Below are 63671 nucleotides of genomic sequence, written 5' to 3' on the forward strand. Positions count from 1 at the left end.
AACGAAAGCTTGTTCGACAACTGGGGTGTTTATATTGGTGTGTTGAATCTGAAAAATCAATTAAGTTAGTATTCACATAAAAGTTAAATAAAAGAAAACAATTATTCATTATTGCTATATAACAAAACTTATCATAGAACCGACCTTAAATTTTTCAATATCGCATGCTTGTTTTTTCGCATCAAGTGAATTCAGAACTGGCTCCATATTTTAAATCTGTTTAGCAATAGAAATGTAGAATTGTGAGTGTTTGCTATGTATTTATAGTAGTCCATTAGGGTTTAGTTTTAGATTGCTCATCCATTTATTTAGGAAGTTTGTTGTGAGTTTTAAGTTTTTAAAATACGATGCACATATCCTATTTAGTTTGTTGTGGCATGTTTAATAGGAAGTTTGTTGTGAGTTTTATTTATACTTACTATATTAAACATACCACAACAAACTGACTCTGTACAAGTAAAACTAGGGAATATTTTAGTTTATTAATGCCGTTCAAAATAAAAAAAAAAAACTTGGGTAAAAAACAAATGTTAATGTACGGTAGCTAGGTAATGGTCAAAGCTGGCTTGGGTAAAAAACAAATGTTGGCTTTAATCAGTTGTACATTTACGCATCGGCTATTTGTACTTTATGAACGCACGGTGAAACTAAAAAAGACAACTATCGAAACGTTTAAAAAATGTGCCGTTCGCCATGGTACCTTCGGATTTTTTTAGAACATTACGGGTGGTAAGATATCGCAGGAATACATTAAAGAATTAAGGGGGGGGAATGTAACTAATTACCCATAATTATGTTAAATGTCAAGGATTTAAATGTAATAAATTGAGGGACTAAAAAATAATTATGGTTTAAAAGACCACTTTACCCTCATTCTACGGGTTTATTTATAAATAATGGGGGAAGAAGTTCTTAACTTTTAGGAATCCTTCCCTCATGTATTATAATATAGTATAGATACCTCAGCGTATTTGATCCGTTTATAAAAAATAATTAAAATAAAACTCCGCTTATAAAACTCTTTTGATTTTAAAAAATTGTTCTAGTGATCATCATTAACTTTGGGTTTTTAATTATTTTCTTATTGTGACAAATATATTATAATACTTGAATTATTTAATATCTTTGGTTTAGTTTATAAAAGATTTTTTATAAGATATGAATACTCATTGTTGACTTGAGAATTCGAGGTTTGACTTTATCATTAGCTTAAACATACCACAATTGAATCATCCATCAATGGTGGTTCTTTAGTCTTTTGATTCTTCAAAAAAGATTACGCTCAATTCTGATGTGTATACCAAGTCATTGGGGTTGTAATGTATGATGACTGCAAAACGGGCTTGGTATTGCTTGTCAAGTCTACATAATGGGCCTGGTAAAGTTGGTGATATTAAGGGGTTGTTTCGCTGAGCTTTTCAAAAGAGCTTGTTTGTTTATTTGTTTTCTGAAAAGCAAATAAGTCAATAAACTGCTTTGAAAAGTTCTATTTTAAAGCTTTTCAAAAGAGCTTATTGACTTATTTGCTTTTCAGAAAAGCAAATAAGCTGTTTTGAAAAGCTCAGCCAAACAGCCCCTAAATCCTCTAACCATATCATATGACCACATGAGCTCTCAAGCCTAAAGTTAAACAAACTTGGATAAGAATCCTGACATATTGTGAAGGGATTAGGAGGGTTGTAAACGAACTGAACGTTCACCGAACACTTCATGAACTATTTGACGGAAAGTTCGTTTGTGTGCGCTCATTTAATAAATGAATGAACACGAACAAAAAACTGTGTTCGTTTAGTTAAATGAACGAACATGAACAGAGGTCGCGTTCGTTCATTTATGTTCGTGAACGTGTTCGTTTGTGTCCATTTGTTTTTTGGGTTTTTTAAATTTTATGTATATTAATAATTAATAATATATATTTTATTACCCAAATAATATATATATATACACACACAATGTTCGTTTGTGTTCGTGAACGCCCATTTTTGTTCATGAAGGTTCGTTTGTGTTCGGTACCTAAAACGAACATGAACAAGTTCATTTTCTTAATGAACAAACACGAACATAAAATCTCGTTCGGTAAGCATTCGTGAACACATGTATGTCCTTAACAAACGAACACAAACAAGACTTTGTTCATATTTGTTCGATTCGTTACAGCCTTAGGGATTAATTATGGATATGTACTATGGAGGGTGTAATTGTGTAAACATGTGATCAATTTTATAGGATCAGTTATGTATTTTTTTTTTTTTTTTTTTAACGGCTAATGATACATAACTCTTACTCACTACTAATTTACAATAAATTATCACTTTGTTTTGGATTGTACTCAATACCTCTCAATAAGAGGCTTTACCAAGTGAGTTAACCATACAACGACGAACAGGCATCTTACAGAGGGTGTAGACATGTAATCAATTGTTATGATGTTTTGGTCATGTAATCAATTGACCATCTAATAACTTTTCCTCACACAGGGTTTGGTGTCCTTAGCGGAGCATCCTGGTAGCTAAGGTGTATCTCGTAACCAAAAGATTGAGAGTTCAAATAGTACTACCAAAAACAAGTTTAGTTAACCAACATGTACACGTTTCCTGATAAAACTCACGCATGTACACGCGTCATCCTCGCACAAACGAAACCAACACAAAATCTTAGATCTCTTCATGATCATGCAACAATAAAGCAGTTGTGCACCCAACAAGGCAACAATAAGATCATCATCATCTAACCCTACCAAAAAATCCACTTCCAATGAAAAAAAAAATACAAATAGCTGGGATGAATAATACTATACTACACAACACAAAATTACCAAAAACCCAACCCTCACCAAGTTGGACAAAAAATTCCCATCTAAACCAATCAAAGTCTTTAAACCCCCCTCGCTACCAATACCCGATAAAAAAACCCGCACTCACGTGTTCAAGCAGTTGCAGGAACCCGTGGTGCCATATTCTTGGCGGTTCCGTTCACAACCATTCCGCGGTTCACACGCTCCCTTTGATATCCTTCACCACCACGGTTGGGTGGTGCTCCTCCACGCCCACCACCTCTGTTGCCGCCGTAATCATTCCTTCCACCGCCAAATTCGCTGCCACGATTGTACCCTCTTCCACCACTGTAGTTTCCACGGCCTCTCGGGCCTTCATTCCTGAACCCACCAGCACCCCTTCCGGCGGGAAACCTTCCACCACGGGTTCCTGTTAAAATAATATAACGGCGTAAATAAAACAGAACGCTATAATCTGTTTTCAGTGTCTTTAATGATTCAACTTAGAGGTGGCAATTTCAATCCATTTAATTAAACATAAATGGAAATTGAGTTATATTTTATTTTTTAGTGTGTTCAAACAGGTAAACTTTTATAAGTTGGTTAAACAAAACCAGATACGCAACGTGTATTAAAAAAAGCGTACAACCTCTTATTTTATTTATTCAACGTCTGTAGTAAAATGCCATTTTCATCCCTGAGGTTTGGTCACTTTTCAACCTTTCGTCCAAAGGTTTGTTTTTTCGCATCTGGATCTAAAAGGTTTGAAATTTTTGCCATTTTCATCCGACTCGTTAACTCCATCCATTTTTTAACAAGTCAGGGGTATTTCATCATTCAATCTTGCCATTTTGATATAGATAAGCAAAACAAATAGCTAAAATGACGAAAATGGCCCTGGCCTAACGTAAAAAACGGATGGAGTTAACAAGTCGGATGAAAGTGGCAAGATTTTATAAACCTTTGGATCCAGAAGCAGAAAAACAAACCTTTGAACAGAAGTCGCAAAAGTGGCCAAACCTCAGGGACGAAAAAGGCATTTTACTCTTTAATCATACTTAAAACGTTTTATAGCTATAAAATTCAAAAACTAGAGACTATAAATAGTGGCAAGTCAACCCGATGCCTTTGACCCATAATAAAATTACGAAGCACACACGTTATTAACCAACCCATCACACCCACCCATTTTGCCACCTGTAATCTAATTGCATCATATGTTTGAAACATAAAACACTTACCTTTCGAGTTAGTGGACCGCTTCTCCTCAACAACAGCATTGCGCCCACCGATTATGACTGGTGAAGCCTAAAACATCACAAAATGAATATCAAATGATACGATAATAAGAATAATCAACAACAAACAACAATCCTATTCAGCTGAAACTTGGATTCAATTTGTGTCGGTCCTAGCATCTAAACAGCAACTATTGCATACCTCAATGGCCTTTTGAACAGCATCAGGCACCTCAAATTCAACAAATCCAAAACAGAATCCCTGTTGCTGCCATACGAGTTTAGTGAAAGTTAAAAATCAAAGCCATAATACATATGCCTTGGAGAGGGGGATATGTACCCTGTTGCTCCGAACTTGAATGCCGTTGGGCTTAATAGGCCCAAACTTCTTGAACTCGTCTTCCAGCATAGCAGGTGTAGCACTCATGGGAAGCCCCTTGATATAGATGGAGAAGCCATCAGCTGCCCGAAACAAAAAAGATTAATAACACTAACCGTGCATAAATTGTTACGTTTGGTGTTTTTCTATATAATACCATGCCGTATAAAACACACTGATTAACTTTCTTTGCATTGTGTTTTAGAATTCATGCGTAGAATACATTTCATTGTGTTCTAAATTGTTGCGTTTGATGTTTTTCTATATAATACCATGCTAAAAGAATCTAAAACATCATGCCGAAATATTAAAACACAATGCCTACATAGACTTCTTTATATATATTAACTAGGTTATAACCCCGTGTATTACACGGGGTTTAATAAATAAATTTTATATACTAAATAATAAAACAATATATCTTTAAAACCTCATTTATTGTACGGGTTGAATAAATATAATTTTATATATTAAATAATAAAAAATTATATCTATAAGAACCATATTGTACAGGTTGAACAAATGCAATTTTATATACAAAATAAAAAGTTATATCTTTAAAACCACGTGTATTACACGGGTTAAATAAATGTAATATTGTTTATCAAAGAATAAAATAATACATCTTTAAAAAACCTCATTTTTACACGGGTTGAATAAATGTAATTTTATATACCAAACAATAAAAAAAATTACATCTTTAAAAATATGCGCATTACACGGTTTGAATAAATGTAATTTTCTGTACTAAATAATAAAAAATATATATCCTTAAAAACCCCCGTGTATTGAACGAATTGAGTAAATCTAATTTTATATATCAAATAATAAAAAGTTATATCTTAAAAAACCTCATGTGTTACATGGGTCGAGTAAATGTAATTTTATACAGTGAAAATAAAAATATTTAATATATTAATACAATGTTTGGTTTTCGTGATAAAAATAGATTATTATGTTGTTGCAAAATTTGTTAACAAAGTCTCAATAAATTTAACCCTTTATTTAAAACTCCGTAAATGTATAAATGATAAATAATATTAGTTAATTTTATTTTAAGTTTCGTAAAATTTATTTTATACCAAACTAAACAAAACGTTCAAATATAATTAATTCAAATAAATAATATTATAAATGAGAAGGAGATTAAACTAAATAATAATTATTCATAAGATATTAAACTAATAATATTTAGTAGGAGAGTTATCTATAATATAAGATATTAAATTAAATAATATTTTGTAGGAGGATTATCTATAATTAATTAAAAGAGATTAAATTAAAAGGCTAATTGGCCTGTAATAATCCCACCTAGACCTTATTGGCCATTAATAATCCCACCTCAGAATATTCCCCCCACCAGTCCCACCTTTCACCTATTTCTCCTACAATGGTCCTCCGTTAAAAAACTTAACGGAGTTAAGCTTTTTTCCAAATTACAAACAAATTTTTTAGGGCTTTTGATCAGAACGATGATACGAGTCCATTGATGTAAAACTTACTTCGAAATGGTGCTCCAAGTGACTTGATTTTGGTTAATTGGAAATTTAAACACCCGAATTGAAGCGTCGTTTTCATCGTTTGGAGCACCGTTTCGAGGCAAGTTTTACATCAATGGACTCGTATCATCGTTCTAATCAAAAGCCCTAAAAAATCAGTTTGTAATTTGGAAAAACGCTTAACTCCGTTAAGTTTTTTTAACGGAGGACCATTGTAGGAAAAATAGGTGAAAGGTGGGACTGGTGAGGGGAATATTCTGAGGTGGGATTATTAATGGCCAATAAGGTTTAGGTGGGATTATTACAGGCCAATTTCCCAAATTAAAATAATAATTATCTATAAGAGATGGCCTAATATGATGACAAGTGTCCCTAAAGTGGTTTCTTTTATTATAGTAGTTAGATTAGATTAATAACTTAAATTATAAACTTAATATAACATAACAACAATGTTTTGATTAAGGTGATACATTTTAAACCGAAATATAACTTTTTAACAAATTATTTTTTCTGAGAAATATAACTTTTTAACAAATTATTTTTTCTAAGAAATACACATTTTAAGCCCCTTAATATAACTTTTTCTGAGGAAAAAAAAACTTTCGAAAAGATATACCATAGTTGTCAAAAGATAAAGAATTTAAGATATCCAAACTTAAAGTAAATACATGTAAAAGAAATCTAACTAGAAAAAAAAGACCAGTATATACAAATAAAAAAAAATTATGTGTATATTACATAAAAAAATAATCTGAGATATTGGAGACCTTCAAGCCTGACCAAATATTAGAAACCTCTATGCCACTTTCAGGCTCAACTCAACAAAGCCTAACACTGGGCCCGGCCCAGGACAGGTCTTGGCCATCTTGGGCCCAAGAGCAATTGTGAACTTTATGCAAAAGCATGAATATGATTTCAAAGAACGCAAACATACCTTCTTCCTCATGAGTATCGTTTTCAACAGCATCGACATTAGAAGCCGCTGCCTCGGGGGCTACGACAGTTGGTGGAACGTTGTTCACCTGCTGCTCTTGGTTCCTTGGCTGCGGTTTCCTCGGTGCGGATGCCGGAGATGAAAAAGAAACACCATTCTGCTTCAGGTCCATTACCTTCAAACCAACAGAACGTACCATAAATAATATGCAAAGCTAGGCCTCGATTTGATAGCTCAAAGTGGCTTTGAAAAACTGATTGTAAAGACGACTTACAATAGAAGCATATGACTTCTTTGGGACTTCTTCAATCTTGGTGCTAGATTCAACAACCGGTTGTGATGGTTCAACAACTTCATCGACAACTTCAGGTACCGCCTCTTCCTCCACAATAGCCACTTCCACCGCCACATTCTCTGGAGGATTCAACACTACTTCTGCTTGAGATTCCTCTGGTGGTTCGACAAGTTGATCGGTAACGTGATTCTCCTCCACGTGTACACTTTCAATCACTGCAGATAAAAAGATTCAGCATATAATAGCTTGAACTCAACAAAAAAATAAGTATAAAATCATCCATTTTAGGAGATGACTAATCAAGAATAACAGAAGAACAAATAAAAACTTTCATCAATAGGAGTGTGTTACACTTTTGACAATTTTAGAAGTGAATAAGACTTTTACAAAAGAGTAAAATGCCATTTTCGTTCCTGAGGTTTGGTCAGTTTTGTTACTTTCATCCAAAGGTTTATTTTTCCGCATTCGGATCTAAAATGTCTCCAACCATTTTGCCCTGTTAAGTCGGGGGTATTTTTGTCCTTTTTGTTAACTGAAAGAGCAATTTGGTCTAACAGATTCAGTCAAGTGTATTTTAAATGCTTGTACATAAAGTGAAAAAGACTGAACTGCCCTTTAAGTTAACAAAAAAGACAAAAATATCCCCGACTTAACAGAGAAAAATGGATGGAGTTAACGAGCTGGATGAAATTGGCAAGATTTCAAACCTTTTGGATCCAAATGCGGAAAAACAAACATTTGGACGAAAGTCGCAAAACTGACCAAACCTCAGGGGCAAAAATGACATTTTACTCTTTACAAAAATTAAGGACCGACTTCTGAAAATATTTGAGAATAAAAAAGTACTTGTTTAATAAAAATAGCTTTGTCCACATAACATCACTCAATTTCATATATTAATTAATGTAATTCTTTCTAGTGTAGACTCAAATTTATCAACTTTGTGAAAATAAAATAAACCGACGGTATGGATTTAAAATATCAATATTAGCAAAATATGTGTGTATCTACGCTCACCTTGCTCGGGAACAATGGAATCCTTGACATCCTCAACAGGGTCGATGTTTCCATCAATATGAATAGCATCCTCCATGTAACGAAACATATCATTTAACACAAAGTAGCCTTTGTCTTGTGGTGCAAGAAAGAAAGATTGAGTGAACTTTTTAAGAACATTGTCTTTTCCAGTCAGCTGTCCAGTGACCAAAACATTCACCCCGCCACTCAATGATTCTTGTGCATCGACGGATTTGATCTCAGCCCTTAGCTCATCATAGTTAAGAGATAATATTTTCGAATTGATGGCCTGTACATCAGGAAAAAGATCAGAACCAGAAGATTATAAATTGTGCTCAACAGGACACTTATTCACAGGTGTCTTTAAAATAACAAAGTGGAAATCAATTATTTGTTCATCAATCTACTTCTCTCAAACAAAAAGTTAAAAAAGTAAAATGCCATTTTCATCCTTGAGGTTTGGCCAGTTTGCGACTTTCATCCAAATGTTTGTTTTTCCGCATCTGGATCCAAAAAGTTTGAAATTTTGCTACTTTCATCCGGCTCGCTAACTCCGTCCATTTTTATTCGTTAAGTCAGGGGTAATTTCATCTTTTTTGTTCGCTTAAAGGGTAATTCAGTCTTTTTCACTTTATGTACAAGCATATAGCATAATGTACAAGACCGAATTGCCCTTTAAGTTAACAAAAAAGACGAAAGTACCCTTGACTTAACGGAGAAAAAATGGATGGAGTTAACAAGCCAGATGAAAATTGCAAGATTTAAAACCTTTTGGATCCAGATGCAGAAAAACAAACCTTTGGACAAAAGTCGCAAAACTGGCCAACCCTCAAGGACGAAAATGGCATTTTACTCAAGTTACAATCTTTCCCACACTTCTAGGGTAATTTATCAATGATACAACGAAACTAGTCAACTTGGAAAACGAATGCACACAAACAATATAAAACCAAAATTTTAATTATCATGCATAGTGATGATTATATGAATGAAAGAGGGGAAAGAAAGCCATACATCCATGGTAGTGGTTACGCTCATGGAACCGTCATCCTCAGGGCGTCCAAGTTTGCTGATATCCTGATAAAACCGATGAACTAAACCAGGAGACTGGTGTAGTATATGATAATATTGCTGAACAAACGCATTGCCAACCTATTTATCAACCAAGCATAGAATATAAGCATATTGTTACAAACAATACAATCACAGAAAACAGACATAGACTAAACCATTCGACGAGTAACAAATTATAATCACAAATCAATAACTTATAACGTTGCTGTTTAATCCAAGAATGGTGAAAAACCAAAAGTAAAGATTGAGACCAAATGAGGTATCAAGTGTATGACTTGAACATTATCGATTAACATCTGAACACCACAAATTGAACATTCACATTCCACCAAGCTAACATTATCAGCATAAACCGTTGAAATACACATCAATTAACATCATTTGCAAACAAACCTCTAATATCAGTTGCCCAACAGCTCAAAATCGCAACCATCAGATAAAAGAGAAAAATATGAAAATGGGTATAGGTAAAACAAGAAACTGACAAAAGATCTCAATGTTTAGTTGTAAAAATGTTAACATAAGCTCACTCAATCAAACAGACACATTTTAATGCTAAGTATATTAGACATTTGTGCCTTGACTGGTTTAGGGGGTGTTTGGCTTAGCTTTTCCAAACTCCTTATAACTTCTTGGAAAAGTTAATAAGTCACAATGGAGTGACTTATTGACTTTTCCCCTCACATACACTCCCAATCCCAAACATCATTTAACTTTTCAAAAAGTCAATAAGTTATAAGTTAGCAATAAGCAATCCCAAACACCCCCTTAGGCTAAAGGGTGTGTGTGTGTGTGTGGGGGGGGGGGGGGGGGGGGGGCATGGTTTGGGTCATTAATGCCACACAGGACCATTAATGGATTGCTACACCACCCCCTTAACTCATCCACCATGGTTGGCATGGATTAAACCATGGCAACCATGAGCCTCCTTTTCTTTTTCAATATTTCCTTTTCACAAAAAATAAAGAGTAAATTACAAAAATCATCCTTTATGTATGTCACTTATTGCAAACTGTGTTCCTTGTCTTCAATGATTACAGAAAACGTACTCGATGTTTGCAAACCCTTGCAAGTTATGTCCTTTAGCCCTAACTCAGTTAATTTTTGTGGTTAAATCTGACCAAGTGGACCCCACATGAGGGTATTTTTGTGGTTAAATCTGACCAAATGGACCCCACATGAGAGTAAAATTACCAAAATACCCTCATGTGGGGTCCATTTGGTCAGATTTAACCACAAAAAATTAACTGAGTTAGGGCTAAAGGACATAACTTGCAAGGGTTTGCAAACATCGAGAACGTTTTGTGTAATTATTGAAGATAAAGGACACAGTTTGCAACAAGTGACATATATAAAGGACGATTTTTGTAATTTACTCATTTATTAAAATACGAAAATAGTGGTTTGGGTCATGACCACACCCTTAGGGTAGTGGTTTTGGATGATGGATTAGAAGTGGGTGACATGGCGCTGATGTGGAGGGTCATGGTGACCATGGGGTCATGACCACACCCTATAGCCTTAAACCGGTGTAAAAACAAACAAACAACCAATACAACAACACAAAACAAATAGTGCAACATTTAAACCATACAAAGGTGTAGATCACATAAATGTACTTATTAATAAACACCATATATTCCCAAAACCATAACCACATTCCAAACATAACACCAAGAAAAAAAATAACAAATAAAGTTAGGTTTAGCACACAAATCATAACCACATTCCAAACCTAACATCAAATCATACAACCACCACAGGCACAAAGCACTCAAATTTATTCCATATATTGAAATAGAACAAAATAACATAAACAATACATACAACTTGGGCAGAAACAGGTTGCTGCGTTGCCGGAGCTGGAGCTGCCATTATCGAAACCCTAACGGAAAGCAACATAAAGGATAAGTTATGACAGAGGATAAATCAAAGAGAAAGTGTATAGGATATGGATACATGAAGAGATCTGTACCTGAAATAGGTGGAGAATGAGGAAGGAAGAATCGGCGATCGGTGTTGTTTGTTGGTGTTAGGGTTTGGTGTATGCTTGACGGATCTCGGAGAGAGCGGGTACGTACGCAGGGAAAAGGGGGAAGTGTGTGAAAGGGTTTCCTTGGAGTTATATAGTACGGAGGAATGCCCTGGTTTTTTGGTTTTTTTTCTTTAGAATTTTTATTTAGATGGTTTTCACTTTGGACCTCATTAATTCAAATTTGATTTTTATTTAATTAATTAATATCAACCTAATTCAATTTGGGTTCGTTGCGTGCCTTTGGTTATTATCGGTCTGGTTCATTACAGTACCAGTACGGTACCAACACTCAACATAGCAAACGTTGTCAAACGACACGTTTTTACCATCGATTGAAAACCCATAAAAATGAATATCCGTACTGGTACCAGTGTTGTTTGGTCGGTGTTGGTCTGTTACGATATAGGTATCGTACAGACACTTGATATAGCTTAGGAAACCAAAAAATACTTTATTGTGAATATTACTTTGTGTTCGATGAATTTTATACTGCCATGTCGAGAATTCTATAAAAAACGAATATGGTACCGTTACCGATGTATGGTCGGTATATATTCGGTTTGTGATGATAAAAAAAATCAACTATATATGACCTGGTCGAATACCAATATTTTTTTGGTCGGTATATGTTCGATTTGTAATGATAAATAATATCAACTATATATGACCCGTTCGAGTATAACTTTTATCGAATCGTACATAATACTAGGCACATGATAACGTTCATAATTATAATTATACCGATGTTATATGGTATCGGTATCGATATTGTACAGACAGTATCAATATTAGTAATATTAAAAAAGAAAATCATCAAAAGTTAAAATTAAAGAAATATGTTTAAGGTTAAAAGTAAATAGAATAATAATCTATTGTAATAATATTAAAATGATAAAAATATGTAAAAAATAAACTATATATATTATTATAATTCTGAATGGTTAAGTGTTGAATCAGTAAGAGGTCTTAACCACTAAGTGTTGAACTAGTAAGAGGTCTGAACCATTAAGAGCCAGTATAATGCTTAACCCTTCAGAGGCAAATGTCTGACCAATTCAGATTAGAGGTCTTAACTATTAGCCATTATATTGTTACCATATTATTGTATAGTATACTAGGAAGCTTATATCTTCTCCATATAGATAGGAGGTTAGGGTCTTGATCTCTATATATTGTATGATTGACATTGTAATTATCAAGGAAATACACACCATAATATGGTATCAGAGCTACAATAGTTCTGTATCCCTTCCCTTCGTTTTTTTTTCGATCGTTCTCATGGAAGATCAACCCAAAACCACCGATTCCACCTCTAAAACTTTTCACCCCGTTTATTCCGTAACAAACATTCAAAACAAAGTTCGCATCCTTGATGGCGAAAAGGTTACCTACTCCGCATGGGTGAAACTCCTCAAACTACATGCCCACGGGTATGATGTGTTAGACCATATCGATGGCACCGAGCCCCCAGCCAAAACCGATCCGTCTTACGAGGCGTGGTCCAAAATTGACTCCATTGTCCTTCAATGGATATATGGAACTCTTTCAGATTCATATCTGGCTCGTGTCCTTGAAACAGGTTCCACGGCTCAACAAGCTTGGAATCGAATCCAAACCATATTTCTCAATAACAAAAACTCTCGAGCCGCAACCCTGGAACATGATCTATGAATGAGTATTTTCAACGGATGAAAGATCTCGCGGAGCAACTTAATGATGTTGGTCATCCAGTTAGTGAGTCTCGGTTGGTTCTTCAAATGGTTACGGGTCTTCCTCAAGAATATGACACCGTCGCCTCCTTTATCACTCAGGCCGATAAGACATGGGATGATGCTATAGAGATGATTGATCGTGAGCAACGGCGGCAGGCTGCTCGACAACAAGCCCATTCGGCCCTTACTGCTTCTCACGGCACCCCTCCAAACATTACCAATAATAACCCCAACCCCAACACTTCCAACCCACCACCCCCTCAACCGTATCACCCGGCCCAAACCTTTGACAATTACCAACCTCTTGACCAAACTAGGGGCAGGGGCCGCGGCCGCAACTCATACCGAGGACGTGGCCGGGGTCGCTACTCCTACTACCAAACCCAGAACCAACCCAGTAGCCAAACCAATACCCAACCTCCAACCTACAATCCTACCTACAACCCATATCCTAGGTGGCCCACTCTACCTCCTTGCCCTCACCCAGCCCAATCACCATGGACCTCCAACTGAACCCGACCCACCAATTCTGCTCCAACCCCACAGCAGCCAAACCCAACCACCCCACCCCCTGGCTACGGCCTGGCAGCCCCACCACCATCCTATCTATACCCACCACAACACAGTTACCCGATGACAACTCCTATCGATCCACTACAACCCACTGAACTCGGCACTGCCTTATCAACCCTCACTCTCAACCAACCTGTGCCACAGTGGAACATGGATACCGGGGCTTCTTCAGAACAAGGTAAAATAAATTTCCCATCTTCTAAATCAGTTAATGCAAATATTTTAGTCGGTAATGGTCAATCTTTGCCAATTTTGGGATCGGGTAAGGGCTACCACAAAACACCTAACACCACTTACCACCTAAACAACATACTTTATGCACCCACGGTTGTCAAAGACCTAATCTCTGTCCGAAAATTTACTCGTGATAACCTTGTTTCCGTAGAATTTGACCCATAAGGTTTTACATTGAAGGATCTCAATACTGGACAACCTCTTTCGCGCCATGATAGCACCGGTGATCTTTACCCTTTCACCCCACCCCGTCAAGTTCTTTTCGCAGCTGAAACCAACAAGTGGCATGATCGTCTTGGACATCCTGGCACACAAGTTTTAAAGTTTATTTCAAGTCGTTTTAATATTCCATGCAATGAACAATCATTTGCTTTTTGTGACTATTGTCATTTATCTAACAGTAAACGGCTTTCGTTTGTTAGCTCTAGTTCATTTACTTATGCACCTTTTGATATTGTTCACTGTGATTTGTGGACGTCACCAGTTCTTAGTAATGCATCTTACAAATACTACATGGTATTGGTTGACAATTTTTCAAATTATGTTTGGGTTTATCCCCTAAAATTCAAATCAGAAACCTTTCCCACTTTTTCCAAGTTTCATAAATATATTCAAACTCAATTTCACATAAATATCAAATCCTTTCAATGTGATTTAGGGGGAGAATTCGATAACAATGCATTTCACAATTTTGCATCCACAAACGGTCTTGCATTTCATTTCTCGTGTCCGCAAACATCACCCCAAAACGAGCGGTCCGAACATATGATACGTCGTCTTAACGACATCATCCGTGCACTTCTAACCCACGCCCATATCCCCCCGACCTTTTGGGTTGAAGCCCTTCATACGACTGCATATCTTCACAATTCTTCCCACCACTCATCTAAACGACAACACCCCTACCTTTGCTCTATACCTTTGTCATCCTACATATGATCACCTACGGGTGTTCGGATTCGCATGCTACCCAAACTTCTCTGCCACTGAAACGAATAAACTAAACCCTCGTTCAATCCGGTGCATATTTCTCGGCTATCCACCTAATTTTCGAGGTTATCGTTGTCTTGATCCCACTACCGGTAAAGTCCACATTTCTCGGCACATGACCTTCGATGAAGAAACCTTCCCTTTTTCCACATCTAACCCACCCGCATCCTACATATTCATGGTTGACGCACCCATTTCCCACCACTCATATCAATTTCCTACTGCCTCAACCATCTCTCAACCCACTATTCCAAACCATACTACATCACCTCAACATCATCCCTCACCTTTCGGCCCAAACTCACAAACCGGCCCAACCACACCTTTCGGCCCAAACTCACAAACCAGCCCAGCCACACCTTTCGGCCCAATCTCTCAAACCAGCCCAAACCCACAAACCAGTACACCCCCACCTCACGGCCCCACCCCATCACCGCCCCACATTCCATCATCTCCACCCGTTCCCCACAATTCCCATCCTATGACTATTAGGGGCAAAGCTGGTATACTCAAACCAAATCCAAAATACAACCTCTCCATACCTTCATCTGAATCCATATCCCCTATACCCACCTCACCCCACAAAGCACTTACTGACCCAAATTGGCAAAGGGCTATGCACACTGAATATAAAGCATTAATTGATAATGATACTTGGGAATGGGTTCCGCGTCCAACCAAGCATCCTATTATTCGATGCATGTGGCTCTTTCGCCACAAATTTAAACAGGATGGGAGTCTGGATCGGTATAAAGCGAGATTAGTTGTGAATGGTAAATCTCAAACGGTTGGCATCGATTGTCAAGACACATTCAGCCCGGTCGTAAAGCCTGCCACTATCCGCACTGTGTTATCTATTGCTCTCAATAACAAATGGTCGATCAATCAACTTGATGTTAAGAATGCCTATTTGCACGGGAATCTTCAGGAGACGGTTTATATGCACCAACCACCGGGGTTCAGTGATACCTCCAAACCCAATTATGTGTGTCGCTTACGCAAGTCCTTATGCGAACTTAAACAAGCCCCACGGGCCTGGTTCCAATGATTTTCCAGCTTCATTATTTCCCACGGGTTTAAAGGTAGTATATGTGAAAACTCATTATTCGTTCTTCAACAGGGTCCTCATATGGCTTATTTGTTATTATACGTGGATGATATCATTTTGACCGCTTCTTCGGACGCCTTGCTTACTAACATCATTCAGCTACTCTCTCGAGAGTTCGCCATGACAGATTTGGGCACATTACATCATTTTCTAGGCATCTCGGTAAAGCGTGATGCTCAAGGGTTATTTTTATCTCAGTCACAGTATGCCCGTGACATCTTACATCGTGCCAATATGATGGACTGTAAGCCGTGTACCACACCTGTCGTCGACATAGCTTCTAAACTCAGCGCCGATGATGCAAACTTATTATCTGATGGTTCTCTTTATCGAAGTTTAGTAGGGGCACTTTAGTATCTCACATTCACCCGGCCCGACATCTCATATGCCTGGGGCACTTTAGTATCTCACATTCACCCGGCCCGACATCTCATATGCCGTCCAACAGGTCTGTTTTTTCATGCACACTCCACGCGAACCACATTTTGCTTTCTTGAAACGGATTCTAAGGTACATCAAGGGTACTCTAGATTACGGATTGCGGCTCACGGCTTCTTCAACGTCCTCCCTCATTGCATATTCAGACGCTGACTGGGCTGCCCTGACTCCAGACGATCCACATCCAGCTATTGTGTGTTCCTCGGCAACAACTTAATTTCATGGTCGTCTAAACGACAACCTACTGTTTCTCGATCTAGTGCCGAGGCTGAGTATCGCGGAGTGGCCAACGTTGTAGCTGAAACTAGCTGGCTGCGTAATTTATTATTGGAATTGCAGATTCCCGTTTCTCGTGCCACTATTGTTTATTGTGACAATATCTCAGCCGTCTATTTGTCTGATAATCTTGTTCAACATCAGCGGACAAAACATGTTGAACTTGACATCCACTTCGTTCGCGAGAAGGTTCGTCTGGGTCACGTCCGCGTTCTCCATGTACCCTCCTCCTATCAGTATGCCGATATTTATATGAAGGGTCTCTCGAGACAACTGTTTGAAAGCTTCCGTTCTAGTCTGACCGTTTGTTTACACTCCCGCTCAAACTATGGGGGAGTATTAGCCATTATATTGTTACCATATTATTGTATAGTATATTGGGAAGCTTATATCTTCTCCATATAGATAGTAGGTTAGTTAGGGTCTCGATCTCTATATATTGTATGATTGACATTGTAATTATCAAGGAAATACACACCATAATATTAACCATTCAGACTCTGTATAACACTTAACCATTCAGAGGCAAATTTCTGAACCATTCAGACATCTGCTCACGAAACAAACAGTCTGAACTATTAAATGCTAATCCAGTAAGAGGTCTGAACCATTAAAAGCCTTATTAAGAGGTAAACAAACAGCCCTTAAGAACATCCACAACAGTATGGTTTTAAGCGTTTTAAGGAGAGAGAAAGGAAAGGTAGAGAATGGAAGGGGTGAGCATAAAATTACATGTTCAAGATTTTTCGTTACTTTGGGAACAAGAGTTCATTCTGAAAAACTCCAAGGATCTCATCGTAAGATTTGGTTATTTTATAATAAATCAAGTTGGTTATTTATTTGAAAAAAATAAAATAATAAGAAGTATCAAGTAAAAACCCTAGGCCTTCATTGCGATCTAGGTGGTTTCAGCCGCAAAGAACAGAAAGTGAGAGAGAGTAGAGTACGACGGGAGAAAGGAAGCGGCGAGGGTGGTTTCTGTCGATCTTCCGTATTGCGACATGAGGTAATCACTCGATCCATTCATAAATATTGCTGGCTGTTGTTTTCTGTGGGTTTTACTAGGGTCTCGGTTATGAGGGTGAGTGTTGTGGCGTTTGGTGATGATAGTGAGGTGTGGTGGTGGAGTTGTATGGCGGTAGTAATCACCGTTGTGAGCGGTTATGGCGAAAGAGGATGACCGTGATAGGGGTTATCGGTTAGGTTTCGTCTTGTTTGGTGAACCTATATACGATCTCAGTTATGAACTACGGGTTGGAATGTGACCCATAGTAGGCATGGGGCTTTGGTTTTGGTTGATGAAGAAGTCATGGTTTTGATGGGTGTGTAGATTGAACCAAGCTACTTGGTAAGTGTGTGGTGTTCGTGTACGATGTAGCGACCGGTCCAGTTAGGGTCTCACGGACATTGCATTAATTTTAGTTAAGAGTGTGTATGTCATTGAGGGTTGTGCAAGGAAAGTAATTTTGCCCATGATACAAACGCATATTTGGTTATGGACAAGGATGATGGGTTGTATTACGGGTTATGTTGATTTTGCATGAAGATGTTGGGCATGCAAGGAGGAAGGTATTTTGATGCTGTAGGTTCGATCAGAAAAGGAAAAAGAATTTGAAACACCAAGCAAGCAAGCACACTTGTAGGTGATTATGTTTACGACAAGTTAGGAATCCAAGATAAAAGTAACCAAGCTCACATACACCTTAATTATTAACCAAGCTAGCAAGCTCCTTATTTCTCTTTCCTAAATTATATAGTTCTCAAGGTTTTATGAGATAAATGGGTTATTGATCTTGATGCGTACGGATGTTGATGGAGCACGATTAAGGAGTCATAGACTGATGCGGAAATGTTAACGGTTGGTTACGCATTGTTTATTTGAAAGGATTGTAACCACAAGTTACTGGGTTCTAGCTTTCGGGACAAGGTACAAGATGTTTAGCTTGCGGATTTGGAAGCTTTGCAACCGGTGAGTTCTAATCCCTTTTTTCTTAAATATTTTCGGGGCTAGTATACATGCTTTTCACATGTTTTCACACGTGGTTACGAGTTTTATATATTAACGAGTTTTGTGATTAAAATGTTTTATAAACGTTTTCCCACGAACAATGTTTTTATACGACGCGTCGATTAATCCGGATTTATTAGTTCTGCATGGGCGAATGACATTTTATTTAGTGATGTCGAGGTCGTATAGGGATGGGGCGTGGTAGGTGTCGATATTAAAAGCACGATTTGTATCGTGATAAATTTTATTTGATAATTCTATCATAGTTTTCGAATCTTAGTGGCAACGAGATGGTGAATGTAGTAGTTGTCGAGTAGTTGACGTGCTTTTAACATTATGTGTGTATTTTTTTTTTTTTTTTGCCTTATGTGAATTAGCATCCTTGAGGTGCTTGATGTCAGTTACTCGTGATGGCGGCGTTACCTTCGGGGTGGCGTCAGGTCACGAGATGTGGGTTACTAGTGATGGCGGCGTTACCTTCGGGGTGGCGTCAGGTCACGAGATGCGGGTTATTTGTGATGGCGGCGTTACCTTCGGGGTGGCGTCAGGTCACGAGAAACATCACTAAGATGTTTAGATGATTAGCCCTAGTGGCAACGAACCCTTGGGGATATTATGCGGGTGACGGACTCTTCGGGGTCAAATTGGAGGAGACGAAACCCTGACGAGGGTGCCCTGACGAGGGCAAAAGATGAAAGCCTGCGGGCAATAACTGATGTGTTAGGTTCCCACCTTATTTGCTTAATTGTTTCGCTAGTTAAATGGTGGGTAAGTGATGTTTATTTGTGCAGTTGTTGAATGATGATATATTGTGCGGGTGACGAATGATATTTAATTATGTGGGTGAGAAAATATGTTCTATTGTGTAGTTGTAGAACGAGGTTAAATTAGAATTTAATTATTCTAATGATTACTTGTAGGGGCGTTGGTTGTAAGATACGGGTGGAGTCGCGTGTCGTTTTGGAGTCGTTTTACTTTAAACGGGAGTTACTATATTTTAATAAACGTCGGAGATTTTACAACGATGGTGTTTGGTTTTCAAATAATGTATTTACGACTGATTTTAAATGCTTTAACTTAAACTGTCAGAACTCACACAGCGTAGCTGACTTTTGCATGTATGTTAGATTGATTTGCAGGTGTGTAACTTGAGTCGGTGGTGCTCTTGGCTAGCGGAAGGAATTACTCATGATAGTGGTGGAAAGGCATTCGTTACGTTTTGAGACTTGTAAACAAATGTAGTTTTTAAAATAACTTTGTATTTTTTTTATCGAAAATTCCGCTGCGTATTTTAGAGAAAATAGTTGTTTTTAAACAATACACTGTGATGTGACCCGACGGTAAGGTGCCCGGTTTGGGGCCTTACAGAAACTACGTAGTTGAACATGAATAAAACATCAAGTGAGGTGGTGGAACAAGTTTGGAAAGCCAGGGCTTCCATGGTTCACACCTTTACCAAAACACAAGTCTTGCTATATGAATTATGGTAAACTTGGATGGTCTCAACACTTATAGGTTGTCTAAACCTTGTCAAAACAGTAAGTTTAGAGGGTGTTTGCACCTCTAAACTCATAAGAATCAGCCATGTACAAGTCCCAATAACCATAGATGGGTTTAGGAACAAGATAGGCACAAGATTTGTACAAGAAAGTTAAGTTTGTAAAGAGTTTACAAAATATAACTTCAAAACAGAAAGTTTGGACCTCAAAATGGTGATGTTCCACCTTAGTTTACCATGGTAAACTTGTGGAAACACTCCTAGAGGTGTTCCGAGCTTTCAAGTAGAAGAAAAGATGAAGAAATCATGAAGAAATGTGAGTTTGGATTCACTTTAGAACTTAGAATAATTCTGTCTTTTTTGTGTTTGCAACTGATTTGGGAGTGTTTTGAGAGTGTAAGAGAGTTGGAAAAGTGAAAATGTGGTGATGGAGGCTTGGTTTTATAATGGTGCGGTAGGGTTTTGTGTTAAAGAAGGTTTAAAGGTGATTAGGGAAGGAGAAAGGTGACCAATGCAATAGCTGAAAACAAAAGGGGGAATGGGTCCGCGCGACGCGACGCCTCTCTTGTCCGTCCAAGTTTGATTTTATTACATAAGGCCCCTGAACTTTCAATTGTTTATCATTTTATTATACTTATGTCGTGATGTTTCTATACTTGTGAACGTGTGCTTTAAAAGTCATAATGCTATAAATGTATGGCACACTAGGCTAGGATGTCATTTTAATCAAGTGTTAAATGTTTTAAAAGATACTTTAAAGTCTAAAACCTTAGGTCAGTTGTTTTCTTGTGATGTTTGCCACAAAGCCAAATGACACAGACAACCATTTTCCTTAAGTGATCATAAATCATCCTATGTGGGATACCAAGTTCACTTAGGGGCTGTTTGTTTACCTTTTAATAAGGCTCTTAATGGTTCAGACCTCTTACTGGTTCAGCACTTAATGGTTTAGACTGTTTGTTTCACGAGCAAATATCTGAATGGTTCAGACATTTGCCTCTGAATGGTTAAGATTTATACAGAGTCTGAATGGTTAAGACCTCTAATCTGAACTGGTCAGACATTTGCCTCTGAACAGTTAAACATTATACAGGCTCTTAATGTTCAGATCTCTTAATGGTTCAGCACTTAATGATTCAGACCTCTTACTGGTTCAGCACTTAACCATTCAGATGTTGCCAAACAGCCCCTTAGATGTTTTAGGTCCCTATAAAAATAAGCCATGAAGGTTATAGGTTTTTTCTTACTCTTGTGGATGATTTTTCTAGGTGTGTGAGGATTTACTTACTAAAATCTTAAAGTGAAGTCTTTTACAGTATTGAAAGCTTTTTTAAAATGATAAAAAAAACCTCAATTTGATAAAACTATCAAATCTTTAGAAGTGATAATGGAACTGAATTTGTTAAAAACCAAATGCCTACTTTTATGCTAAACAGTAAAATTATAAAATATTGGATTTTAATAATCCCAACTATTCATCATTGGTCGCCAACAGTCCCAACTTAAAAAATAACCACTAGCAGTCCCCACTATTTTCATTCAAGTCAACCAAATGTGCTTAACGATGAGATATCCAATGATGAGGAGAGGGCTTGTAATAAGGTAACTGGCACTAATCAACAGCCTAGTGTTGACCATCAAATCCCTGATGGCGAGGCTGATATCAAGAAGCCTCAAAGGACGACTAAAGGTACTAGTGAGGCTGAAAGTACTAAAACCAACCAATGACAACTCAGGCTCTTATAAGGGAAATAGTGACCCTATATTCTTGTTAGAAGGTCAACAAGACACTCGTATCGGGGAGTGGGGGTGGTTACAAGTGATACAATTCCATCATTCATAAACATCCAATCATGTTCCGCCATGTCAACAACCACTATTCTATCACTCACAAGCATATTTTAGTGGCGGTGGTTATCACTAGTGATGGAATTCCATCACTCACAACTTTTTTTAATTTTTTAAATTTTTTTAAATTGAGAAGTATATATATATAAAAGAGTTAAATGCTTGGTTGGTCCCTGTGGTTTTCAAAAATTGCAGACTTGGTCCTAGTGGTTTACTAATTACACACGTGGTCCCAAAACTTGTCAAAAATGCACTCGGTTGGTCCCCAGCCCTAACATCAGTTAAATTTCTCAATTAAGTCCATGTTAAATGACCAAAATACCCTTGCTTATTAACAAAACCCACTGCATCATCTTCATCACCATCATCATCTTCATCACCATCATCATTTGCATCTGCATCACCCTCAGCTGCTCCCACTCAAACAACCATCGTCGCCGCCACTCAAACGAAACCACCACGCCATTGATTCAGGTCCGAATCTCTGTGACCATCCATGAACACCCATGTCTGGCTCCGAACAACCAGACATCAGCGAGTATCCCCCGCCGTTGATCACCGAGCTCCGTCTGTCTTTCTCTTTCTCTCACTTCAGTTTCTCTCTCTCTCTCTATGTCCCTCTCCGTCTCTCTAATCCGTCGCCGCCGTACGCCACCATCAAATGGTGGTGGCCAGCCGTTAAAAATCGAGGGAGAATAGGGTTGGTGTGGTGAATTTAAGATGAACGGGGTGGGGGTGTCTCACCGGAGAAACCCGTCGACCGATCAGCTAGAAATACGGCCGGAGCCGGGCTCGTGACTGCCGTAGAGACAGATGGAAACAGGGGTGTGTTATAGGGAGGAGGAGGGTGCTTGTCGAAGTTAAAGGGGTGTGTGACGGCTACCGGCCCCCCTGACTCTCTCCCTATAAAAAAAGCCTGCGGGAAGAGAGAGAGTGGGGTGTCTGGTTTGTATGTGTGCGGCTGGTCTGTTGCCTGCCTTAGGGTTATAAAATGAATTTATAGTAGGTGATGAATGTCACACCCCAACCGATGGCGGAATCATCGGGGCGCGGCACTGAGCGAAACAGATTGTCCAGAAGTTTCCACAACAACTATCATACAAATTCAGTTAAATGATACGTCCCATACCGTATCCCAAATAAATTACAAGTCATTACAGAAAACATCTAGTCAAATAATTGTCACACCCCAACCAATGGCGGAAACATCGGGATGAGACGAAGTGTGAAGATTGCAAGAGACTTCATAACGCTATTTGTGACAATATTTAATAAATCGGTTTCATTTCATAAGTAAATTGTCAACAATACAAGAAATACAAATAACAACAAGTTCAAAGGAAATACATAACAACATAATCAAAATTGATACAACATACTAAACCTAAATGTCTATATGTGTATCTAGGCATCAACGCTACTTCTTTTCATAGCATCATCATCCTCAACCTGTAACATGTTTAAAATAAAGTTCAATGCAAAAGCAAAGGCGAGTATACAAGTTTGGTACATACATAGCATAAGATAAAAGTGTGAACAATTCCTCATAGCAAGCATGCGATTCAAGATAAACATTAAATATGGCATGTGTCTAACAAATCAAACCAAGAAAACGCAACTTGCTCATGACATAACCAAAGTTTCAGTAGAGGCGGGTCGTTAATCCTATAGCGCTACATATGTCAAGGTTTGGCTCGTACGAAGTTAATGATAAGTTCAACACATAAGAATAACCCAAGTTTAAAGTATCAAGCCATCATGTATACAAGCATGTTGTGGGAACGTTCATGTGTTTAACAAAGTGTTCATGTGTAAGTTTTCAATAGGTAAACATGTTACACCCCAAAAGTGGTAAAAGTAAAAAGGGGAAAAATACGAGTATACTCACAAAGTTTGCATATGTTTTCCGATTATCCAATTGTTGACGAGTAGAGATTTAGAGTCCGAATGTATAAGGGTTAAGGTTCAAGTATGTTTAGAGTCGAGATTCGGTGTTTAAAACAACATAAAAATAAGATATGAGAATAACATGGAAAATAATCATTTAGTACATATGATGCTTGTTCTTGACACTAGGAAACTCGAAGGAGTTTAGATGTTTTCATGGAACAAGGTTCCATTAGAATCGTGACAAGTTATCATAGTCTAGGATGATGTAATCTAGTACTCCGACATATGAACACTAGTTCATCATCAAAGATTCGATTATTCGAATAATATATTTAGGTTATATAATATATGTCCAATAGTTCAAGCATGAGGTAGAAGATTAAAATCTTCATTTTGGTACCTCTAAATGTCATAGAAGTCATGTAGGAGGTAGGAAGATCAAGTCTTCCATTTAGGCACCTCTATGTGTTCACCACTACACTTGATGTAAAAAAAACAACCAAGGAGGGTCATGAACATACAATAAAGAATAAGAAATATACACACTAACTAAGAGAAATCATCAAATCATGTGAGGATTGTATGTTTGGACAACCCAAGTTGTTCCATAATCACTCATGTATCAAAGACAAAGTTTGACATGACTTGTGGGTTAAAAACCCTAAACAAAACACCAAGTTTATGAGGTTTAATCCTCTGATTTTAAATGTCTCAACCTTGTTTTTAAGCTTAACCAACCATGGGATAAGTTGTAAGCATTAGGACATAGGTATGAGATGTGTTAGACACAAGTTGCATAGGTTTAAACAAGTTTTTGATAAACATAAAAACAAACAGAAAGTTTATGGACTATTTCGGGGCATTTCCAGGTCTGATTTCTCCAAGGAGAAGTCTAGGAATCGAACCCCATGATTATACAAGCAAGTAGGAAAAAGAATCGAGTGAATCGGATAAGAATTGAGTGAGTTATGCTCATTTTCGTGAAGGGGTGTCAATCTACTCGAACCCTTGCTTTCAGCTACGGTTTGGTGGATGTTTTGTGAGTTTTTAGGGTTGCAAAAGTGGTAGGGAGGCTGGTCATAAGTGGTATTTATAGGGGGAAGGATTAGGGTTTCAATGGGTTGGGCTTTGGAAGTGTTTAGAAGGGGTTACACCTTGAAACTAGCCCACAAAACCCAACTATATGGGGCTGAATTTTGCTGAATTGGGCTGCCATATTTCTTTATTTTTTTTATTTTTTTAAAACATTATAATGAGTAATTTTGTTAATTAAGTTGTGTAATAATATGCAACAATGTTTCCCCTAACTTGTAACAAGGTGAAATATGAAATAAAACATGATTTAACTAGGTAAAAAGTGTAATGTACAAGTTTTATTTACGAAGCAAGTTCCGTATTTTACAACGATTACGATGAAAGAATGGTTATAAGAACACAAGATTTCCAAAGATATAATTTCACGTAAGGTTTCTAAATGTAGGATGTTTGAAAACGCAGGGCGTTACAGTCTCCCCTCCTTTAGGAAATTTCGTCCCGAAATTTATTCAAGAGGAAGGCTTGAAAGAGTTTTTGGCATAAAGGTGATCATTAAGAATTGAAACTTGGGAAGTTTGAAAGTTTTGAAAAGTACCAAATTTTGGAGAACGTCAAGGTAGATTTGCAAGGGGAAGTTTTTAAGGATAGTATAAAAAAATCATACTTTCGTAAAACCTGTTTATTGAGAGGAACGAAAAGGTTTGTTACTTTAAATAAAGCAATAGAGGTATACTAAGTATAGTTTCACAAGAATCAAGAATAGGGAGGCTATTTTATAGGTAACGAGGTAAGTTAGGACTCAAATGTTTAAACAAGCTGGATTGCGAACGAGTTTTGTATAAAATAATACGAGTATAGAATGAACGAATGACTCTTAAAGAGTACAAGTATGTGAATAGCATAAGTGTTGGATAGATGAACGTAGTGTGTTAAGGATGAAGTCTCGTCATGAATAATCGGATATAATGCGTTTGTGAGTTGCGTGAAGTTGTATTAGGTCCAAAAGGTCTGCAACACACTGAATTTCTCATGGCACGTTTTACGAAAGTTTGGTAACATGGTGAAAACACTTATATATAGGAAGTACCAGCGGCGTATCCACCATGTTTTAACCACATTACGTCCGTTTCGTTACTTGGGGTCATGTTACGTTCCGTGTCTTACCATACACAGTAGTACACTCTATGGTTCTCATACGCCTATCACTATAATCCCGTGTGCACCCGCGATTATACTGATTGTCGCATGATCCACATAGCTTGTACTAGTTATGTATGAATCAAGGTATACATGAATTTGAAAATAAGAATGTGTACGTAGAAGAATGTCGTATGTAAGCATGTTTATGTTTAAGCATGTAGGGGACCCACGTAAGCGAATCCCTCGGATTACGCTCGCGTATAGGTACGAATGTACGAATCATGAGTAAGGATGAAAGTATGAGCATAAGTTTAAGTATGAATACGCATGTATGTATGCGCATAAACATAAACGTGTAAGTAGTATGTGTACAAGCAGAAGCGTAAAACGTATAAGTAGTATGTGTATGAGTACAAGCATAAGACGTATGAACATAGGTGTAGGTATGAAAAATAAATATTGCGTATATGGTGTACGTTGAGACATTGCGGAGAAAAAAAAGGTTAAGTATGTAGATACGAACGATATAAATGATGTTATCGCGAGATATCGACTAAAATGTGTATGATGATGTGCATGTATAGTTGTTTAAACAAAACGTTGAGTTTGTCGAATCAAAATTAGATTGAGCTTGGTTTGGAAGGTAGAATATAGTTTGTATATGTAAAGGAACATAAAGTACTCATTGGTCATGCTTAACGTATTTTGTAATGATTGAAATGCTACTTTTGTTTAAAAAAAAGGAGTTCACGTATGTTGAAAATTTTCGGTCCCCATGAAGTCTTCTAGCCCACGTGTTTTGAAATTTGGATGACGAGTTAAGCGTTGTAGAGAAGGTTTTTTTTTTTTTTTTTTTTTTTTTTAAATAACGGGTTTGTTTCATTTGCATCAAAACATGAAAATTTTGGACTTTGAAAGTTCTTGTGAAAACGTCGACCCTTAGAAAAGAAATTTAGTAAAAGGACTTAGTGATTGTTTAAAAAAAATAAATTTAACAAATGATTTATTGATGTTGAAAAGAGTATTTGGTAAAACGATCATATAACATCCATGAGATCTTATAAGTAATTGAGAAAGGTTAGGTTGATTTCGATTAAGAATGGAAGTCTCTAGTATGATGATATAATGTGAGCGTATTTTAGTTAATAAGTCGGATATGAAGTTCATGGGCAAGAGATTCATTAGACCGATTAATTGATAGGTAGCATTTCATAAGGTTTTGAAATTCGTGAAATAAAATGTTTTAAGACCTGATTAAGAATCTCGTGTATATGATCTATGTGAAATGTATAATGGAATAAAGAATAAGTTTGATGAAATAATAAATTTTGAAAATCGCATGAGTAGGGATTTGGTTAATGATAAACAATTTAGGTATAAAATATGATCGAGTTTGCATAATAAGATATTTTGAAGAGACGTTTTGGAAACGATCACCTAGGTAAAGGAATCACCCCTAACTCGTTGGTGAGGTCATTTTTTTTTTAAAAAAAAGGGGAGTGGAGTTAATCGTCAAGGTAAGGAAATCACTCCTATCTCGATGATATGTCTCCACTTGTCGTTACAAGGATTATGAATTTAAATTATATGAAATCATGCATATGTATAAATGTATGGAAGAGATTCAATATGTTGTGTGTGTAAAAAGAGAATATCGAAAGTAAATTCAAATTTGAAAGATCGTATCGTATAAAATGAATAATAGAAATGCATGTTTAACCAAAGTTTGGAGTGTTCCAAAACGGAACTTTGACTAACCAAAGTGGTCGAAAAAATCTTTTGAATTTGAGGAGCATGCTTTGGCCTAATAGGTGAAATACTCTCGCCGACAAGTCGGTTAACGGTATTTACCCTTCCGGTAACTACATGTCCCAAATCAATCGAAATTTCGAGACTTGGCGGGATTAAAAAAATATCAAGGAGTGGAACTAGTCGCCAAGGTGCGGGTTTCACCCCTAACTTGACGGTTTCGTATCCTAAGTGTGGTTGGTACTTGTCGGGTCGAAATTTAGTTTCGACATGTTGACAAGGGTCCACTAGAATTTAAAATTTGAGATTTACCATTAAGATGTGGATTTCACTCCTAGCTTAATGGCGATATCCCGTGTAAAAAGAAGAATATATAGATTGAGCGTCGTTCACCAAATTGTGGGTTTCACGCCTATTTTGGTGAATTCGTCCCATTTGTATAAGGTGAGGGTTTACGGATTTAGAATAGTCAAGTAAGATGCATGAGGAAAAGTGTATGTCAAAAGAATACATAAACAAGTATAAACATATAAGAAAGCATATCAACAATGGTACATAAAGAATAAAGAATGAAACAATAAAACAAGTATTAACACAATATAGAAATAGGTCAAGAATAATAGGTAAAGGATCGAACAACGAAACAAGTATTAACACATAAAAAGACAAGCATTAATGCATAAGAATAACATGTCGAATATTACCCACGAGTGACATACATGTTTAATAGAGCATAAATAAGAAACAAATAAAGTATCATGTAGTAGTTCAAGAAAACATACGAATAAGGCTCTAAAACTATAGACTAGGTAAAAGCATTCCTACTTTTCCTAATTCCCTATAGTTATGGCTCTGATACCAATCTGTCACACCCCAACCAATGGCGGAAACATCGGGATGAGACGAAGTGTGAAGATTGCAAGAGACTTCATAACGCTATTTGTGACAATATTTAATAAATCGGTTTCATTTCATAAGTAAATTGTCAACAATACAAGAAATACAAATAACAACAAGTTCAAAGGAAATACATAACAACATAATCAAAATTGATACAACATACTAAACCTAAACGTCTATATGTGTATCTAGGCATCAACGCTACTTCTTTTCATAGCATCATCATCCTCAACCTGTAACATGTTTAAAATAAAGTTCAATGCAAAAGCAAAGGCGAGTATACAAGTTTGGTACATACATAGCATAAGATAAAAGTGTGAACAATTCCTCATAGCAAGCATGCGATTCAAGATAAACATTAAATATGGCATGTGTCTAACAAATCAAACCAAGAAAACGCAACTTGCTCATGACATAACCAAAGTTTCAGTAGAGGCGGGTCGTTAATCCTATAGCGCTACATATGTCAAGGTTTGGCTCGTACGAAGTTAATGATAAGTTCAACACATAAGAATAACCCAAGTTTAAAGTATCAAGCCATCATGTATACAAGCATGTTGTGGGAACGTTCATGTGTTTAACAAAGTGTTCATGTGTAAGTTTTCAATAGGTAAACATGTTACACCCCAAAAGTGGTAAAAGTAAAAAGGGGAAAAATACGAGTATACTCACAAAGTTTGCATATGTTTTCCGATTATCCAATTGTTGACGAGTAGAGATTTAGAGTCCGAATGTATAAGGGTTAAGGTTCAAGTATGTTTAGAGTCGAGATTCGGTGTTTAAAACAACATAAAAATAAGATATGAGAATAACATGGAAAATAATCATTTAGTACATATGATGCTTGTTCTTGACACTAGGAAACTCGAAGGAGTTTAGATGTTTTCATGGAACAAGGTTCCATTAGAATCGTGACAAGTTATCATAGTCTAGGATGATGTAATCTAGTACTCCGACATATGAACACTAGTTCATCATCAAAGATTCGATTATTCGAATAATATATTTAGGTTATATAATATATGTCCAATAGTTCAAGCATGAGGTAGAAGATTAAAATCTTCATTTTGGTACCTCTAAATGTCATAGAAGTCATGTAGGAGGTAGGAAGATCAAGTCTTCCATTTAGGCACCTCTATGTGTTCACCACTACACTTGATGTAAAAAAAACAACCAAGGAGGGTCATGAACATACAATAAAGAATAAGAAATATACACACTAACTAAGAGAAATCATCAAATCATGTGAGGATTGTATGTTTGGACAACCCAAGTTGTTCCATAATCACTCATGTATCAAAGACAAAGTTTGACATGACTTGTGGGTTAAAAACCCTAAACAAAACACCAAGTTTATGAGGTTTAATCCTCTGATTTTAAATGTCTCAACCTTGTTTTTAAGCTTAACCAACCATGGGATAAGTTGTAAGCATTAGGACATAGGTATGAGATGTGTTAGACACAAGTTGCATAGGTTTAAACAAGTTTTTGATAAACATAAAAACAAACAGAAAGTTTATGGACTATTTCGGGGCATTTCCAGGTCTGATTTCTCCAAGGAGAAGTCTAGGAATCGAACCCCATGATTATACAAGCAAGTAGGAAAAAGAATCGAGTGAATCGGATAAGAATTGAGTGAGTTATGCTCATTTTCGTGAAGGGGTGTCAATCTACTCGAACCCTTGCTTTCAGCTACGGTTTGGTGGATGTTTTGTGAGTTTTTAGGGTTGCAAAAGTGGTAGGGAGGCTGGTCATAAGTGGTATTTATAGGGGGAAGGATTAGGGTTTCAATGGGTTGGGCTTTGGAAGTGTTTAGAAGGGGTTACACCTTGAAACTAGCCCACAAAACCCAACTATATGGGGCTGAATTTTGCTGAATTGGGCTGCCATATTTCTTTATTTTTTTTATTTTTTTAAAACATTATAATGAGTAATTTTGTTAATTAAGTTGTGTAATAATATGCAACAATGTTTCCCCTAACTTGTAACAAGGTGAAATATGAAATAAAACATGATTTAACTAGGTAAAAAGTGTAATGTACAAGTTTTATTTACGAAGCAAGTTCCGTATTTTACAACGATTACGATGAAAGAATGGTTATAAGAACACAAGATTTCCAAAGATATAATTTCACGTAAGGTTTCTAAATGTAGGATGTTTGAAAACGCAGGGCGTTACAATAATCCTGTTTCGACAACTCAGATTTAATTATTACAAAACCAAATAAATATTGTTCAAATGTTTCTAAGACCCTCTCTGGACAAGATCTACAGATAGCTGAGCCCTAGACTCCTGCTCAGAGAACTATTTGTTGGGGGCCTCTAGAAACTTATTCTAGCCTCGCTTTCCTAGCAAGCAAACACCTTAAACACGTGTCACATACATTAAAATAAAGTCAATACATAAAATGTAAAGGTGAGTACACAAGTTTGATATAGCATATAGAGTTCGAATAGTTTACGCATAACCAGCACGTACACAGAGGAAAACAAAGCATGTTAATTATCGACATGGGACCATCGGTACCAACGACTGCGGGTTGACTGTCCGAGATAGTTCGCAATACATGATTACCACAGTAATCCATGCAAGTATTTGTCCTTAACAACCCCCGTGTGAACGGGTGCTGAGTCCAAACTATCGTACTATGTTGCTAAGGCAGGTAGACAACATTCCATGTGTAAACATAATAAACAAGCATTCATTCAGTCACGTAGTACATACAATCGGTTAGCGTTCAAATAGTTTGTGTTTGATTGTGATTTGATAAGTAACGTATGTAACACCCAAAAGTGCTAAAGCAAAAAGGGATCGAGTATACTCACAGTGATTGATTATGGATTGAAGGGAGCGCTGAGAGTAGGTTAGCCTGAATAGTTCGATAGTATAACGATGAGTAACGCGGAAATGCAAACAAGTGTAGTTGGATCAAACGGTCTGGTCGATCGAACGGTAGGTTCGATCGAACAGCCCCATCCGTTCGGTTGGTCTAACCGTTCGGATAGTCTGCTCGATCGGCCGGATGGCTCGATCGGCTTGGACAGTTCAAGTGGATTGTTTCTTCCTTTAGGAAGGATGTGTTTGTGTATGATGGTTTGAACTTTTGAAGTTTTAGTTGCAGCATTTGAAAACATTGAAGTATCCTTACCTTTCAGGTCGATCGATCGATCGAACGGGTAGTTCGATCGGTCGGCCCAACCGATCGGTTAGTCAACTTCAGTTGCAAGTCCTCAAGGATTGGTCACTCGATCGGGCGGTGTATCCGATCGACAGCATTCTAAGGCTTGGCTAGTTTGAAAACGGTTAAGTGTTGAAGCATAGTATCTCATGATCCGAAGAGTAACGTTTATCAATCGAGTGGCATATTCGATCGAACATCACGTCGTCAATACCATACTTCATGAATCTGAAAAGATGTGGGACCATGTGTCAGCCGATCGGCTGGCCCGGTCGATCGGCCGGTAGGTCCGATTGGCTGGACTGTTCGTTCGAACAGCCTAGCCGTTCGGCCAGCATTTCTGACCTGGTCGGCCTTTCGTCTAACACTTGGCTGTTTTGGTTTGTTTTGATATGATTTTGAGGTATTTTGACACGAGTTGAACCATAGAACATGGGTTCTTACTTGTTTCACTGGTTCGGGCAGGAATCACCCAAGTCCGGCCAGTGAACTGTTCGGAACGGTAGCTTAACGTTTAACCCGAAATCGGTGAACCTCGTAGTTAGAATCCGAACCTTGAACCACGTGATTGTTAGAATGATTAGTGAGCTGGTTCAAGCTCCGTTTCTACCGGTTCTAATATGTTGAGTGTAAAATAGTTGAAAGAAAGTCGGAAAATCCGTCTTTCAATCTTTCACACCGTGAAATGTTAAGATCTCTGATAGATTTTAGTTTGTTAATGTGGAAATCGGTTAGATCTAAGCTATTCATGGTTGAATGAGACCCAAACATGATGTTCTTGAAGAACACCATGATGACATCATCCAAGAACACCTAGATCTTGGTGATTTCACGGTTAGAAATCAAGATTTGAAAGATAGAAAGGTGTAGAATTGTGTAATGATCAGAAACGTACAAGATTTAGAGTGAAAACTTACCGGAGTTGAGAGAAATCTAAGAAAAGGTGAAGATGAAGGCTGGTTCGGTCAGAGTTTTCCAAAAGTGGAAATGAAGACAATGACAACCCTATTTATAGGCTTCCAAAAGAGGAAAGGGTTAACCGATCGGCCAGGACTTCTGGTCGAATGGGCTGCTCGATCGAACAGCACGTTCGATCGGCTGGCCTGTTCGATCAGGATGTCCTGTTCGATCAGCAAGTGTTTCGCTTTTTTGATATTTCGATTTCGATGAATGATGATTCGAGTATGATAGAGTTTCCTAATCAAATTACTTTCAGTTCCAACTACTATATCTAACATAAGCATCCTATTTTCACCTTTCGGTTTCGATTTCGATTGAGTTCGATTGCTTTTCGAGTTTCGATTCGATTTGATTGATCACCCCACACAATATCAACATAAAGTAAACACGCACAAGTAGGGGGGGGGGGGTAGTTGCACGGACCTCCCATCCGCCGGAGTATTGCAACTCCGCAAGCTAGCTTAGCCCCATAGCTGCCTGGCGGTGATTACCCACGGTGAAGAGCCCCAACACCCCATTAGGGCATTGCCGGGAATCGAACCGGTGACCTCAAGAAGAGGCTGGGTGAGGCTGGCCAACTGGGCTACCCCAGAAGGTTCGCACAAGTAACGCATAAGGCACACACACACGTATAACAACACAAAAGTTCGTATAATTCGAGTTTCGACTTCGATGATTCGATTAGCTTGATTATTGATTGATTAACTTTATCGCATTGATACTTCCTACTATTCAAAGTCGATTATCACTTCACATTCGATTAACATTCGATTCATTTTGATTAGACAACACTTACTTCACATAATACAAAAATTAAAATAGACTAATTACAAATAAAGTCAACCTTTGACTTTGACTTTGACATTCGAAAACACAGGGTGTTACAATGAAGATGATGATAGTGATGAAGATGCAGTGGGTTTGTTAATAAGGAAGGATATTTTGGTCATTAACATGTACTTAACTGAGAAATTTAACTGATGTTAGGGTTGGGGACCAACAGAGTGCATTTTTGACAAGTTTTGGGACCACGCGTGTAATTTGTAAACCACTAGGACCAAGTCTGCAATTTTTGAAAACCACAGAGACCAACCAAGCATTTAACTCCATATAAAAGGTTTAAAGGTTATTTTATTTCATTTTTTATTAAGTTTACCGTTAAAAAAGGTCAAAAAATAAAGCCCAATGTTCAACTTTCTCAATCTTCAACGCGTGATATTCTCCACGCGTTATAATTTCCACGAGTGATAGATTATGGTGGCGGGGGTGTGCAAGTGTTTTCCACGAGTGATGGATGGTCCATCACGGACCACCCCGTCTCCCCTTATACCTAAGAAAATGAATTATTCTATATAGAAAGGAAAGTAAAGTATGGTATGGAAATAGTAGAAATTACTCAAATTGTTTTTCGAAAATCAGTGTTTTACTTCCTTCTAAATAAATCTTCTGAACCAAAAAAACTTTTATGAGGCCCAAAATGATTCAAATTGGGTAACTGCCAGGAATGAAGAGATGGATGCCGTAAATAGAAATAACACATAGACATTAGAAGCCAACATGATGTAGGTGGGTTTACAAAACTAAATATAAATCAACATGAGAAATTGAGTTATAAAAAGCTAGATTTGTTGCTAAAGGATATAGTCAAAACGAAGGGGTCGACTTTGATGAAACATTTTCTCCGCTTGTAAAAATGGTCAACGTCTTATGTTCCATCAGCTTAGATGCTGAAAAAGATTAGCCTCTTTTCCAACTTGATATTACCGGCGCGTTCCTATATCCTAACTTATACGAAGAAGTTTATATTTGCTTACCCTAAGTATTCTTTTCACAAAATGAAACAAAAATCTGTAAACTAAATAATTTCTTGTATGGCTATGTGAAATGAGATGCTGATAAGTGTTTTAGTTGAATGTGGCATCATTTAAAGCAAGTGTGATTATTCTCTATTTTATACAAATAAAAACTCATCTCTTGTAATCTTGTTAGTTTATGTGGATGCTATTGTTATGCCTTGAAGTGACCAAAATGAAATAAACAAGGTTAAACAACTGTTAAAATCTAAGATCTTATTAAAAAAATTATAGGATTGTTCAATTTTTTTTTTTTTTTTTTTTTTTTTTGTGGAATTTGCCAGGGTAATAGCTAATAGGGTCTGAACATGGTATTTGTTTGTCACAAAGAAAATACTGTGTTGAACTCCTTGCTGAATTTGATCATGGTGGGTGTAAGCATGTCAACACGCCCACTAAACAAACCATGTTGTCATTTTTTTTTTTGGTAAAAAGGACAAGTCAGTTATTACCAACATTATGATTTTTTAGAAACTTGTAGGTAAACTAATTTACCTGTGTCACACTCTTCCTGATATTTCGTACACAGTGCAGTTTATGAGTCAATATATGCACCAACTGACTAATTCTCATTTACAGCTTGCCATTCATTTACTTCAATCTTTGAAGGAAACCCAAGCAAAGGGGCTCTTTTTAGCAAAGGCTCGGGGCCTTAACATTCAAGCCTATGTTGACTCTGACTAGAGTAAATGTCTTGATTCTACACGGTCTGTCACAAGTTATTGCATTTTTTAGAGCAGTCAAATTCTCTTTGAAAAGCGAAAAATCAAGGAACCATTTCAAGGTCCTCTGTTGAGGCTAAGTACATATCCATGTGCGCCACCATATGCGAAATTTTATGGCTAATAAATGTTTTCTAAGGGATTACATGTCCTTGTCAGTCTTCATGTTGACTTATTTTGTGACAACAATGTTGCCATCCCCATCACTACAAAAGGTTTGTTTGCCAATCATCATGATTTTTTAGTTCATGAGTTATCTATGAATGACATGTTTGTATTATCAAGTTGAGAGGAAATGTTAAAATTACCTAATCAATTTTATAATCCAAATATTATCTTTTTATCTTTTCTAATATTTATATGTTTATGTTGCATGTGGGCTTTTCCTTTTTTGGGCTTGGGCTGATATATCTCTTGGTTTGAAAATAAAACCTTGGATTACCATTTGTGACACTTGTTGGTCGCACTAACCTGATTTTGTATTAGTGAAAAGAGAATGACAAAAATAATTATAAAACATACATAAATAGAGGATAAAGTGATACTACAAGAAGTGAGACATAGATATATTGTGAATACATACAACATTTATTTTCCTTTCACAAAACATTAAAATGACAGAAATTAATCATCCAACAAGAAAGGTTTATGAGCCACCAAGAGAAGTATTATGAACTACACATTAACCTTGCCCATTAAACATTTGCATAACTTTCTTCCAAGCTGGTCTGTTTGAAATATCATCCCACCACAGGTTCACTTTCTTCCTGTCTCTCACCAAGTGGCCAAGCTCACATTCATTCATCAAGTACCTAATCCCAGGAAGGTGGCTCAAGTCAGCAAGGGTGAACCAGTTTCCGGCTAGGTAGTTGTTCTTCGATAGCCGTTGTTCGTAAATATCAAACACTTGTTCAAGCTTTTTCTCACAGTTATGAACCAGATCAAAGTCAGTTCTCCCACCCATCTTTGGGATGACTAGTTTTTGAAGAACAATGGTGTAAACCATGTCATTGAAGTGGTGTGCTTCCACTTCTAGCCATTGGTCAACTAAGGCTTTCTCTTCTAATGTGGTTCCATAAAGGTTTCGATTTTTGTCACCATATTTTGTTGCATAATACCTTATGATCGCCCTTGATTCTACACATTTTGTTTAGAAAAGAAGGTTATTAGAAGTATGAGTTACATTTGTTTGTAAAGATAACCACATGACTTTTTCTTAATGGGTTATTTTTAAACCTCTTTGTACATTATTTATTCTTTGGGAAACATAGGTATCCACTCTCTTAATGGGATGTAATGCAAAAAAAAAAAAAAAAAAAAAAAAAAAAAACCCGGTTATCTCAAATAGGAAAATAATTTAGTTTTTCTATAACAATATGTAAGTTTTTTTTTTTTTTTCTAAATCTAAACAGGGGTTTTTTCACTTGTGGGCTTAGGAAGCAGTGATTTCACGGTGGGTCAGACTGCTTTAAAGGTTGCTTCGGGCAAAGTGACCAAACACGAGCAAGCGTGCCTTTGACAACCAACACGTGTTTATCCCATTTGCCTTTGATACTTTTGGTTTTCTAACGCCAGAGGCTGTGGACCTACTTAGTCGAGTTCAAAGAGTCATGTATAGTAATGTTATGACTCAGAGATCTATTGACATAGTTTTTAAAAGACCTAGTTTTGCTATTCAAAAAGGGATAGCGGCGTAACTTGTTTTTCGTTTACCATCTATCTCGATATAAATCTACGTAATGATTAAAAGGTCTTATGATTACCTAAAAAATATAAAACTATAATGTGTTGTTTTGCAACAAAAAAAAATCTAAATATGTAGTTTTTTTTTTTTTTTTTTTTTTTTTTTTTTTTTTTTATAGTTTTTGCTTACATTTTCTTTACAGAAAGTCTAGAAATTGCTGTAAAAAATAATTAATTACATGTCATTACCAAAAAGCCGAAATTCACCATCCTCAACAACTGGCACTTGTCCAAAAGGCTACAAGGAAAATCTATATTAGTTTGCATCTTAGATAGATATTAGATATACAATAACCACATGATCATTTTGTGGTACTCTTGAACAATGAAATTTACCTGTTTTTGTAGAAAATCGGGTTGTTTATGCTCGTTGGAGTCTAAGTCAACGGTGATAAGCTCAAAGTCAACCCCGAACTCGAAAAGACAAGCCAATACTCTTTGTGGACAAGCCGCTTGTATCGGACCATATACCTTGACTACCATGTTCCTAGAAGTTTTTGGGTTCTTGTGTTATGCACCATGACGAAAGTGGTTCGTAATGACGTGCTTAAAATATAAAGATTTGGGGTGGTTGTGAACCAACAAAAGGTTAATAGGGTTAGATGGAGAATGGTGGTTGTGAACCAACGAATTTGTATACTTATTCATGAAAAGCTCTAAAGTTTGAATAAATTTCATTTACAATCCCTATAGTTTGTGACATATAGTTGAAGACTTGAAGCCCACATAATAACTTTTTATCTTGAACAAAATATGGTTGTCTCGACTTTTAAAAATTGCTACTCAAACCCCAAATGAACCAAAACTTATCATAGAAAGACTTCGGTTAATATGTAAAAATTGTGTTATTTTGGAAAATCTTGAAAATACAAAACGTTATTTCTCAGTGTATATATAGAACTTACGGGTTGAATTATTTTACAAAGGAGTATAAAAATAAGAAGAGTAGAAAGTCACTATAGAGTGACAAGTGTCTCAAAAGAAATTAGGTGGAAAAAGTAATTTTGTCAAAGAGAATAAAAAGACGATACACATGCAAGTCACATGCTATTTACCCCTATTTTTTAAACGTCCATAACTTTGCTATACGTTATTTGTTTTTTTTTTTAATTATACTTTAAAATCAAGCTTCTTTTTACCTTTATTATGAGTACCATATTGTTATATTTAAAAAAATAATTCGAAAACCCAGTGGCGTATTACACAATGGACATAACATAAAAGACAATGAGAAAACCCAGTTACGTATTACACAATGAACATAACATAAAATGTTGATAAGTTCTGTTTTAGACATAATGGAAAACATGAAAACATACCTGATTGCAAAAGTACAGGCCAGCAGAGAATCCAGATGGAGACACAGCAACAGTGTTTGACATGTTTGTCAGCTTGGTCTGGTTCCTCCTTAGGGTGCAATCTAAGGATGGTGATGATGAAACCAAATAGGGTGTTCGGTTATGGAGAGAGGGGGCGATTTCATAATGATGTTATTGTGATTAGAGTCTAACCCTTTAACCCTCTAATTATCTCCTTATATATGCACCCAAGAGAAAACTCTAATTAGTTAATAATGGTAATAAGGCCCATCAACAATTACCAACTAATTATTTAATAGATTGTTATATATTTTGATCTATTATTATATAAATGATTATAATGGCCATATATAAATAAATACATTATTTATTTATTCTTACATTCTCCCACTTGGCTGAGTAATCATTTATTATGAGCATTATATAAGCCTGATCAGGAGTTAACACTCATTCTAGTCTTAAACAAGAACTATAGCAGAGAAATACAGCCGTTGAATCATTATGCGACTCAGGACCCCCATTAGTTATACTATAGCCTTAATTTAAAACCTAATCGTTATGATCAAAATACGCGTAAGCCCTTTGTTTGATTTGTAACTTTATTTGTCTATATGACATTATACCGGCTTGACATATTCTTAGAGACATACAAAATCAAACTGATGAGGAAAATTAACTAATACTTAGTCATTCATAGTACGATATGCAGTTGCGCATGGCCATCAATTAATACCCGTCTATGAGCTCTCTAAATAAGACTTATGGGTAATAGCCCTTCAGTTATAGGATCCTTAAGCATATCATGAATGTATTCGATACAAAGATTTAGTTTCCTCAATTCGTTCATAAACGAATAACTAATTGCGTATCGAAACTTAATGCAGCACCTTTCATACTGTTACTGTTCAAGGAGTCATGGTAGCTGACTTTATCACAATAAGTCTTCAATACATTAATTATATGGAGTTAATAAACTTATGAGTCCACTGATAAATTTCCAACAACATTTAGTGACTGTATTATGTCGTTATAACTTAGGTTGTTGATATCAGTCCATTATGACTCCTCCATGAGATAGGTTTTGTCTGCTGACATAAAGATATACTCGAAATTACATTTTGTCATCTTTGAATACTGCAAAGTTAGAGTAATCAACCGGTGTTAGTTCTCACTTCTTCTTTAAATTGTAGCCTCTCGTTTCTTTTAAAGATATTGTAATACTCCATTTGATGCTTCACATTAATCTAGGTATATCTAGTGTGTTGCAATGTGAGTAATATCTAAACGAGTATAGACTTGAACTTACATAAGGCTTCTAATTAATGAAGCGTAAATAAATAATCTCATTTATCCTGTTATCCTTTAAAAAGAAGAGCAATATTGTTTGTTACATATGTAAGGACCCATTTAATGTTAAACTTATGGAACGGAACTAATGTCCCATTGGGTCTATCTCAGCATGTTATGATATCTATCACGTAAGAGATATCTATGAGATCTATTATATCAAAATTTGTGTTAACAATGCTTTGACTTATGTAACATATACCTGTCAAAAGAATATCATCTATATAGACAAGTTTAATTTAGTTGCTCCCACTCATTTTGAGGTAGGTACATTAATCCACTTGGTTCTTGATGAAAATAATTACGTTAAGATTTCATCACATTATGATGTTTGCATTAACCCATACGTGGATTTTATTGGCTTACAAACAAAGTGTTCTTTAACCTTCAGTTTAGAACTTTCAGGTTGTTTTATGAACATGTAAATATGTCAGCCAGTTGTTAGGGAAAGTTGTTTTAATGTTCATTTAATGTAGCTCAAAACTATTATAAGCTACTAGAACAGTGATGATCCTAAAATAAATCTTTGATAATTTATCTCTTCCTAAGTATAACCTTTGACAATCAATCATGCCTCTTCGTGTCTTAACGCTTATATCAGGATTTGGTTTAGTTATGAACACTCTTAGGTAATTCAATCAAATCTCAAATGTTATACAAACACATAAATCAGTTTTACTAGAAAACTGTTTTATTCCATTCAGAAGATTGATTGACACTAATGGCTTAATTTGAAGAGATAGGATCAGTAAACATTTCCAAAATCCATTTCAACTTCAGTTAGGGAGGTTATATAATCATCAAATTTAGTAGGCTTTTAAACCTAGATGACCTCCTGAGTTGATTATTGGGTTTTAAAAGTTTCAGTTTTATAGATTAGCTCTTGGTTAGGTTGCTATCATTTTCAGGATTCTAAGTTTGTAAGAGTTGGTGCAGTATGGTGTACAAGAGGTGTAATCGGAGTTAAATGCGAAGTGAAATTTAATGACACTCTTCCCCCCACCTCTTGTATTCATTGCAAGTCATGATAAGGACTTTGACTACTCCCACTGACCTTAGAAATCTTTAGGAACTCAGCATGCTTAGGGTCAATACTTAATGACCAACTAATTCTAATAGAGAAAAACAAATTAATGACGTCAGTCATTGAAGTTTCTCTTGTTGAGGATTATGTTAGTTTAGGTAAGAAATCTAAGTGTGCCCATAATTAAGCAACAATGAAACTTTTGTAAGAGTAGCATTTGATTTTAAGGAGACAAGTTTTGATGGAATAGTGTCGTGATGGAGCAGTGTCTTGTACAAGAGGTGTAAATTGAAGTAAAATAAAGTTTTCACTCCCCACCTCTTGCAACTATTGCAAGTTATTATTAAGACACTTAATGCTCCCACTGATCTTTGATATATCTAGAAATGCTACAAGAGAAGTTTCAATGAGGTACGTGACGTGGGAACCTATCATATATATGTTAGAATTTATTTAATTTCTTTAATGTCCAGATATCATAAGAAACTTTAGCGACATATTTAGTAGAAATCTTATTAAGTATATATATATATATATATATATATATATATATATATATGAATAGATTTCTTCTAAGACCGTGGGCCATATGCGACAAAAATTTAGATACAAGTTGATAGTCTTTAAATGATAAATGAATTATATCTGAATAGTCCATTTGGAATAAGTTCCACGAATGTCAATAAATGACTTATGATGGACCCATACTTATTCCTTAAGCCAAGTCATATTTTAGGGCTTTAATGTCATGATTTAAAATCACTTAGAATGAGATTAGATGAAAAAATCATCCTCATTAACCATGTCATGATTTCTCATGAATTTCGGTTATAATGGATGAAATTTATAGGTCTCATTTTCCTTTTGTCAAATTCTCATTTACATGATGACAAAAGTTGTGAAAGTGTAAGGTATCATCTAGTTTTATCTTAGTAATGTTTCAATCCAGATATTTAGAACAAATAAGATGAGAGTTTAAGGTAAGTGTGACTTTATGTTGACTATGCAAACCTCACAACATCCATAACATTGCTTAATTATGATACTATATTCTGATTAATCTTCAGAATATATAAGGTATCGAAAGGCGTTGTTAGAAGACTGCTTATTATGGTTCTTATAGCTTTAACTTTTAATTTGTCACTAACTCTCATGTTAGTTATTTGTCGAGTTCTGGTAAGGAAAAGTATGGAACTAGAGTCAACTAATCATGTGTTAATTGGAATATTAAAATTACCAGACTTAAATATCATTAGTAAGCGACTATCTAATTAATTTATCCAACTGTTCTTTAGAATAATGGATAGTCTCGTTGCTTATGTCTAGTCTAATGGCATAATTATGCTGTGAGATTCTCCCTTGAAGAACCTTAAAGTTGGAAATTTGTACTTGTATTTTTTACTATGGACCTTAGAACTATCCACTTTTAAGGTTTCAGTAGTTGTAAGGTGAATAGCATCTTATTTTCCAGTTTCAGACATTTATTTCTTTGTACATATGTTGCTTACCAACACACTCATTTGACTTTGATACTTTTGAGTGTTGTAGTTGATTTATAAGACATCAAATTGTACAAGTGAAAATCTTAGTATGTTATGTACTGGAAAATGTGCTTATTTCCATGCGTAAGCCCTTAATTTCATGGGTCATGGTACTAAACATTATGATGTATTCACATATACCACTTCACCTTATTGTTTAGAATTTTAAATGAAGACATGCATCTTAGGTGTTCTTGTGATTATTCCGCAATAATAGATTAATCTTAGGAAAGACTTAATCTGGAATAACTTTAGTGATAGCATTTATGTTAGAGAGTTCTTGATTATCATAAGAGACATCATGTTCGATTTATCCTAATCATCATGCTCTACTTTTCTTCTATAGTACCTTTATCAGAAGAGAGCATTAAGATTATCGTGTCTTAAAAGATAATCAATGATTTAATTTAAGAGCTAATTCTTATAGAAACTTTAAATAAGGCAAAACATATTAGGTTTAGGAATTAGAGTGGATGAGATATAGATTTGTAGAAGAAAATTATAGTGAGTAAAGTTATGGGTACTTAAAAAATTAAGGCAGACAAAAAAATGATCATAAGATTAATGAAGGATCATTAATGTGAGGATCATTATACGAAGAGGTTGTGATATGTCTATTACTAACATCAAAATAATAGACTTATTTAAAATTCTACTTAAACGAAGACAAATCAGCTTTAGCCAGAAGTGTAATCATTTAAGCATGTGTGCAAAGTAATCGTGACAAATCAGCTTTGGCCAGAAATGAGACAATCACTTTAGTTATGCACCTATTGAGTATGCTATACATGAATAAATTAAATCAGCTTTGGCCAGATATTAAGACATTCACGTTTGTAATGCACACTCAACATAGCTTTCGTAATACTTGAGCGATAAATAGATGTATTAAATCAGCTTTGGCCAGAAATGATACATAAGAAGCTCATTCAAGTTAAGCCATTTTGGTTTTGTAAAACATTATCTAATTCTGATTAGTTAACTAAGTATTTACAAAACCAATTATTTAATAGTTCACATTAAACAACCTAATAAAGTAATGAGGTTGGGATTTCGAGTTAGTCTTAGGTCTCGAGTGAGATCTCGACTCAGTTATGAGATCTCGACTCAGTTATAAGGTCTCGAGTGAGATCTCGAGTCAAGTCTCGACTCATCTTGTGGTCTCGACTCGGAACCATGGTCTCGAGTACTGAATTTTATGAGATCTCGACTCCATAATAAGGTCTCGAGTCGCAACCATGGTCTCGAGTTGTGAAGATTTAAAACCCTTAGTCGAAACCTCAGTGGACTCGAGTCGAAACCTTATGGTCTCGAGTAGAAACCATTGTCTCGAGTCGAAACCGGTGTCTCGAGTTATAAAGATTTGAGAACCCTTATGATTTCGAGTCGAGACCTTGGTCTCGGGTCGTTAAAAGTGATCTCGAAACACCTGTTAACAGCTGTTAATGTAAAAGCATAACTGAAAATTCGAATTCTAAGGGATTTTGAGATATGGTTTCCTGTTTTAGTGATGATCTAATTTCATCAAATATTTCGAAAATTTTATCTGTTGATCTAATAATAGTTTTTCGAAAATTTTTAATAGTTAAAACAGATCAAAACATGGAAAAACACTCAATAATCCAAATCATATTCCAAAATATAAAGGAATTTCGAATTTTCCTAAGAATACATGATAAACCCTAAAAAATAAAATAATAATTCTGGAACCCGAAACCTGAATTTTTAAGGCTTTTAAACAGATTCGGTCATAAAACATAACCCATTTGATTTCGAGTGAACATAATATTAATCTTTTTCCGAAATCATTGATCTCGAGTGGCTATATGCAACTCGAAACCGGCTGTGAATTATATTAGGCTTTCAAAATTTCGTTTTCCACATTTCTATCCCAGAATTGATGGATACGAAAACAGAACTGACTAATCAACATATGCTCTGATACCACATGTTGATCAGTTCTGTTTTAGACATAATGGAAAACATGAAAACATACCTGATTGCAAAAGTACAGGCCAACAGAGAATCCAGATGGAGACGCAACAATAGTGTTTGACATGTTTGTCAGCTTGGTCTGGTTCCTCCTTAGGGTGCAATCTAATGATGGTGATGATGAAACCGAATAGGGTGGTCGGTTATGGAGAGAGGGGGCGATTTCATAATGATGTTATTGTGATTAGAGTCTAACCCTTTAACCCTCTAATTATCTCCTTATATATGTACCCAAGAGGAAACCCTAATTAGTTAATAATGGTAATAAGGCCCATCAACAATTACCAACTAATTATTTAATAGATTGTTATATATTTTGATCTATTATTATATAAATGATTATAATGGTCATATATAAATAAATACATTATTTATTTATTCTTACATAAAACACAATGAGTATCAAACAAAAAACACAATGGAAAGTAGACTAAAAACACAATCGATGACAACAGATAAAAGACACAATGGACATAACGTAAAACACAATGACTATTAAACTAAAAACACAATGGAAAGTAGATCAAAACACAATCGATGACAACAGATAAAAGACACAATGGACATAACGTAAAACACAATGAGTATCAAACTAAAAAACAATGAAAAGTAGACTAAAAACACAATTGATAACAACTGATAAAAGACATAAGTGCGATCAAATTTGCTACGTTTGCTATAGTATGTGTCGGTACATAACGAACCGAACCGACTAAATTACCATTGCATTGCGCAAAGGAATACGGAATACGGAAAAATCGTTGTCTGCCGCGTAACGCAGGATTAGCTTCCACCTGATTATAATAAATATTTAGTAATTATATTAAAATAAGATAATACTTAATTTAAGCAGTATTTAGTTATAATAATATAGTTAATTATGTTGTTAGTGCGTGTGGTTTGTAGAAAGTAACAATCTATAGGGTACTAATAGTTTAAAGTAACATTTTAAGGTATTAAGTTTTCAATTTTTAACAAACTAAGGTACTAACACTTAACATAATTTAGAGTTCAAGGGTAATTAGGTTTCTATTGCATTCTCCATTCATGAATACTAATAAAAAATCCTTAGACGCATGAAACCTTACATGGCTTACATATTCCCTTGAGAGTCTGAGACTTTGTTTCGTTTTGCCACAAACCACTATGAAGGCAAATTTTCGTCCGATTATATATTAGATCGACCATGAAATTTTTAAAACTTTACGTATCTGCACATGGAATTTTTAAAACTATAGACAATGTACAACAAACATGTAAAATATGTTCTTTTCTATCAGATTATATATATTAGACCATTCATACAAAATGCATGCCAGTGATTGTGAGTATATGTTGTTCCTATAAATTTTCAAAAGAAAGTATCTCAACAAATAAAAAAAATATGGAAAAATTTGGTTTCTCAAACATTATTCGTAAATGATTCTATACCAGTTTTGTTATGATTTGCATAAAATCCTTTTTTATAGAACAACGGAGTTTTGTGTGAAAAAACAAGTAGCCAGCCAAAGAGAAGTTGTGGTATCGCGGGTTTTAAAGGAACGAGGGTATTTATTTAGAGTTTTTTTATCAGTTCTGATAAATGGAAAATGCAAAAGGACCTGCTTACCTTGAGCTCTTTTAAAATTAAACTAGGTTAAGTATTAATACCCTAGTTTGTGTTACTTTAAACTAGGGGTGCTAAACGGTTCGTGTTCACGGGTTGACGGGTTCAACCCGAACCGAACCCGAAAATTTTATACGAACCCGAAACCGACCCGAACCCGAAAATTGTGTCATACCAATGAACCTGAACCCGACCCGAATATTCATAGGTTGACCCGAACACGACCCGTTCAACCCGAAAACTTTTAGTTTTTAATTTTTTTACACAAATTAATGTATTAAATTTAAAGTTTACTTAAAAAACACAAATATATATAATACAATTACATTTAAATTATAAATTCTTATATGAATTTCTTTTTCTTTGTTATAATTATAGCATAAAATACATACCCAATTTAATTTATAACATAAAACATATTGTAAAAAAATATTATATAATATAAAGGGGTTAAACGGGTCAACCCGCCAACCCGACCAGGTTGACCCGCACCTGACCTGTTTAGCTAAACGGGTTCGCGGGTTCAACCTGAAACTGACCCGAACCCGTTTAGACTAAACCTAAACCCACGAATTTCGTGTTAGGTTCGTGTCGTGTTTTCGGGTCGTGTCAGAAATTCACACCCCTACTTTAAATTATTAGTACTCTAGGTTGTTACTTTCTACAAACCACAAGAACTAAGAACGTAATTTACTCAAATAATATAAATAATGAATGTGAATTTAAATTTTACTTTAAAGTATTATAAATAAGATAATACTTAATCTGGTGAATAAAATAATGTTTTAATTAAGAGAAGTTTATTAAATTAGAACAAATTAGTAATTATTGCATAGCGCACTTGTATCCGATGTTTTAAAAGTTATAACAAGTGTCTTAAAGTTTAATTGAAATTACATCTATGCCCATAAAATATGCTTTATAAGGCAATAACTTGAGGGAGCCCGCACGATATGGTGGAGTGGATAATTCCACTAAAATGATAAAATTTAAATAAGGTTTAAAAAATGAAAAAAAAAGATGGCCGGTTGGTTATAAGGGTATACAGAGTGGAGTCGATAAACATGTTTGGCACCGATCGGTGACCACCACCAACCATTTATACCGATCAATGTTACCGAATTGGGGGGTGTTTTCGGTGAAGGTTCACCGATTCGGTGAGAGGGAGGGAAGGGGGAGAGAGATGAGTATGTGGTGGGGTCAATTCCTTCTCAATCAATCACACATTTTTTTATTTTTTTTTTAAATAATTTACCTAAACCCCATTAGATAAACCATAATTTGAGCATTAGATAAACAATTGACATGACACTATGTAATTGGATGAATTGAGAGTTTACTTATTCCATTATGTAACCACTCCCTTCATCCTGAGAAAATTAAACAACCACTTCAATAATGAGATAATCAATGCTTAGGTCAGCATGCCTAGATCAGCATGATAAAGGATTAAATTTTAAATTTTCACTTTATAAGATTATGGGGTGTGGAGGGGTTTGGGTTGGGGGTATTGCTCGACACGTGGTAGATGTGGGCTTCACCAGTCCACACAAAAAAAAAGTGGGGTGTGGAAGCGGTGTGACCAAGCCCGCGTTGTGGAAGGGCTAGCCAAACGGTCATCAACAACCATCCAACCATTGCTAGACATGTCACCCCAGGCTAGCGCCCCACGCCAAGCAGTATTGTCACGCCAAGCGGGCAATGCCTACCAAAACACCACGGGTGGAACACCCGGCGTTATCAACTCCCAAAAGTCACGCTCACACCCAACAATCTAACTCAGTGTATTGTATCATTTCAATATCTCGCGTATTAAATTTCAAAATTTGATTCTATAACCAATACATCATACTGTGTTAATATTAGTTTGGACTTGCACTTCTTTCGTCTTTTTCTTGTGAGCTTCAAGTTAGAAAAATATAATTAAAACAAAGTTAACATTGCTTATAATTTATAAAGACTCCCACTAATCTAACATCCTAAAAATCTTATTTTTACACCCTTTTAATGTATACAGGTTATATAGACTTATACGGCTCTGATATAATAAGAATGTTACAAGAATGCGACCACATCGTTTATCATTTCAAATGATTCTATACAGACCTATAACGTTATACGACCCATATACATGTGCGAAAATAAGATTTTAAGATGTGCCTTTATTGATCTCCTTTATAAATTTTATAAATTATGGCAATCTCAATATAATATAATGGTTTTCAAGAGTATAAATATTCTTTAATAAACAAAGAAGAGTACAAAGTACTTTTCGGTTGGCGGGGGTCGGTGGGTTGTATGAAACACTCAAATGGTTTTCTCCTCCACTATATATACACTTGTTACCTCTTTACCAATTCAACACAAAATTCAAAAATGATAAATTCAAAGTCTTTTTCTACCGGAATTCACACCCAATTCTACCTGCCCTCAAATTCATTCAATCTATCCCCATCACGCAATCTTTCCTTCAATTTCAAAAACCCATTAATATCGATCAGGAAAACTCTTGACCGACTATCTAACGCCTCCGCAACAGACTGCGTGTACACGCAGTCAAATGCAGAGACGTTGTATGACTTGTTGGGTGTCCCAAAGAGTGGGACACCCAGCGAGATCAAACGAGCTTACAAACAAATGGCGTTGAAGTACCATCCGGACGTGTCGCCCCCGGACCAGGTTGACGAATATACAACCATGTTTATCCGGGTCCAGGAAGCGTACGAGACGCTATCCGACCCGGAGTCTCGAGCTGTGTATGATTGTAATTTGGCGAAGGGCTTGCACTTGGCTTTCAACGTTAAGAAAGGGTCCCGGTCCGAGCCGAGGTCGGAGGAGATGGCGCGGTGGAAGCAGTCGTGGGAGGTGCAAGTGGAGGAGCTGAAGCGGCGGAGCACGGCGGAGACGGAGAGAATGGGTCCGGGTGGTAGGATGTCGTGGGCCGCAAGGATCCGAAAGCAACGGGACTAACTATTAGCAACGGGCTTAGAAATTTTACTTTTTAGTGTACGTGAATTAATGGGAATTGGGAAGTCAATGGATCATATTTACAAACATTAATAACTCTTGCACTTACATAGGTTTTATTTTTTTTTGAAAGGAAAACTTCATTAAACAACGCCAACCCGAAAACCGGGCCCGACAAAACAAACAAACAACTACATATTAACAAATCTACACCACTCACCCCAATCTAACAACCCTCTCTTTCTTCTATATTTGAACCAAACAAAACTAACCGAACGAACCTCGCAAAAGAGATCTTCCACATTCCTTCTTTTATTAGAGAACCGGACTTCGTTTCTAGCTTTCCAAAGTAACCAACAAGCAGTGAATATGACCCCTTGAATGGCTTTTTTCTCCGACTCCGAACGCGTCCCATGATTATGGACCTCGACCAGATCTCTAAAAGAGAAGATGAAAAATCTGTTTACCCGACACCACAAAGAGATCTTCTCCCATAATTTTAAAGAGAACGGACACGAAGTGAACAGATGGCTAACCGAGTCCGCACCGTCGTCGCAAAAACAACAGCCGGGATTCTCCACTGAAACCCCCCTTCTGGAAAGAGCCTCCACCGTGGGGATCCTGTCTAATTCCGTCCGCCACACGAAGATGTTGCACTTTAACGGGACCCAAGAGCACCACTCCAGCACGAAGCGATTACTAAAATCCTTAGACCCATTGATGAGTTTCTTGACTGCAGCCACTGAAAAATTTTCCGACCCGGCCCCCAACCAAGCCCACTTGTCCGGACCAGACGAACAAGAAACCGACCCTAGCGCTGAAGATAACTCGATCCATTCCTTTTTTTCCGACTCCGCATCCAGATCATGTTTCCAAAGCCAAACACCATCCCCGCTGATTCTATCGCTGACACTGCAGTTCTTAACCAACTCAAGTTTAAACAAATCAGGGAATTTTTCTTTAAGCGGGATATCAAACAGCCACGGGTCCAACCAAAAGAAGATACTCTCACCCGAGCCCACTACACCACGGAGGAACTTCCGAATCGGAAAATTCTCCACTATCGGCTTCTTGAGCAAGGATGCAATATTACACCAGACTCCACCTATAGCTTTTCGGCTCGGAAGAAAATCCCAAGCGGAATCGCCAGAATGAATAGCACCAACCACTTTAACCCATAAGTTCTCCTTTTCCGTTTTGAATCTCCAACACCACTTAGCAAGAAGCGCTAAATTAACCTCCTTCAGTTTATGCAGACCAAGACCTCCCGACTTCTTAGGCGAAGCAACTCTATCCCAAGCTACCCAATAAAGTTTTTTGACACCATGCGTGCCCCCCCCCCAGAGAAATTTCCTGATGATGCCTTCTAAATCCTCCAAAACTTTAACCGGAGCACGATAGAGAGACAAAAAATAAGAAGGAAGACTTTCGAGGACTGACCGAATCAACGTAACTCTCCTGATGAAACAATGGTTAACCGGGCTGGGTTAACACACTGGTCTCGTCAAGAAGGGTTAATCCCTTCCTCTCGGAGATCGCTGGCTGGGTCACCGGTGGATGATCTCCTGCACAAGGGAACAAGCCGTGACTCGTAACAAGGAGGATGGGGTGGGGGGTGCTCCTTGTTACCACTCTCCGGCGTGAGAATCAGTAGTTTGCTTGGGAAGCAAAGCAAGATAATAGTAGTAGTTCGAGAGTTGTGAAGAGATACCTCAAACCTGGTTTGGGGTCGGTATTTATAGCCGAGGAGTGAAGGAGGAGATTGATGGATGGGCTGACGACGAGCTGCACCGTTGCAGGTGTGTCAGTCTCGCCGGCCGTGGGGGTTACGCCACGTCAGCCCATTGCTTTAATAGCTCTGACAGGGGACTGTCGCCGGCGCCACTTGCCTCGTGGTGTCAGCCACTTGCCTGGCGTGTCAGTCCACTTGTTGGATATGCAGGGTGCGGTGCGAGCCGCATCGCTGCATGCGGTAACGCCTGAAGTTACCGCGTCTCCCACTTGTGATCAAGAAACACGCGAGATGCGGTGTTGGCCGCATCATCGTATGTGGAGACTATTTGCTCGCTTCCCTTGTCGTGACGAAAATGGCCATATGATGCGGTGCCAGCCGCATCGATATGTTCATCTTCTTTTGTACTTAGGTCAAGCTATTCATCTTCGGACCGAATGGGTTCGAAGGATGTGACCGCATGGGTGCGGTTTGCTTACTGGTAGGGGTTTGTTTGATGCGGGTAATGGTCGTTTTGGGACCATACCCCTTCAAGTCCCCCCAGTCTAGTGTTGCGACTTTGTGCAAGTTGCACGTGGGAGGAACACTGGACTTATGGTGTAGGAAGGTAGTTTGGCAGTCTGGAGAAAATTCTAGGCCAGATCAAGGTGGTGATCTGGTAAAAAATCCGGCTATGCCTCTTCCGTACCGGTGAAGGGGTTTCGCTTGATGCGAAATTCTCAGCCGTTGCATGTCATCAGGTGGGTTGCCACCTGTTGTTGTGTTGAAGGCCTGTTAGGGACCTTCATAGTAATGCTGCACAAACTTCGAACCAACCTCTGGGATGGTGGTTCGAAGGTTTGCACATGTTTCGAACCTCTTGGAGGTGGTTTCTTCTTCGAACCATTTGCCAGAATGGTGCACGAAGAAGAAAAGAAAAGCTTTTAAACCAACCTTTGCGGTCGGGTTTGAAGGTTTTGGATGTTGTGTTAGAACTTTGCTCAAGTTCTATGTTCAGCATCCTATGATGAGATGACCATCCCTTTTTTGTGGGGTGTTCGTGTTTGTCTTGATAGCTCTCAAGTAACCGTACGTTCTTTGCGGTTACTTCGTTGCGTCATTGTTGGCCCTGTTTGGTCGAACAATGTGGATCTAAAGTATGGGTAAATAAACATGGTCATAGGCAAGGGGATGCCCATCATTGTTTATTCCATGCGATCCATTGGTAGGTAAACAAAGTCCTAAGCAGACTTGTTACCGCGGTCCGTTGGCAGGTAAACAAAGTCATAGGCAGACTTGTTACCGCTGTTCGGACACTTGCTGCTTGATAAGTGCTTGTTTAGAGCACGTATCTGCGTTCTTTCTGGAGCCACTTTCCTTCACGCTCCAATACCGAGTTTATAACGAGGTAGCCTCGTTCGGTGATGTGGAGTGAGCTTTGCTCTTCCGTAGCAACCACTCTGCGGAAGCTATGGTTATGTCTGTAGCTCTTCATGGGTGTCTGCGATGTTGCAGTCCCATATTCGCTCAAAGTGTGCTTGTTGCACGGATGTAACTCTTGAAGGTTCAGGAGTCAGGGCTGCTGATGTGCGGGCGCGTAGATTCCGTTCCTTCTTTTTTCTGAAGAAGTTGTTCATGCACCCTCTGTGGTTGTGAACCGGACAGGAGGGATTTGAAGCTTGAAGAAAATGAAGGCAATGCGCTTTGCCTGTTCCTGAGATGCGGTTCAGTCCAAAGAACAACACTGGTTCTGAGCATCTGACACATCTGAATGGGTTCATGTGTGTCACTTCCGCATATTTCACGTGTGCTCGTGAAGGGGTATGGTCCCAAAAAATAGGTAGAAATATATCTATCTATACTATAGGTAGAAATATATCTATCTATTTTTAGTGCTAAGACTGGGGGGACTTGAAGGGGTATGGTCCCAAAACGACCATTACCCGCATCAAACAAACCCCTACCAGTAAGCAAACCGCACCCATGCGGTCACATCCTTCGAACCCATTCGGTCCGAAGATGAATAGCTTGACCTAAGTACAAAAGAAGATGAACATATCGATGCGGCTGGCACCGCATCATATGGCCATTTTCATCACGACAAGGGAAGCGAGCAAATAGTCTCCACATACGATGATGCGGCCAACACCGCATCTCGCGTGTTTCTTGATCACAAGTGGGAGACGCGGTAACTTCAGGCGTTACCGCATGCAGCGATGCGGCTCGCACCGCACCCTGCATATCCAACAAGTGGACTGACACGCCAGGCAAGTGGCTGACACCACGAGGCAAGTGGCGCCGGCGACAGTCCCCTGTCAGAGCTATTAAAGCAATGGGCTGACGTGGCGTAACCCCCACGGCCGGCGAGACTGACACACCTGCAACGGTGCAGCTCGTCGTCAGCCCATCCATCAATCTCCTCCTTCACTCCTCGGCTATAAATACCGACCCCAAACCAGGTTTGAGGTATCTCTTCACAACTCTCGAACTACTACTATTATCTTGCTTTGCTTCCCAAGCAAACTACTGATTCTCACGCCGGAGAGTGGTAACAAGGAGCACCCCCCACCCCATCCTCCTTGTTACGAGTCACGGCTTGTTCCCTTGTGCAGGAGATCATCCACCGGTGACCCAGCCAGCGATCTCCGAGAGGAAGGGATTAACCCTTCTTGACGAGACCAGTGTGTTAACCCAGCCCGGTTAACCATTGTTTCATCATCTCCCCCCTATGGAAAGCAAAGAAGCTTTCCACAAAGACAACCTCCTTTCGAAGATATCGTAAACCGGCCTCCAATTATTAATCCTGTTCATATTCGCTCCAACTGTCAGACCTAAATATTTAAAAGGAAATTTTTCTGCCTTACACCCGATCGTACCCGCCATATCCTCAACACTGTCATCGTCACCCCAAGACCAAAGATATTTGATTTCCCAAAATTAATATGCAACCCGGAGCAAGCATGGAAACACCTCAGAATTCTTACCACGTTCATGATGTTCTCCTTGTCCCACTCCCCTAGGATAATAGCATCGTCAGCGAAAAAAAGATGAGATACCGAAGGACCGTCATTAGGAAGAACCACGCCCTTGAAAATACCCAAATCGCACGCTCTAGAGTTCAAGAATGACAACGCTTCCATAACAATAACAAACAAAAAGGGAGATACAGGATCCCCTTGTCGCATCCCTTTACAACACTTAAACTCAAAGGTAGGGGCTCCGTTCACCAAAACTGAAGCTCTAGCCGACGAAATAATGCCTCTAATCCAAGCGCACCACCTACTTGAAAAACCCATCTGTGACAGAATATCCACAACGAAGTTCCAGTTCACGTTGTCGTACGCCTTTTCAAAGTCAATTTTAAGAAAGAAAACTTTCTTCTTCGCCTTTTTAACCCAACTATGTATTTCGTTAATTATTAGCGGGCCATCAAGAATAAACCTTCCACCGATGAAAGCTGATTGAGACGGGGTTACAACCGTATCCAACACCTTTTTCAACCTATTCGCCAAGAGTTTCGAGATGACTTTATTAATAATCCCAATAAGGCTAATAGGACGATAATCCTTAAGACCAAGAGGGTCCTTAATTTTCGGAATCAGAGCGATGAACGACGAACCACACCCCACGTTAATCACCCCAGACTCATAGAAAGCAACCAATATATTATAGAAATCATCCTCGAGAACGGACCAGAAGTGCTTAACAAAACGGAAGTTTATCCCGTCAGGGCCAGGAGCCCTCTCATCCCCACAATCAAAAGCAGCTGCCTTAATTTCCTGTCTGGAAAACGGAGACTCCAATAACTGAGCTTCATCACCCGATAAACGTTTGATACCTGGACAAACTAGACGAGGGCGAACCTCCCAAGGTTCCACAAATTTATCTCTAAAGTATCTAAATACCTCCTTCTTCACCAAAGACGGTTTAGACACCCAACTACCTTCAATCTCCAAACCATGGATCACATTTGACGCCTTTCTGCAATTGATCATAGAGTGAAAAAACTTGGTATTTTCATCACCATCCTTGGCCCACCTAATTCGAGCCCTTTGCTTTAGATCCCTGTTCTTTCTATCTTCCTCTTCTTTCAATTTCTTTTTGCATTCCAACATAATCCACTCCTCCTCCTCACTCAAGTCTCTAGACTCCATCACAAGTTCCAAATGTTCAAGATCTGAAAGAGCCGCATTAACTTCTTCGGAATTCTTAGAGAGCATATCATCCCTCCACTTACATAGGTTTTATGAACTCTTGCATTTACATATGTTTTTAGATGTCTTTCTAAAAAATTATGTTTTTTTTAAAATAAAACTTCATTAAAACAACCTCCGACCCAAACGGGTAAAAGGCAAAACAAAACAACACCCCCGACGTAAACGGACAAATGACAAAATTACAACATATACATAGAATATTTACACCACTCGACGTAAAATTTATGTCTTTGTCGTTTTAGGTGCTCGACTCATTTCACCATTTTATATCTAAAGCCCGTCTCATTTAACCCTAAATTTCCAAAGCTCGACTTATTTCACTCTTTATATCTAAAACTCGACTTATTTCACCCTTTATGTCAAAATGTTGTGTTTAACTCGTAAATAAAAATAAAAAAACTCAAAGTCATTAATTTAACTCGTAAATAAATTAAAAAACTCAGCTCTGACTCAAATACCCGAATGACCGATTGGGGGGGGGGGCGAAAACGTATATACCCAAAAAATTCTATACGAAAACTACATATATAACATTACTGAGCGAAAAGTTCGGGGGGTCAGGCGCCCCTCCCTGCCCCTTCTATACTTCGCCCCTAATTAGAATATTATATGATAATATAAATATTTGTATCTAATTGTATATTATTTTAGAATAATAATATACAATTAGATACAAAGTATCTAAAGTATGAGAAGTGTTTTAAACCATTAGATCTTTGATCTAATGGTTGAGATCAATATGGACCAAATTATAAATTGTGTTTTAATTATATGGACTGATTTGAAAATTTTAGGGGTAATAGTGTTTTTGCATATGTTTTAAATTAGATAATCTCTCCTAAATTCGGGGGGGGGGGGGGGGGGCGAAAACGTATATACCCAAAAAATTCTATACTAAAACTACATATATAACATTACTGAGCGAAAAGTTCGGGGGGTCAGGCACCCCTCCCTGCCCCTTCTATACTTCGCCCCTAATTAGAATATTATATGATAATATAAATATTTGTATCTAATTGTATATTATTTTAGAATAATAATATACAATTAGATACAAAGTATCTAAAGTATGAGAAGTGTTTTAAACCATTAGATCTTTGATCTAATGGTTGAGATCAATATGGACCAAATTATAAATTGTGTTTTAATTATATGGACTGATTTGAAAATTTTAGGGGTAATAGTGTTTTTGCATATGTTTTAAATTAGATAATCTCTCCTAAATTCTGGTGATTCACTCCTAAATTTTAGCGATCCAAATTTAACTGCTAAATTCTATCGATCCTAAATTCTAAAAATACAGAAATATATAACTGCTACAAGAAATGTATAACACTATACATCCATCATATAACACTATACATCCATCATATAACACTATATAACAGTATATAACACCATATAACACGATGTAACACCATATAACTCCATATAACACTATGTAATACTATATAACAATATATAACACTATACATCCATCATAGACATGCTACCAGAAAAATATAACACTATATAACACTATGCATTCATCATATAACACTATATAAACCAAAGAACACTATATAGCACCATGTAACACTATATAACACTATATAAAAATATATAACATTATACAGTTCTGAATGGTGGTTGCGCTACAGAATTAATAATTGATGGTGTTATATAGTGTTTTTTGGTGGTTGCACTACAGAATTATATAACACCAAAAACCATTATATAACATCATATAACACCATGTAACACTATATAACACTATATAAAAATATATAACACTATACAGTTCTGAATGGTGGTTGCACTACAAAATTATATAACACTACAGAATTAATAACCGGTGAACGAGATGACACAAATTCGTAGATTAATTCTTAAATTCGAATTCCTATAATAAAGGGTGGAGGTTATTTTGGGCAGTTATCTTTTAATCAATTAATAGAAATAAATAGAAAATTACTAATTCACCCTTTTGAATTAATTTAGATATAGGACACTTGTCATCACCATATTATTTCTCACCCTTCCCACAATATTAGATTAATGTACAGGATCCTCTACCTGATTGAACGTATGTATAAATACACTAACTAATATTAATAATTAACAAAGCAATAAAATTGAAAAGTGAAATGAGATTTTTAAAGAAACCTAGAGAATTGGCTACAAAGTCGTATTTTCCTAAAAAATGTAGGAAGTGATCTTGTGATGACATGTGACATCTAGAGAATTTTAACAAAATATCACAAATGTAATTCAATAAATAAATTATTTTGGAAGTCCTAATTCTAAACAATAAAATGAGATTTTTAAGGAAATTATTTATCAATAACAATTCAAATATAGCAATTACGTAATTAACCATTCACACATCATTCCATCATCATTCAGATGATTAATGTTCATCTTCATGTAACACGCCAGCTGATCCTTCATCAACAATTTTTGACGATGTGTTTTATCAGTTATAGGTTCACTCACAATGTGTTATAGTAGTTTATGTTTTAAGAAGAACATGTAGTTTGTAATTATTGACGTTGTGTTTTATCAGTTATTAGTTTCATCACGATATGTTATACCAGGTATGATTCACACGAATGTGTCTTTGTATTTTCTTGACATCGTGTTTTATCTTGACGATGTGTTTTACCAGTTACAGGCTCACTCACAATGTGTTATAGCAATTTATGTTCTGAGAAGGACATGTAGTTGTAACTATTTGACGTTGTGTTTTATCAGTTATTGGTTTCACGACGATGTGTTACACCAGGTATGATTCACGAATGGCATGTCTTTGTATTTTCTTGACGTTGTGTTTTATCTTGACGATGTGTTTTACCAGTTACAAGGTTCACTCACAATGTGTTATAGCAGATTATGTTTGGACATGTAGTTGTAATTATTGACTTTGTGTTTTATCAGTTATTGGTTTCATGAAGATGTGTTATATCAGCTATGATTCACGAATGACATGTCTTTATATATTGGGGTTCTTCATGGTGTGTTATATTGTATATTTTTTACAGTCTAAAACACAATCAACAAGTAAATATGTAACTTATGCTTGTATTGTAGGCCGAATTTCTTATCTTTTCATTATTTTGCAGTTGATTTGGTATATTTGGGTGTTTCGGAAGGAGAGAAGTTAGAGAGAGAAGGAAAATCGCGAGAAATATGGGGTGGCTTAATGATACGATGGTTATTTCTTTATTTAAAACTAGTTAAATGACACATTTATCTCCAATCAATCAATCAAATAATTCTATTTTCAAAACACACATATTACCAAAATACCATCAAGATGATCTCAACCACCAAACACACACATTCAATGTTCAAGATCACTTCCTACACTTTGTTAGAAAAACACACTTTGTAGAGGAACCTTACCCTGTATATATACACATTTTTAAATATATGAAATATTATTATGGTGATGATGGTATGCATGCTATTTATCATAATTTAATATATTACATAGATATTTTAAAATATAAAACTATAAAGAAAAGTAAAAAATATATATACATGATAATCCCAATGGGTATATCCAATACCCGCGCACATGACCGATATCCGACGAGTAATGAATCGAGTATGGGACAAGATTTTGCAATCGGGTATAGGTATGAAATTAATCATATAGAGCACATTGCGATCCCTATTCTTTAATCATTGTAAGTAATAAAAGTACAATGGGTAACCTATCCGAAACTATAATGAACACTCAATTTTATGTCATCATATACAACGAAGTAAGGGAACAAAGTTTAGAGTTGGATGCAACATTACCATCGGATGTAACCCTACAACATGTTAGGCACTGATCTGTCTTTTAATACTTTATAAATCTAATTTAATTCTTATTTTTCTTAATGTTTTGTTTATAACTAACTATATATTAACTAATAAATTTACTCCTCCACACAAAATCACTATTCATTTTTCTTTCACTTTTAATCCCTTAAGTTTTCATCTTCTATAATTTTGTCATATTTTATTTAATTTTAATTCCTTTACTTTTCATCTTCTACAAATTACATTTTTTAAACCCCATCACTTTTCCACTTTCAACTTTATTCTCATATGTTTTTTTTTTCATATTTTACAAATTTGCCATTTAACGTTTCGGTCTAAAATTTGCGAGCTAACACGCTGCAACACGAATGTGTGGTTCAACGTTCGTACACCTATTTTTTGTGGTTTAACAGTTGACATAGTTATTATTTTCTATGTTTTACTTTCGGTCTAATTTTGTGAGTTAACATGTCGTAATGCGTATGCGTGGTTCAATATTTTTATGTTTACTTTTTGTTTGGTTTAATGGTCCCGTCGCAAAGCACATGTCCTAAATACTAGTATATAATAAAGAGTACTCTATTTTAAATAAAACTCAATGTCTACAAAGAACATTTGATGTAAGCTAGCAGCCCCACCCAGGAGAATGAGGTGGGGGTTGCTCCTTGTTACCATCCTCCGACGTGAGAATCAGTATTTGCTTTGGAAGCAAGATAAGTGATTAAGTAGTAAGTGTGAGAGAGCATATTAGCGTTACCTCAAACCTGGTTCGAAGTCTAGTATTTATAGCTGAAGAGTGAAGGAGAGAGGCCAATGGGCCGTTTGATGGGCCTTGGGCATAACTGACAACTTGCAGCTTATCCACTGGTCTGTTAGGTGCGAAGGCTGCAGAAGTGTCAGGCGCTCGGTGGAGGTGTCGCCACGTGTCCTATTGTGCCAGGCGTACGAAGGAGCGGCTGACACGTGGCCAGTTAGCTTTGGTTGTCAGTCTGTTCATCAGCTTTATACAAGTGGAAGCTCTGTAAGTGGATCAGGTAGCCACGTATTGCACGGTCAGCTGACCGCTGTCTGTCAGTGTCATGGTGTGCCACTTGCTGGTTGGTTACAGAAGTCAAAGTGATGGTTCGACTTGTATCGTAATAAGATGTTGACCTCCCTATAGGCTTACGCAAGACCGTAGCATATGTTGGATGAGTTCCACAGTACAAAACAACACATCCCCATTAACTACTTGCGTGTGCACCCTGTAGGCTTGCGCAAGACAGTAGCATCTTAGATGAGTTCCACGGTACAAAACAACACACCCCCATTAACTACTCAATTAGAAGTCAATAGAAGGTTCCATCGTCTCATGTTGTCCGCGCGCGCGCCCTGCAAGCTTGCGCGGGACTGAAGCATGTTTAGCCGAGTGGCAAAGTAAACTGGTTGATGGTCACTTGCGCCTAAGCCTGGCGCAAGATCCGGGACCATATCCCTTCAAGTCCCCAAGTCCAGGGCTACTCCCATGCGCAAGTTGCAAGTGGGTGGAATGCTGAACTAAGAGAAAATATGTTGTTTGTAGTTTTACTACTTTAGAAGCAACTTGGAGGTTTCATGTGTCTGTGAAAGGAAAAAAATGGAATTTGTTTCAAAGTAAAAAGATTGCTGACGTTAGTCGTGTAAGAATTCAGGTGCCAGGCCTTGATACTAAAGGTAGCCTTGGCGCAAAGTGTATAGTTAGTTGATGTATAACTAGCCTCTTGCGTCGTAGTTGAGAAGTTGGTGAGATTTGGTTGGTGAAAAGGTGATGTTGCTGTGACTAGTGCACTGCCCGAGGCGTTATGTCACTGTAGCAGGGAGCTTTGTACGTCTGTCTTAGGCGCGTGATAACCATTAGTACATCGTGATAAGCCACGCACACATTCTCTACACGTCTGCCCCTTCGCATTTAATGCGAAGGGTATAAATATGAGAGGAATTTCTAGGGTTTTATCCAAATCATTCAACTTCGTCTTCTTTCTCTCTCAACTCTTTGAAATTTCCAGTGAAATACCTTCAGATTTTGCCGTCAACGTTTCATCTTCAAACTTTCTCTTCTTCAAGCTTGCATACTCTGTTCCTGATGTCTTCTGCTTCTACATCTGGGGGTGAGAACCCTGAGAATGTTGATGCCGGCGGCGTGTTGCCATAGTTGAACTGGTCTGAAATGGCTTTTCAGACCTTGTTATCAGACTACCGTATACCGGTAGAGTATGGTGCCCGATATACAGAAGAGGGTGAGACTGCCGTCGATGCCCCCTCCGGTTATGTGACCTTATTTTTCGATTTCTTCCATGACAGGTGTCGTTGACGGTCTTCATGGCCGATCTTCTTGAGTACTACAAGATCCACATCTCCCAGTTAAGCCCACTGGGGATGGTTCGTGCTCGTCACTTCGAGTACTACTTCTGGTCGCAGAAGATAGAGACGACGATTGAGCACTTCATCGTTTTTACCAGCTTCAGGCTCAGCTGGGTTTTTACTCCTTCTTTGCGCGCAAGGGTGCGAAGAGGATACTAGTGGTGCCTCCTAAGGGCTTCCGTGAGTGGAAGTCTATATTTTTCTACATCAAGGCAGCTGTGATTGCCTGCAGAATCGAAGTCCAGAGCGTGTATCGGAAGATTCCGAGAGAGGCGTTGGCCATTCCTGAAACTCAAGAGTGGTATGGTGCGCTTCAAGTGCTCCCCTTAGTTGTTGTAAGCAACAAGGGGTTAACCGCGATGCGCATGATGTTGCACTGGAAGGCGAGCAACAAGCAAAAGCCCGTATGCAGGGAGAACGACAAAGGTAAATTTTTCCAACTGCGCCTCTTTAGGTTATGTCTTTATCCTTGTCACTAATTATGTTGTTTGCGGTTTGTAGTCGTTCCTTTGTGGCGAATGTTTGCGTCAGATAGCAGGGGGAGGATCGTCACAGAAAGTTGTTGTCACACCCCCAAAATACCATATGCGGAAACCCCGCGGGACGTGTGACGTACCAGGATTTAGCCACCAATCACATTGAACTCATAACAAGATTTTAAATAAAAACTTTCATTCATTAACATAAAGTATTACAAAACGTTAAATGTATTTCGACATATACAGCGGAAGCATAAATCATTTGTTAAGTGTTTCATAAACCATATGTACGAAAACCATTAGACTTGTCTTGCGATTCCATGTATCTCGACCCATGACCACTGCAGCCTCCCAGACAGCAAGTTCCAATGCTATAACCCTATAGACCTGCAAGCATGCAGAGAAGTGTATCAGACAACGCTGGTGAGTTCAAAGTTTGTTAACACGTTTAGTTACCAGATATAAGTATAACACATTTCAATGATTTGATGTTGTTAATAACTCGATTACCGCCGATGGCTCCAGATTATTTGCCCCATTCCCCAAAGCCTCTATCAAAGCAATGGTCAAGACTGGGGTCACTAGTTCACGCCTGTCCTCACCGGTACGGTGTGAGGGTGCCAAACCTAAATAGCGCTATCAACTAATACCCTGTTGCCTCCCCGGTAACAAATTGGTAGAAGGGACTTAAATGATAGATATGAGTGTATTAACCAACATCCCAGGTTTAACATTCCAGCCAAACCCCAATTACCCGACATTCCTCCCCGGAACGTTTACCAGATGTCCCTCCCTGGGACGCATGCTTGGAAAAAGAGCAGTGAACTCACCTTGGTTTGCTCGGTATGACTAGTTACTTGTTCACACTTAATCAGTCAAAGCCTATGATGTTCATGTACACGTAATCAGTTTACATTCACGTTGTTCACATATAACACGTATCCAACATACACGTTACGCGAGTAGCATACAAGTAAGACACACGTTCTTATACAAGTCGTAACTGTTAATCATGTAATCCATTGATCTATAACGTTTGTCGTAAAGTTACATAACAAGTGTTTTGTTTCCAAACAAGTCTACATCCCATGTTCATGACACATATCAACATTCATAGATGTACTGTTTATTCATATAGGTTAAGTCAAGGTTCTCATCTGATTAACATTATTACCATGCAACAGATAGGCCTTTATAATCCAACTACTCAATTCACACAGTTTCGTTCAATGTCATATACATCATACAGTTTCATTGTATATCATACACATCATACAGTACTATTCATGGGGTGCTCCTCGACGAAATACCTCCTTGCGATGAAGTATCTAGGTGACGAAATACCTATTCTTTGTCGGTGTTACAGGCGACGAACTATACCTTTTTCGTGGTGACTAACAGTGACGAAATATCAATGTTTCATCGGGATCATTTTTCGTCGGGTGATGAACCTTCGTCGGAGTGCATCACAGACAAGCCACAACATAACCTAGCAGTTGTTATACAATGCTCAAACCCTACTTTCCGTCATACGTCTAATCACGAACAACCACAACAATTTCATCGATTCACATAGTTTTAACCCTACACAATTATTATACAATCCGATTTATCAGTTTACTGACATACTTGATTATCTATCCAACCAAAAACAAGGATCATCAAGATACACACAACACCACCATGTTCACAACATGCCATCCTCAATCTAACTGATATCAGACATCACTAACTGCTTCAAACCGATAATAATAATTGACACAGTTTAATTTAATGGTTAATCGTACTAACCGTGATATGTGAGAATGAAGAGATGTTTGGAATGAGAGAGAGAGAGAGAGAGAGAGAGAGAGAGAGAGAGAGCTTCGCAGCACCCACAATCGCCGTCGCACAGGAAGGAGAGGGAGAGGGAACTTAAGGGTTGTGTTTATGATTGCAGGTTATGAGGGGTTATACAAACAAAACACCAGTTGGGCTTCTACTGGGCCACGAGTAAACCTGGGCCGAGAGCCCTACTTCGGCGAAAGACCTGCTCGACGAAGGACTATTCTTCGTCGAGGCTAGTGATGGCGAAAAACCATATTAATAAACCCTAAATGATTTATATTTAACACTAACCATTTATCAACTAATTATTGCACATAACACATAACACATAAACCATTAATCATAACACATTTCACATAAGTTATATACT

The 63671-nt window shown here is 37.3% G+C and overlaps 4 protein-coding genes across 5 annotated transcripts; 1 reads left to right on the forward strand and 3 right to left on the reverse strand.

Annotated features, from left to right (window-relative positions):
- Positions 1-2595: 2595 nt before the first annotated feature.
- LOC110871940 (nuclear transport factor 2) lies at positions 2596-11349 on the reverse strand. Of its 2 annotated transcripts, none has more exons than XM_022120703.2 (10): positions 11185-11349; positions 11037-11094; positions 9150-9287; positions 8136-8424; positions 7098-7333; positions 6824-6998; positions 4352-4473; positions 4214-4279; positions 4015-4081; positions 2596-3203 (listed from the first exon to the last, which is right to left on the reverse strand). In XM_022120703.2, the coding sequence occupies exons 2-10, from the start codon at positions 11082-11084 to the stop codon at positions 2926-2928; spliced, it is 1419 nt and encodes a 472-aa protein (XP_021976395.1). In that variant the 5' UTR covers positions 11085-11094; positions 11185-11349; the 3' UTR covers positions 2596-2925. The 2 variants fall into 2 exon arrangements, with proteins under 2 accessions (XP_021976395.1, XP_021976404.1); XM_022120712.2 differs by having other exon boundaries at positions 2639-3203; positions 4214-4273; positions 11185-11294.
- A 24575-nt stretch (positions 11350-35924) lies between these two features.
- On the reverse strand, positions 35925-37698 carry LOC110871932 (glutathione S-transferase F11). Its single transcript, XM_022120693.2, has 3 exons — positions 37437-37698; positions 37290-37338; positions 35925-36494 (listed from the first exon to the last, which is right to left on the reverse strand). Exons 1-3 carry the CDS (start codon positions 37581-37583, stop codon positions 36040-36042), a joined length of 651 nt encoding a protein of 216 aa, XP_021976385.1. The 5' UTR covers positions 37584-37698; the 3' UTR covers positions 35925-36039.
- Positions 37699-48292: 10594 nt separating this feature from the next.
- On the forward strand, positions 48293-48992 carry LOC110937880 (chaperone protein dnaJ 20, chloroplastic). Its single transcript, XM_022180340.2, has one exon. It carries the CDS (start codon positions 48306-48308, stop codon positions 48897-48899), a length of 594 nt encoding a protein of 197 aa, XP_022036032.1. The 5' UTR covers positions 48293-48305; the 3' UTR covers positions 48900-48992.
- Positions 48993-49087: 95 nt separating this feature from the next.
- LOC110927176 lies at positions 49088-54827 on the reverse strand. The gene is made up of 2 exons (XM_022170798.1): positions 53578-54827; positions 49088-50354 (listed from the first exon to the last, which is right to left on the reverse strand). Exons 1-2 carry the CDS (start codon positions 54825-54827, stop codon positions 49088-49090), a joined length of 2517 nt encoding a protein of 838 aa, XP_022026490.1.
- Positions 54828-63671: the final 8844 nt, after the last annotated feature.

This window comes from Helianthus annuus, chromosome 1, assembly GCF_002127325.2.
Source record: "Helianthus annuus cultivar XRQ/B chromosome 1, HanXRQr2.0-SUNRISE, whole genome shotgun sequence".
Taxonomy (NCBI): Eukaryota; Viridiplantae; Streptophyta; class Magnoliopsida; order Asterales; family Asteraceae; genus Helianthus; species Helianthus annuus.

Coding starts and splice junctions, on each gene's coding strand:
- LOC110927176 (XM_022170798.1), bottom strand. CDS start 54,827: ATGCTCTCTAAGAATTCCGAAGAAGTTAATGCGGCTCTTTCAGATCTT. Junction 50,355..53,577: donor AACGTGGTAAGAATTCTGAG/GTGTTTCCATGC, acceptor TTGTTTCATCAG/GAGAGTTACGTTGATTCGGT.
- LOC110871932 (XM_022120693.2), bottom strand. CDS start 37,583: ATGGTAGTCAAGGTATATGGTCCGATACAAGCGGCTTGTCCACAAAGA. Junction 37,339..37,436: donor CCGATTTTCTACAAAAACAG/GTAAATTTCATT, acceptor TTTTCCTTGTAG/CCTTTTGGACAAGTGCCAGT. Junction 36,495..37,289: donor TGGTGAATTTCGGCTTTTTG/GTAATGACATGT, acceptor CAAAATGTGTAG/AATCAAGGGCGATCATAAGG.
- LOC110937880 (XM_022180340.2), top strand. CDS start 48,306: ATGATAAATTCAAAGTCTTTTTCTACCGGAATTCACACCCAATTCTAC.
- LOC110871940 (XM_022120703.2), bottom strand. CDS start 11,084: ATGGCAGCTCCAGCTCCGGCAACGCAGCAACCTGTTTCTGCCCAAGTT. Junction 9,288..11,036: donor AACCTGTTTCTGCCCAAGTT/GTATGTATTGTT, acceptor GTTGATAAATAG/GTTGGCAATGCGTTTGTTCA. Junction 3,204..4,014: donor GCGGTCCACTAACTCGAAAG/GTAAGTGTTTTA, acceptor TTATTTTAACAG/GAACCCGTGGTGGAAGGTTT.